A 72,089-nucleotide genomic window follows, 5' to 3' on the forward strand; every position below is an offset into this window, starting at 1 on the left:
TCGAAATCTATGACAATATTTGTATCAATTATAAAAACAACATGATCTTCTCATCAACTTTATACTTCACAACTACAATAATTTTTATTTACTAATATATTATTAATTGATTATCAACTATACTTTTAACAAATTAAAAATCTTGTAATTAATCTATGAAATCGCTTTGGTCATGAATGTTTGACCAATATTCTTCGAAACTTACAAACAGCACAAAATACAACGTTTACGAATTTCAATAGTTTTTTACTAATTCACGTGAGAAATCTTGTTACAGCATTTAAAGATGCTATTTATAGTAAAATGTGAATGAATCCGTACACGTTTTAGAAAAGACTAATAGTTCATTTTATATTTGAACCACATGGATTCCCTGTACCCACTAACTATTTTTTATAAATTCCATATAAACTAGACTGACAGCAGAACAGGGAAATTATGGAAAAACATGTGATGGAATTCCTTTCACCCCAACACAAACTGCGTTTAAAGAATTTTGTATCTGTTGTAATAAAAGATATTGGGATTAGTCTATTGGATTTAACACGCGTTTGAGGACCAGCTACACTTTTATCTATATAAAATTAGAGTCCATTTGGGAAAAAAAACAATTTATCAAATCATCGCTAGTGTGGCATTTAAATCTTATATCATCATTAAAATATTATTTGAATTTTTTTTTATTAAATAGATAAAATTAGAGTCCATTTGGGAAAAAAAAATTTTATATCAAATCATAGCTAGTGTGGCATTTAAATCTTATATCATCTTTAAAATATTATTTGAATTTTTTTTTTAATAAACTATTTTATAAATCCGAGCTATTAGATTTCCACAATCATTTCAAATATTTTAGAAACTGCATATAATAGTTTAGAAATGTCACTTGCATATTTAAATGTTTAGTTTACTTTTATTTAGAAATTTGAGTTTATAAAATAAAGTAAATTTAAATTGTTTTAATATGATTTGTATTAATTGGTTCTAAAATGTTATGGTTCTCTATAGTGTATTGTATTGTGCAAAAGATAACCCATGACCATTTGAGATTTATGATGTTTTAAGATAAAAATTGTGTTTCTTAGATCCGTACCTTGAGTTTTAGTATTCAAACCATTTATTTTTGCATTTAGAGGGATTTTTCAATAATGGATTATTATGATTCTAAAATTTGATGGAGGGGTCTTCATTAGATTTTTTTGTGGATTAGATGTTTGAGTTTTTAAAACATTTTATGATGGAATTTCTGGTTGTAGATGAATAATTGGATTTTGAATCTTGATATTAAAACTTTCAAAACATACCCAAAATACACTGATTTAAATTGTTTAAATTCTATTGTGAACTAGAAGTCTCTTTAATTCTTCAACATTTTAAGACAAAATTGAGATCATTGGGTGCCTTTAAGATTTGCAAAATTTTTATTATTGAAACCTAAAGTTTGTTAGGAATTATTGCTTTTAATCCAATGCTTTATTTACCAGTATGTATAATTTCTTTTAATAATGCCTTTCTTCAATTATTTTAAGGAATATGTTATGGATTTATAACATTTCACATTGAAAAGTGTGCTTAGTGGATGCTTGTTTTGGATTTTTCTTACCAATACTGTAAAAGCTATTGGAAACACTTGTTTATAAGTCTTAGCATTGCTTACATTTGTGTGTAGTCTGTTGTGTTTCTAGTAGATGCTATAGCAAAGGAAAGAGCTTACTCTTACTTGAATGTTTGTTAATTTGTTTTTTTGGTTCTTTCTTACAAAAGTGCAAAAATCATAGCCTTTTATTTCCTCTCTCTTTTAAGAGAGAAATGGACAGACCTTACTTATCTTAATGGTTTCCTAGCTACTTTCTCAAAGCAGCAAGCAAGCACCGATAAATCTAGAGCTTTTGTTAGCTAGAGAAATTCAACTTGTGAAAATGTGTGGCATTACCTTCATTAATTTGTCTTAAGAAAATTGAATATATTGGGTAATCACCTTAACTTCCACTACATATCTTATTACCATAATGCTTCAAGTTTTCCTTACGCTCCATATTAATAAGAGTAACAAATGTTCAATCTGAGTGACAGCTGCATAAACCGTTCTTAAAAAAAAACTTGGCACAAGAAGTTAAATCCATCCTATTATGTAGTTGATCTCGTGATTACTATAGTTGTGAGAATAGTGGAGCATTATTTAGATGTAAAAAACTGGGTAGATATTGAGGAGAGAATGTTTCAATAAATCTCTTAAATTCTCATCAACAAGATCTAAGATTTTCCCTTCATATAACTTCCAATCCTGAAAGAAAGAAAAAAATGATCAATATATGTTTATGTTCCAATCTTAGTGCTCTGTTTTTCTGAGAAAAATATAAAATTGTTGGAATATTGCTTAGTAATTCCTTCCACTTGCATAGTTTTATGCTTTTAGTTTTTCAACTTTATTTGGGATGATTATGCATAAAAGCTTTTTTAGTTTTTTAGTTTTACTTTTTTCTTTATTTCTAATAATACAAGTTTTCCAAAGTCTAGATGTATCTATAACCTCTATAGAATGAGGTAGTTGTAATTCATTCTCTATCAGTTAGTTTGATCCTTGATCAGATGATCAAGTAGCTCATGTAATCTCTTGAATCAATATAATAGTTTATTTATGTTCCAATTTTATATTCCTTTGATTTGGTATCAGAGCAGGTTTGAGAATGTATTTTGATTCAAAAAAGGTCATGGGGGGTTGAAGCAGTCGAAGCATTGAAGAAATTACTAAATCCAATCATAACTGAGGAAGTTGCCAGAGGAGGCGAAGATCTCAGACCATTTCTGTGATTTTTTTCCATTAGCAAGCCACCCGTGTTCAAAGGCTGAAGGTTTTTTTAAGCCAACAATGTCAAGTATTTTTGAAGGCAACAATGTCAAGCTGGTTTTCATTGCAGAAGCCACCTCCTAAATGAAGTGAAGTCAACCTTCGAAAGAGGATATTGTAGTCTAGCATAAACTATGAGTTTAAAACCACCTCCAAAACGGTGAATGGTGCAGGGACACCTCATCAACATTTCAATCATGGCTCTAAGGATGAAGACTAGGATCATTGTAGTGTCTTAGTGTGTCTTGTGTTTATGCAAGTTTGTTTCATGTTTTCAATAAGCCCCACCATGTAAGCCCATGTCACCAATTAGGCAATTTGGTAAGCCAATTGGGACAATATGGTCAATAGGGGTAGTAGATGGTTTAGTTTTGTGTTTGATCGGTTTTTGACATTTTTTAGGACTGTTTGGTTGATCCAAGTGTTTGGATCCCAACCTTAGAAAGTGTGACAACATTTTGTGCAAAATAGAAAAATTGTAACTTTTGGAAAATGCAACTTTTGAGTGCAAAAGTGCCACATTTTTAAAATGCGGTTGGGGAAGCCTTTCAACAACTCCAACCTCCTCCAAACTCGGTTGGCAACCCTTGGAGAGTTGTATAAATCTTGTGGACATGAATCCCAAGGTTTTTGATGTTGTGTTGTGAAGTTGTGAAGCAATTGAACACAAAAATATTGAAGTTTTCCCAAAAATTTTGTCTTTGCATTGATTGCACGTGCCTGTATGGGTTGGATTGAAGCACGCAATTCATGGATTAGTTAGAGGGGTGAAGTAGCTTTGTTTTGGTGGCAGTCTGAGGTTCAAATTATTTATGAGTGGAGAGAACCCTCCATTTTTTTGACTGTAACCCAAAAAGTGAGGGTTTGGAGAGGGTTTTGGATAAAAATGGCCTTATCTTGCATTCTAGTCCACTAGAAGACTCTTCATTTGGTGGAATGCAGGATACGCCTCTGTAATTTAGGGTTTTCATGGGTCTTTGCAGGGGAGACTTGGTTGTGTCGAGAAAGAAGCAGAATTAGGTAGGCATCTCTATGTGACTACCTAGGAAAAAATTTAGGATAGTCATCACAGAACATTATAGCAGTGGATTCCAAGCATGCAACCCTGGAATTAGAGGTTACTCACCATCCTCCACATGCTCATAAATTTGGTTTTGCAGTTGGGATACCGGTAATGGGGATTGCTTTGTAAAATAGGCCTAATTGCCTTAATTAGGTCTCTTGGCCTCTAAAGGGTTTAGACCCTAGAAGTACATATTTGATCAAACCATTTTGGGGATAAGTTCAAATCCCAAAAGGGTGTATAAAGTGGTGATTTGTTTGTATGGGTGTGTGGAACATTTGGAGTTAAGATCCATTTTATCGTCAAATAGGGCTACAAGCCTAGGGGTAGGTTTCTAAAGGAGGTATAAGGATTTGGATTCTAATCCCAAAAAAAATTCTTGGACCAGTCTCTAATGGCCATAAATGAACCAATTCCAAATCCCCTAAGAGTAGGAATCACCGGTGAGGCATGCTAGAGAAGGTGAAGCCTTTTACTCATCTTGAGTAGGTGTTAGGCTTGAGTAGTGGGGAGTAGTTCAAAACCTTAAGATGTGGAGTCCTTCTTCGTAGGGTAATTTTTGTCATTTGAAGGGTCAAACCCTAACCTTTTGGACTTGTCGTTAGGTGTAAGGAGGCCTCTGCATCAGTGAAGCCCTATGTTTATAAGATTGTTGAAAGAGAAAAATACAACTATCACAAATGGTTAAAAATATTGATTTGTATGAAGAAGATCATGGATCTTGTAAATGTCGAAGAACTAGTTAAAGCCACCAACATGAAGTTGCATGAGGAATCCCAATCATGGTCTTTGAAGAGGCCATAGTGATTTTTGTCAAAATAAAGGAGATAATCCTTCTACAAGTGGAGAGAAGATCTCAAGTTTTGTGAAAGTTGGAGAAATTATTTTAAGTCACCGATATGCAATCATGTGAGGAAGTCAAATTCAAGTCTTAGAAAAGGTTTGAAGGAGTTAAAAGTCAAGAATTTGGAGTCTAAAGAGAGACCAACGCATGATGGATCGTGGTAGGAGTTGAGCCCGTTGAAGCTAGATGAAGATACAATTGTTATTTCTGTTAAATCCATTAGTGGTTGAAATTAAGGGGAAGATTGTTGGAATATTGTTTAGTAATTCCTCCCACTTGCATAGTTTTATGCTTTTAGTTTTTCAGCTTTATTTGGGATGATTATACATAAAAGTTGTTTGAGTTTTTTAGTTTTAGCTTTTTGCTTTATTTCTAATAATACAAGTTTTCCAAAATCTAGATGTATCTAAAACCTCTATATAATGAGATAGTTGTAATTCATTCTCTATCAGTTAGTTTGATCCTTGATTAGTTGATCAAGAAGCTCATGTAATCTCTTGAATCAATAGAATAGTTTATTTGTGTTCCAATTTTATAGTTCTTTGAGGGTAAAGTAAGAAAGAAAAGAACAACATATATATTTCAATTTCAATTCTCTATTTCCAAAGAAAAATATAAAGAAATGTCTACCACTTTTGGGAGATACTAAGTTCCTGAGGCTAAAATAAGGTCTGTGTTCTACCTGCAACTCACAATCTCTAATATCAACACCGCATAACTGTATATATCAGCTTTTGGAACTGTGTATCACAGCAAAATAAATTTGTGGATAATTTTCGAAACGAGAATTATGAATCTAAAAGAATACTACGTAAATTGACCATCAATGTGAAAATCATCAATGTTGCTTTTCACCCACTAAAATTGATTTTGATCTATTAAAAAAACCTATCACTACTCGTTGCAAGAAAAAAGCTTGCAACTGCTAGTTATGATCGTGTCATTATATATGAATATTGAGTGCCATTGTTTATATAGTTACTAATCCACAATATAGCTTACAGACGGATATGAATTGAAAACACATCCTTGCTCCATAGCATAAATAATATTACTCAAAACTTTTGTATTCATATCAATGTGCAATTTACAAGTGACACTTTCCTATTCATTGATTTGGTCAATCTATTCCCTCACAATCTGGAAATTTCCAAGTAAATCTTTGAAAAATCAGATTTCAGAACCAGATTATAGGCAATTTCAACAGTCATCAAATGCTTATCATCTAGACTGGGTGGGAACAGGAACCTCCTATTGCAGTGTAATATTATCATGCACTCCTGTAAATGCTCAGTTGACAGTCCGGCTGACTAAACTCCCGAAAGATTGCCAGTGGGAAATATTCCAGTCCTCACCCTGTTCATATATTCAAGACAACATGTTTCAATTTTAGAATCAATGAAAAAAAAAAGTTTTTTTTTAAGATTTCAATATTATAAGCAATGGAATAAAAACTCTTCATTAAGATTTGCAGCAGTCTCAGCTTAAGCATTTGTTTCAAAAAAAAGAAAAAAAAAGGTAAGAACAGACGTACCTTTGGTAATACAACAAAAGCAGCCTGAAACCCAAATCCGTTTTCATGTGAAACTGAAAGGATCTCCAACTGCTCTGCTCTCAACAACTCTATTACTCTGAGAAGTAGACTTGCCGGGCAAGAAACAATTTTCATTTTGACATTAATTATAATTTTAACTTGGCCGGGGATGTCATCGCATTGCTGCAAAACTACATCATCACTGCGGTAAAGTAATAGACTGTCTGAATTGAAAGAATAGTCGTGGGACTCGAACCCTGCACTTCCCCCTTCACTATTGGAAAAATTCCTCGGAATTGAATCGTCGACGCTTTCACTCTGTTGTTCCATCTCGCAAACGCGAAGCTTTAGTTCTGTCAAATAGTGTGTTGTATTCGCCAATATTGAATGCTTATCGTTCTGCAAACAAGGACATCAAAAGTCAGAAAAAGAAATCTCTTGTTTCTCTATTCCAGAAACTGCTCGTAAGGATAAAGCATTGCCAAAAGTTAACCATGGATGAAACGAATATCCTAAATTTATTAAGTTGCAGTTCGACAGGCGAAGAATATCCTAACTAACAGCATAGTTATTATTGTATCGCATAACACATTTTCAATATTTAACCGATTATTGTAGCTGACTAAAAATTCATAAAAGTTCAGATCGGTCGAAATTTGTAAGAAAATAAACTATAATGACGCTGTGATAATATCATAATTTGCAATTTCTTTGAAGAAGAGAGCAAAGATTCTACAGTAGAGTGCCCAAAGTGAACAAGCGGTAAAATAAAATTCCTAAATTTATTAAGTTGCAATTTACAGGTGAAGTAAATCTGAACAAACCGCACAATTACTGTACCGTATTACAACACATTTTCAGAAGATTTAACTAAAACTTCATAAAATTTCATATCAGTAGAAGTTTTTAGGGAAAAGATAATAATGACGCTGTCTGTAATATCATACCTTGCAATTTCTTGGAAGAAGTTTGTAAAGATTCTCGAAATGCTCTTTCAATTTAACTCTCCTATTGCGCTCTGCAATCATGTGCTTAAATGCCGATTTAGATTGATCCTTCTTTTTCACCTTTAACTTTTGATTATTCTTGCGAGCAACAGCAGGAGCCGACCGGCGTGATCTCTGGATCTCTACCTTTATATCTTCATCGATTTTTCTCAGAAATCTGAAACATCTTTTGTGCATATTCTCACAGGATGCCGAAGAATCCGTAGCGGCCTTTGATTGAGGTTTTATGTACGCGCTGAAGGCACTATGCTGCGGCTCCTGAATCCTATTTTCTGAGGATTTCTCCGTCTCTTGACAAAATCCGTCCATCATGACATCAGAAATAGGAATCTCAAATTGTGCGTCGTCCATTATAATGATTTCAGAAGCATCATTGCCAAAATCAGTCTCGCTAATCTCTAAAAGAGATTCAATGGCAGCAATATTTGCACTGAAATGGTATGTGTCCATGGTCTGATGTTTTAGTTTTCCACTGGTATTCGATCTTGATTGTAACAAAGAGATCTATTTATGAAGAGACCCGCTCATGGAAAATAGAGACACGTTACAAAGCTCAAATACGATTGTTTATTACGAATTCGCGTGACAAATGTTGTGCAAATATTTCAAGATTCCAGAAGGTGATTTATTTGATGTAAGATAGATTTAAACTAATATTTGCGAAAGAATCCGTGCACATTGCAGAAAAGTATAATATTTTATATTTGGCCCACATGGATTCCCTGTACCCACTAACTATTTTTTATTTTTTATTTTGGCATTCGAGACTATAAATTCCTTATAAATTATTTAATTATCCAGACTAACAGCAGAACGAGGGAAATGATGGAAAAAAATGTGACGAAATTCTTGTCACGCCAAAAGAATTTAATAGCCCTTGAAATATAACATGTTGGGATTATTGTATTGGATTTAACACGCGTTTAAGGATCCGTTACACTTTTAAATATTATATCACCATTTAAATATAAATTTGGATTGAATACTGAACTCTTGTTTTCATTAAATGATTTTAGAAATGTCGTTCGTATGTTTAAACGTTTAGTTTACATTTATTTAAAAATTTGAGTTTACAAAATAAAATAAATTTAAATTGTTACAATATGATTCGGATTAATTGGGATTTTTAAATATAATTTGAAGAGTATTTTCAATAATATAAAGATAATTATGTGGTGATGGCGAAGATGACCAAAAATCTCTCGGCAACATCTTTATGCTTAAATCAAATAAATAACCTAAATCTAACCTATATAAACATCACTTGTGATTATATAAAGATAGTTTAGTTCACCTAAATTCAATAGGAAGTTGAATTAGATAATCTTTTGTTAGATTTATGTCCACAATTGCACTAGATTAATTAGCCTAAATTAAATTTAGGTACTTTAAATTACAATTGTAGAAAGTAAACTAGGATTTGTAGACACAATATAACTCATAGCATTAAAAAGCCTTTTGATGATATTATATTAACAACCCTCACTATAATGGACTCCCCCCTCCCCCCCGCTGACACCGGTTGGCTAAAGCTGAATTTTGATGTGTCTTCTTGTAGTAACCTTGGTCGATCGGGAGGGGGTGGCGTGTTTAGAGACTCATAAGGTGTCCTCATCCTCACCTATGTGGCGAGCTTTGGTATCCAAACCTTTAGTGTGGCTAAAGTGGCTACGGTTTTTCACAGGTTAGTTGTCGTCACGGAGAAGGGATCGAGACAAATTGTTATTGAAGGAGACTCTCATAATACAACCATGATGCTTAATGGGCTGGTTAAACTAGACTGGAAGACTACCTCTCTCATCGCCAAGTGTCGTTCTCTCCTTGCTACTATCAATGATGCCAGCTTCTGCCACATGTGACATGAGGGCAACTGTGTGGCAGAAAAGCTGGTAGGGTTTGAGGCTTTTCCTAATCATTTTGAAATATGGTCTCACCTGCACGAAATCTTGATTGTAGCCCATGCCATGATTTTGAATGACTTACCTACTACTGATGCATAATCCCAAGATTACCTTTTTGGTACTTTCCATTCTCTCCTTTTCCTTTCCTTGCTAGATAAGGTGGTGGAATTTTAATTTTGTTGGTATCTACCACTATATCTATTAGACCTGTCGCTTTCTCAATTTGGCTTCTACTTCTTAGGAGATGGGTGACCATTTGAACCAGGTTGAACTTGATGAGTGCTCATGGGAGCTTTGGAGTAAGATGATTTAGGGTAATTTGGACTCCTATGTGGAGGGGATGACCGGTCATGATCCTATGCTTTATATTTTTTTTTGTTTAGGCCTAGGATAATGGCATCGTTAATATTGGGAGTGTTGCTTTTCTGGTTTCTAAGGAGACCATAGTGAATGTGATTGGATTCACCCCCAATGGCATTTCTTCTCCTAAAAATCCCAAGGGGAGTTAGAAGGAGGATTTCAAGTATTTCTTTGAACCTGGGAAGGGTTTTCTAGGATTCAAAGAAGCTACAACATAGAAGAGCTTCCTAGCATCTAGAAGGAGGCAACCCTTTTATTCATGAAGTACTTTACTCTAGATGGAGGGAAAAGGAGATTCCACTTGCAGATTTTCTCCATGTTGAATCATCTGCACTATCAGGTAATCTTGGGATAAGGCATTAATCTCCATTTGATCTGCACTAGGGCCTCATCTATAGGTTATATAATTTCCACTTGGCCTTAACCCCCTCTAGTGGGATCCCTAATGTTGAGATTGGGTCCACTTATGACCCCAACTTATGTGTTGATCCCATCGTCACTCCTTCCGATTTCGATGAAGTGTTGCACTCAGGTTAAAAAATGACCACTAATAAAAACCCTACTCATAACGCCAAATTTAAAGCCATTGTCGCCACTAAAAAGGACCAAGATGTGGAAACCTAGCCTAAGACACACAAGAATGTGGATATTTTTGAAGACTTGGGTTCTAAATTTATTTCCTTGTATGAGTCAAACTCCTTGGAAACCACAGGGTCAAATTGGTCCCCTACCAATACCGCTAATGTTGACGGTAACCCTAGCCTTCCCCCCACAAACCCTAATCCCTCTACAAATACCAATCAACCAAGTTCTATTTGGGTCCTTACAAAAATTGTGAAGGACCTAAATGATGATGTGCAAAGACAAGATGACTGTTAAAGTGGTTATTTGGGCAGATTAATGTTGTTATAAAAAAAATTAATCGGTTGGAGGCAACGGTAGGGGCTGAAGCCAGGGCTAACACCTAGATGGATGATTTAGACAAAGACAAGTGTGGAAATCTACCAATGACCTTATTGGCCTAATGGGGTAGTGGGATAAGGTGGGTGGGAAGATTCAAGATTTGGATGCCAAGCTCAAAATGGTAGGGACCAAATTCTAGTTGGAAGAGGTCAAGAAATCCCAAGAGGCCTTCAAGAAGAAAATTGAGGAGGTTAATCTTGCTTGCGAGAATGCAACCAACATGCATAATGCTTCTCTATAGGTTATCCAGGCTGAGATAGAAAGGAAAAGGGAAAACAAACATAAATGCACAGAGGCTCTAGCTACAAGTTCGAGCCCCACGATGCCTTTGATTAAAGTCACCCTTGATTATGTATTTGTCTCCTTTGGCTCTGGGATTGATTTAACCAAAAAGTTATCTTTTTTTGATAAAGTGTTTAGTTTATGCCAGGATTGGAAAGAAAAAGGTTCCCCCATGTAGTTGGCCATTTCTTTGTGCCTTTACTGGGTGGTTGTTCATTTTTTTTTTATGGGTTTTGGTGTCTCTCTATTTTTTGCTGGTTTTCTAGTTTTGTTGCTAGCTTTCGAGTTGCCCTGTTAGGTTTTTGTTGTGTTTTAGTGGGGGGTTTTCTTGCTGGATGTGCATCCCTCATGCGCTTTGGCTATCACTTTGTGAATATGTAACAATAGAGGCCTATCCCACTTTTATTAATCAAAACAACCCTCACTATAATACTATATAAGTTAAATAATCAATCATTTCTTAAATTTACTATTACTATCTGTAGACACCTAAAATTGTCATGTCTAATTAAATAAATATTTTATTTATTTAATTATTTAAGCTTAATTCTTCTATTAATTGAATAAATCTTTATTTATTTAATTAATTCATTTATCCTCTTCTAGCCTTATTTCTCATTTAAATAAATACATTTATTTATTTAAATTATCCTTTTCCTAAATTAAATAAATATTTTATTAATTTAATTATCCCACTCCTTCTATTAATTAAATAAATCTTTATTTATTTAATTAATTCATTAACCTTTTCTACCCATGACACATGTCATTCATCCCTTAATTCATACACTACCTACCCCTCTCATTATTTTATTATTTCTTTTACCTACCCTCTAATCATAGCCGACCTCCTTTTACACCTCTCAATCTTATCCCTCCATTTCATATAGTGTCTTCTATATAATGAGATGCTTCCTTCATTATCAAACCCCCCATTGACTACTTGACTACACTACGCTTTTGAACATAGGCGATCCTACTTGCAACCACATTTTGTTCTTTGTTGAGCTCTTGTGCACATAAAATCTGAGAGCAAATATATCAAGCAAGATCAATGGAGATAGGAAGAATGGAGATCCAAACCCTATTGGACATGTGATGGTATAATCTTTGTGATTTAATTTGATTTTCATTGTCTTAGGTAATCTTTATATGTTATGGTGGATCTTTGTTGTTGTTAGGCTAGGGTTTTATGGTTGAATTCATTTAGCCTTTCAATATCGTTATTATTGTTATCCATTTTCACCATATACATTTTGGCACGCCCTGTGGGACATGTATTTTTGTTAGATTTGTATTTTTTGCAGATTTTTCTAACCTTATATTGTTGTTTTGTAAAACAATTTGGAGAATAATCTTGTGCAGCTAGGGTTTTGGACACAAAATCAAGATCTTGGAGAGATTTAATCATATCTCACAAATGGCTTGGAAATTTTGCACTAAATTTGTTTTGCAAGTTGAAGAAAGTATTAGGAGCTCTCAATCCAAAATTCAGAATTTTTGGAGCACATTTTCATTTTCTATGAACTTTTTATGATTTTTCATAAAAAAATAATTTTGAGAGCAAATGAGAGAATTTTTTAGATTTTCTTACATTTTTGGAAATCTCTCATAATTATACACAAGATCTGTTCTTTGTGATTTTAATTTTGATGCAAAATATTTCCCTAAAAATTGGATCTTTAAAAATTAGGGGTTTTCCTTATTTTGATCAGATCTCACAAACGGCTTCGAATTTTGGCATCAAATTTTTTTTGTAATTCAGAAAAAGTATCAGAAGGATTTGGTAAAAATTTAAGATTTTTTGGATCAATTGTTCAATTTATATGAATTTTTTATGAGTTTTCATAAAAATTTAATTTTGAGAGCAAATTAGAGAATTTTTCAGATTTTCTTACATTTTTGGAAATATCTCAGAGTTATACATAGGATCTATTGTTTGTGATTTTAAATTTGATGCAAAATCATTCCTCAAAAATCAGATCTTTGAAAATTAGGGTTTTGCATTATTTTACTCATATCTCACAAACTGCTTGGATTTGTTGCAGAAATTTTTTTATGCAGGTTTGGAATACCATCAGGACTCTCCAGTAAAAATTTTAGATTTTTTGGATTGATTTTCCATTTTATATGAAGTTTTTATGATTTTTCATAAAAAATTAATTTTTGGAGCAAATTAGCAAATTTTTTGGATTTTCTTACATTTCTGGAAATCTCTTGAAATTTTACAGGAGGTCTTTTTTTACGATGAATCAAATATTTGAATTGGTCAACAAAGTGCATTGTTGAACGCCCCTATTTCACAAAGTCTTTTGGATCTAAAATTTACCTAACTTGTGTGCTTGTAAGAAGGGGTGATTATTTCAAACAATCCAAACTACTAATAAATCTTTTTTGCAGGTACTTGGCAAGGGTTTTTGGATTTTTATTGTGTGCCTTGTTTTCATAGACTAGAAAACACTTCAATTGGTGCACTAAAATTGAATCATTGTCTTTTGTGTCCTGAGCAATAGGCTCTTTTTGTTTAATCTTTAGAGGGCCTGTCTTCCCATGTGGTTATTAGGACTACTAGTGAGAAGAGAACAACCCAAGTGGTAGCGAGGAAAACCCCCCTCTTCCGAACCACTATAAACAACTGTATTCATGGTGAAAACTATGGATAACATGTGCTGATTAGTTCATACCGCACTGTGTCTTCCCATAAACCCGTTTGATCAAATTTATTTGATTTGTAGCGCGTAACCCCTACCAGCTGGGAGCCTTCTATATTTATAGAGCTGAAAGTGCTGCATGTATGGCCACACAAGCGGATGCCCTTACTAGCACCTTTTTGTTTTAGAAGCCAAAATCCTTCTAGTTGTTGAGGCAGGAGGTCGGACCTCTAGTAGCAGCCCACACACATACGATTCTTAGTAGAGATACAAAGTTCACCATGGGGAGTTTTCGTGGGGACTAATGCTTGGTTGACCCGAGAAGTGAGTGCCGAGGGTGGAGCCAGTGAGGTCAAGCATCTAAGTATCCTCTCTGAATAGCATAGCCTCGGGGGTAAAACCTCATGTGGGATCAACAACTATTGTCTTGGCCAGCCATAAGAATTGTGCTTGCCTTATTTTAAACATTCAAAACATTCAAGACCAAACAGCAAAACATTGTGTCTTTTGTGTCTTCAAGTGTATGCAAAACATTTTTACATCAAACAACACACTTTTCTTGGAGTCATTTTGAGTCTAAACACTTGCAAACATTGAGTCCTCATCAACATTGTGTCCTCTTGTCACGAAAAATAGTCAAACATTCAGATTTGGTCACAACCAACAACTTCACAAATTGGAAAAATTTTACAGTCCAGCAAACAAGAGCAATCAGTTTTAGAATTCTTGAGCTTCCTAGGTTGTTTCTCTAGGTTTTCATCTAGCATTCAACTTGTCTTTGGGTCTCACAAAGTCCATCATTGCTTTACATCTTGCATTAAATTTACATTTGTCTAAACTTGAGTCAAAAGGTCACTTGCTTGTCCTCATCATACTTTGTCAACACACTATATACACCAACATTTTGCTAAGTGGTCCCTCATCAAGGTCTATCACCTTTGGGTCTCATTTGGTCTTACTTAGAGTCAAGGTCAACTTACCTCATCAAGAGAAACTATCCTCTCTTTGAAAGTCACACCTACTCTACTACATACATACTTAGTCTTACACTTTGGACATTGCAAGTACACCTCAGATTCATTTGCATTCCATCCAACTCTTGGTCTTCTATACTTTTTCCATTTTCGTCTAGTCTCACACATCTCGGTCAATACCTAGTTCATAGTTGAAACCTATCTTCAAAAATCTAGGAGAGAAACTAAAGAGGCTCAAGAGTCTGCAAACATGAGTTCTTATGAGTATGACAATGATATCTTTTTCAATTTTGATCATACTACATTACCTGACATGGATGCCTATAGAAACATTCCAACTGTTGAGAACATGGACACTACAAACAACAATGATACACACAATGATGATATGGATAAATTTTCAGTACAGTCAGCAGATGTGGAAGAATCCATTATGGATCCCCATTTCAATTGATTGGTTGAGGAAATAATGAGGAGGGATAGACAATACTTCTTACAAATGATGGCACAAAGTGGAGACAAGATACCTCATGATTTTGACATGTCTCAAATAATGGAAAATCGACCTTTGCAACAACCTCACTCCAACATGGATCAAAGGAGGCCTAATAGTGGAGGCAATAGAAAACCACATCTTATTCTTGAATCACCATCATCTTTGTTTCAAAAACCAGAGGTCCCACATACACATGGTCAAGCATATGATACTCACCTTCACAAACCATTATGGAAGTCTTATGCAGAGAAATATGCTCAATCACATATCAATGCTAAGGATCAACCACCAAAGCAATTGGATATTCAAAGGCATGCTCAAAATTTGGACACAAGGAAACCCTGTGTCAAATTTGGGGGCAACACATTAGAACATGACATGCCTGTAGAGTATGGTATACATGGACAAAATAGATATTCTGTTCCTCAACATGAATCTATACCAAGTGGTCCATATATGCAGCATCACTATAGACCTCCTCCATATGAACATGTGTATGATCAATATCATCCATATATGCAACATGCTTCTCCTCCAATTGGTGCCTCAAGCATGGGGTATGGTCCAAGAAGTCGATCTCCACCTAAGAGCAATTTGGAGCAACAAATCAAGGACTTACAAAAGAAAATGGAGGACATAAATACACCGAAGCCAACATACACAATGAGAGACATATGTCCTTATCCATTTGACAAGAGCATTCCAATGCCTCCTTTTCCTACACACTTTGTGACGCCTAAATTTGATAAGTATAGAGGAAAAGGGGATCCTAAGGCACGCATAAGACAATTTTTCACAGCTTGCATTGAGATAGCAGCAGAAGAGACATATTTGATGAGATTATTCCCACAGAGCATAGGCAATCAAGCTATGGAATGGTTCTCCCAACTTCCACCTGGAATTAAGTCATGGGGTGACTTAGCAGAGGCATTTATTCAACATTTCTCCTACAATATAGAGACAGACATATCAGTCACTACTTTGTGCAACACCAAGCAAAAAGAGGGAGAGTCTTTTGCATCATTTTTACAAAGATGGAGGAATCTAGCCGACAGATGCTCTTGTGAAATTCCACAAAAACAAATGGTAGAAATGTTCACCCAAAATGTTAACAAAGAGATTGGTTATGACTTAAGGAAAGCTTGTTTGTCCACCTTTAAGGACGTCATTGAAAAAGGCTTAGCAACAGAGAAGGTCCTAATTGATCAAGGAGTCATTAAGATATTCAAGGAAAACAAAGATGACTTTAAAGGAAAAGACAAGCCAAGATTTTGGAATAAAAACAAGAACACAGTCAATGATGGTGTTGTTGATGCCAATACAGTGTGACCCAAATTCATTTTTTCCAGATCAAATCAGGTGAATACTCAAACAACTTCTAAATCATGAAGTACACTCCATTGGGAGAACCACTTGAGTCAGTTTTCAAAAAGCTAGTGGCAAACAAGGTAATCACTATTCTAGATTTTCCTCCATATGAACCAAAGGTTAAACCAAATTGGTGGAATGATGATGAATATTGTGAATTTCATAAGAGCAAGGGTCATAAGACAGGAAATTGTCATCGACTGAAGAACATCATACAAGATCTCATTGATAGAGGTGACATTGAAATTGAAGGACACTCGTCCAATCAAGAACATGAGATGTTTAAGGAACCATTCCCAAAACACAACAAGGGAAAAGCTAAAGCCACAGATGACCAAACCAACTATACCAGAGCATCCTATAACTATGATTCAAATATCAATCACATTTTGATGGACAATTATGTCTCTACCATTATCATCAAGGACAAAACACCTAAGAATTCTACCCAGAGACCCAAGATTGTCTCAAAAGGCATTGGATCTTCTTCTGAACCTACCTCTGAATCTAATGTTACAACTTGTTGAGGTAAATTCACTTTGCAAGGTGCTCCAGCTAAAAACACCGCTTCCTCATCAACCAAGCCTGAGTATGACCTTGTAGAACAGTTAGGGAAGACACCCGCACTTATCTCAATCCTTGAGCTCTTACGCATATCCCTCGCACATAAAGCCATTCTTGACACAATCTTGAGAGACACTCCTGTTCCTACTGATCTGAACGTGGACCAGTTTCAAGCCATGGTGGGATACCTTTCCATTCCACACTCCCTTACATTCACAAAAGCTGATGATTCCTCCATAAGTTAGCCACATAATGCACCTTTACACATTGAAGCCTTCATACACAAACATCAAATAAAACGAGTCCTGATAGATGGAGGAGCAGGTTTGAACATTTGTACATTGAGCACTATTAAACAATTGGGATATTCTGATAAAGCTGTGAATTCTACAAACAAAATTACCATCAAGGCATATGATGATGCAGAGCGTTCATCCAAAGGCATAGTCACCTTGCCTCTCAGAGTAGGGCCGGTTACAAAAGATGTGATTTGTCAAGTCCTAGACCTTGATCTCACATACAACATATTGCTAGGACGTCCTTGGATTCATGAGATGAGAGCAATCCCATCTCCATGCCACCAATGCATTAAGTTTCCTCACAATGGAGTTGAAGTGACTTTCAAAGCTGACCCAAATCCGTTCATATATTGCAACAATCTACGACCTAAATCAGAAATAACAATTCCAACTAATCAAGAGGCTATTCCTTCATTAGCCTATGTGGATCCAAAATCATTGAAAGCTTCTACATCCAAACAAGCAGAGCTTAAAGAAAAATTCAAGATTAAAGACCCGAGATGTGGTGAGTATATCTTTCATGTTGATCAACTCCCACTATCTTCTAAGGTATTCAGTCAACAAGAACAATGTATAAATAATTTGCAAGGAATTGGGTATGAACCACCTAGTGTTGTGGCTACTAAATCTGAATGCAAAACTCCTCTAGTGGTGCAAGCATCTCTTGATATCAATAGTCGTAAGAGTGGTTCCAACGAAGAATCTATTGAGTGTATCGCCAACCCTCTTGAGAACTCACATAGCTTTACCATTTCATCCACTCATTCCATTTCCACTCCACTTCCAGACTTGGATCAACAAGAATTAGAAAAGCCCTTACTAATTAGGGATCAAAAATCAAGCTTTGAAAAGAAAAATCTAAAAGTCAAAAATAAAGAAAAGTCCTTCAGTCCAAATCAAAATCAAAAGCTATTGGACTCTACAAAACTCAAAGTCAAGGATAAAAATCCTATGAAGCAAAAAGAGAAAGAGATGATCTCCCCTAATATCAAAATAACTGGGGGCAAAAGTCCTAAAATTTCAAGTCAAAAAGCATACTTGTTGATCCTAAGTCTCCATCATATCATGATACTTTCACTTATTTTTGCAATCATAAGCCTTTATCACTCATCCACTCGTTCCATACATCTATTCCCTTTTGGCAATACATCATGGACCTTTAATGGAGCTTCCTCAAGGGACTCTGTTATTAGGGATGCCCAAACTTCTTTAGGTGACACGCATATGGGCCTACGTAGTCCACACACTAGTAATTCTATCCCAGTTCCTTTATCAAGGAAGACAGTCACTCAAGCTACACATCATTCAGTCAAGGAACAATGCAGTTACAATCATAAAGTCAAGCCTCATACATTTGAGGTAGGTGATTTGGTTCTTAGAGAAAACCCCAAAAATCAGCAAGATAGAGAGAAGAAGGGCAAGTTCGAACCAAATTGGCTTGGTCCTTACATCATTACAACAGCATATGGATCTGGGGCATATCAGCTCTCAACTACAAAAGGTGAACCTTTGGAGGATCCTATCAACAGCATGCACCTTCGCAGGTTTTACACATAGCTCTTCAGAGTATCCTAATTCAAAAAATACAAAAAAATTCAAAAATTTCAAAAATACAAAAAAAATTATAAAACAAAAAAATCGTTACTTCATGAAAACCTGACAAACATGCGCCTTGTGACACACACAAAAAAAAAAAACGTTGAAAAAATGGGAAAAGTAAAGAGAAATAACTTCGTCCAATGGTGAAAACCACTTCGGTGGCGCCCTGGGCAAGTACCATGGTGAAAACTAGGTCACTAGCGCCATGCGTAGAGACATTGCTCCTCCCTCCTTCAGGATTCACTTTCATCCTTTCACTTTGCACACACTCACAACCTATTGACTACAAAATCACTCGAAGGTGTCTACATCATCATACAAAATGGTACAAAACTGATACATAAGAACCCACTGATCACTCCTCCTAGCACTGCTGGTAGTGCTAGTCCTATCACTGTCATTGTGTCCCATGCCACTTGTCTAGCCCTCATCTCCAGTCTTGGATCCTGAAACACTCGTCTCAGTGCATCCATGTCTCCATCTCGATCGTAGGGTACTAACTCCCCATCGATCGGTATCCTCAGTATCCTATACACATCTTCTAAGGTGACTATCATCTCACCCATCGGTAAATGAAAACTACAAATCTCTGAGTGTCATCTCTCAACCAGCCCAGTCAGCAAACTCATATTCTCCCGAAACTCAGGCACATACAGGTGTATCTCAGACCCATAGCCTCAACAGCAGCTCGGTCCTCGAATGTCAGCTCTGATCATAATCTCTGTGTTGACGAGAATCTCTCTCATGACTCTAGCATAGGCAAATACTCCTACAGTCAAGAAAAGAAATCATGTCAGTCAAAGTGACACTCACTATTCATCACAAAGTGTTTCTTCTATCCTAGTGACACTCATTGTTCATCACAAAGTGTTGCTATCTATCCCAGTGACACTCTTTGTTCATCACAAAGTGTTGCTATCTATCCTAGTGGTACTCCCTATTCATCACAAAGTACTACGTTTTAGCACTCCCTGTTCATCACAAAGTACTACGTTTTAGCACTCCCTGTTCATCACAAAGTGCTACTCATATTTGCACTCACTGTTCATCACAAATTGCTGCTCCTATTGGTACTCCCTGTTCATCACAAAATGCCTCGATATATCATATCTTAGGGCCTCTGCTTGAGTGTATCCTCTTGAGTAGTTTCCTAATTGGCAACGTATGTTCTATCATAGAATTGTCAATCCTAGCCCTATTTGCTATCCTAGTCTTCCCTAGAGGACCTGCTTGAGTGTATCCTCTTAGCAGCTTATCCAATCAATAGTGTATGTTCATCACAGACTTGCCGATTTGGCCTAGAAGACATAAACACGCCTACATGCTTGATATTTTTTCTAGACATTACCTAAAAGTGCATTTATTACTCTACCTAGCATGCATTAATGACAACAATAAATGCATCAAAGTACAAGGAGGTTCGGTGGTGCTTACCGGCTCTCTTGCATCTGCTGGCCTTTGATATCGGCGAACACGATCAAATCTGTGAACCATTGCCATTGCTGCTGACTGCTGCTGCTCTATCTTGCTCCGCACTCTGATCTCTTGGATGTGTGGATGACAATGAGGATGTATTTCCCTCGTGGTCTATCTTATAGACTACCCTAGCCCTAGCCCTAGCTCTCGTTTCCCGAGTCAGTCTTCATTATCATGTGACTCTGTCACTCCATCCTATCCGGTCAGTCCATTCTAGCCTTTCTTTCTTATCGAGAGATTGTCTGTGATCTTTCCAAACATTTTCATCCAATCTCTCGAGGGGGCATATCATTCCTATCTTGGGGCAACTCTATATCAGTTCATCTTATCTTCTTTAAAACAACGTGACAAGCCACATTGTCTCAAAGAGGGGCAAAATGTAGACACCTAAAATTGTCATGTCTAATTAAATAAATATTTTATTTATTTAATTATTTAAGCCTAATTCATCTATTAATTGAATAAATCTTTATTTATTTAATTAATTCATTTATCCTCTTCTAGCCTTATTTCTCATTTAAATAAATACATTTATTTATTTAAATTATCCTTTTCCTAAATTAAATAAATATTTTATTTATTTAATTATCCCACTCCTTCTATTAATTCAATAACTCTTTATTTATTTAATTAATTCATTAACCTTTTCTACCCATGACACATGTCATTCATCTCTTAATTCATACACTACCTACCCCTCTCATTATTTTATTATTTCTTTTACCTACCCTCTAATCATAGCCGACCTCCTTTTACACCTCTCAATCTTATCCCTCCATTTCATATAGTGTCTTCTATATAAGGAGATGCTTCCTTCATTATCAAACCCCCTGTTGACTACTTGACTACACTACGCTTTTGAACATAGGCGATCCTACTTGCAACCACATTTCGTTCTTTGTTGAGCTCTTGTGCACATAAAATTTGAGAGCAAATATATCAAGCAAGATCAATGGAGATAGGAAGAATGGAGATCCAAACCCTATTGGACATGTGATGGTATAATCTTTGTGATTTAATTTGATTTGCATTGTCTTAGGTAATCTTCATATGTTATGGTGGATCTTTGTTGTTGTTAGGCTAGGGTTTTGTGGTTGAATTCATTTAGCCTTTCAATATCATTGTTATTGTTATCCATTTTCACCATATACACTATCTATTTGAGAGAATATGATTAGTACCAATCTTTAGGAAGATACTATTGAAACTAGAGTTGCTTACTTAATTACTAATATTTGTGTCTTGCAATAAATTATGTGCTATAATTTTTTTATTTAGTTTATCTTATCTTAACTAGGTAGATATACACATTTTTTATGCAAACTTTTTTTGAAATTCTATAATCTTATTGAATGAATAATTTTAATCACATTCCACTTCAATAACAAAAACATCACTTACTTTTTTTTCCCATACCAAAACTTACATTAATGCATCATATATCTCTTACAATGTCAATGCCTATACAAAATTATCATTAATTATAGTATTAAGGGAAGTAAAAGATTAGGTAAAATCGACCCCACTCTAATAAATATATGTATATCATTGTTCTGTGTTCATACTTAGATAACTTGTCATAACATTTTTTTGAGTATAGTGGGTAGAAATTTCACTTGCTTTGATAATGAGTGTTCGATTATTTCTTTAGGCCAAAATACTATATTTTGCACATTGAATTGAAATGAAAATATATAAATTTCCATTAATGATATTAGATTTTCACAATCCCTAATGTTGAAAGTTATTGTTTTCATATTTGTTTGCATGATATAAAATTCAAATATTATAGTTAAATTAAAATTTCTACAGTGTTCTATTTTTCTTATGTTTCTCCTTTAAATTTACATTTGGATTCTAAATAATTTAATGAATATGGTTGATATGAAATTAAAAAAAAATTATATAATCTAATTTCTTAAGATGTTTGCAAAAATTATTATACTAACATATATATCTCTATATATATGTATGTGTGTGTGTATAAATGTTTATGTATATATGTGTATATACATACATACATACATACATACATACATACATACATACATACATACACAAATATATATTCATTAATTTATTTATATTATATATTATTATTTATACTATAGTTGTTATTATATCAATATTATATAATATTACATCAAAGGTGTGTATCATTCAATAGAGATGGATACACCAACTTTGTAGGTGACATGCAAGAATACATTATAGACAGACTTGAGTATCACTTGTGAAAGTGGTACATGTGAATAATTTATTCATTAATCTATATATATGATGAAGTAGTTATCTAGCCTTCAGGTATTCTTAGATTGGAGTTTGTAGTCCTTATATGATCATTGTTTTCTTAAAAATGTTGAACATCAAATGACCTTTCTATGAAGTGTTGATAATAGTGCAAATGTATATAAGATCATGTCAGGAATGTGATAAGGAATATAATCAACTCATCCAATCACAAAGGAATGTTAAGCGCAAGTATGTATGTGTATGAATATGATTTTAAAGTTATGTTAGGAAATATAAACATTGTTTTTGTTAACTAAAACCTTGAGATGAGTAAATCGTATTTGGATAAGGATAAAAATTTTAGTATATATGTTTTAAATTTTAATTATGGTTGTTAAAGTAATTTAGGTTAGTGTTATTACTCTATTTGCTACAGATCGAATGATACCATCGTGAGAAAAAAGGGACATTATCGAAAAGGAGGTAACCTAGCTTTTGAAATTGAAAGGTGGAACATACTATCTTTGGTTTTGCCAATTCAATAGAACAATTTTAATCAATGATATATGTAACCATTAGATAGTAATACATGAATAGGCAAAGGATATAGAGTATTACTATGTTTTAGTTTAATATACTTTTAATGTATTAGCATTTGTCCAATAAGACATTGGGATGATGTCTCTTCCTAGTGGGGAAGGATATCACATCCCATCTATTTACTTACTTTAATAATATAATAAACAAGACTAAATTATTAAATGCAAATGAAATGATGAATTAGTTATTATGTTATCATTATATCATTATGCCTCGACTATGGTTTTTAGACTGACCTATTGACATGTGACTAAGTGTGATTGAGTGCAGGTGAGAGTCAAAGATAGGGACATGGTCAAGGAGAAGAGATCTAGCCATTTAGTAAATAATGATCATGATGGCTACCTACTACGCACATGACATAGTTTTATGTAGAATTTGCATAGTGTATGTACTCTGGATGATTGATGATGCTTATATATAATCGTTATCACATTGTTTAAGTTAATATCAAAATAAAGTTAAACCTACTTACCTTGTTTATATCCATGCATTCACACCTATATGCCTTTGTTTTGATAAAGTATCATCTTAACTCTGTTTGTAAATATAATTTGCTATCTTCAGTTACATCGATATGTTTATGTATAATATATGCCTATGCTAAAAAAATAGGTGCATTGATATCTAAAGGATAACTTCTTTTCTTTCAAATATGTATGTATGAATGTATGTGTATGCGCATATATGTATGTATGTATATGTATATATGTATATGTATATTTGTATATATGTGTATGTGCGTGTGCATGTGCATCTGTATGCACATGTGTACGTGTACGTGTATGTGTACGTATATGTGTATGTGTATGTGTATGTGCATGTGTTTGTACGTATTCATGTTCATGTGCATGTGCATGTTCATGTGCATGTGCATGTGTATGTGTATGTGTATGTGTATGTGTATGTGTATGTGTATATGTATGTATGTATGTATGTATGTAAATAATTATGATTATGTGTCATTATATATGATATATTGAGAGTAATTGTTTATATAGTTACTAATACACAATATAGCTTACAGGGCAATATGAATTGAAAATAGATCTGTATGCCTTTGGTTTGATATTTAATAACATGTCAACTTTATTTGAAGATAGAATTTGTTATCCTCAATTGCATTGATATGTTCATATGTCATATATGCTCATACTTAAAAAAAGAGACCCTATGATATCTACGACATAACTTCTTTTTCTTTCAAGATAGTATATATATATAAAATATCGAATACCATTATTTATAAAATTTCTAATCCACAACATAGCCTGCACCCCAATATGAATTGAAAGCACATGCTTTCTCCATAGCATAAATAATATTACTCAAAACCAATAATATTACTCAAAACTTTTGTATTCATATCTTTGTGCAATTTACAAGTGACACATTCCTATTCATTAATTTGGTAAATAGATTCCCTCACAATTTGGAAATTTCCAAGTAAATCGTCGCTTGTTTGAAAAATCAGATTTCAGAATTAGATTATAGGCGATTTCAAAACTTGTCAAATGCTTATCATCTAGACTTGTCAAATGCTTATCATCTATTACTCTGAGAAATAGACTTGCTGAGCAAGAAGCCATTGTAATCTGCACATTAATTATAATTTTAACTTGACAGGGGATGTCATCGCATTGCTCCAAAATCACATCGTCGCTTCGGTAAAGTAATATGCTGTTTGAATTGAAAGGATTGCCATGGGACTCGAACCCTGCACTTCCTTCCTCGCTATTTGAGAAATTCCTCGGAATCGATTCGTCAACGCTTTCACTCTGTTTTTCCAGCTCGCAAACGCGAAACTTTAGTTCTGTCAAATAGTATGTTGTATTCGCCAATATTGAATGCTTATCGTTCTGCAAACAAGGACATCAAAAGTCAGAAAAAGAAATCTCTTGTTTCTCTATGCCAGAATCTGCTTGTAAGGATAAAACCATTGCCGAAAGTTAACCAAGGATGAAACGAATATTCTAAAGTTTATTACGTTGCAGTTCGACAGGTGAAGTAAATCCGAACTCACAGCACAAGCATAACATACTTTTAGAATATTTAACCGATTATTGTTGCTAAACTAAAAATTCATAAAAGTTCAGATCAATTAGGAAAATAAACTATAATGGCGCTATGATAATATCATAATCTGCAATTTCTTTGAAAAGAGAGTGAAAATTCTACAGTAGAGTGCCGGAAGTGAACAGGCGGTAAAATAAAATTCCTAAATTTATTAAGTTGCAATTCTACAGCTGAATTAAATCTGAACAAACAGCACAAAGGCTGTACCGTATTGCAACACATTTTCAGAAGATTTAACTACAACTTCATAAAATTTCATATGAGTAGAAATTTGTAGGGAAAAGATTATAAAGACGCTTTCTGTAATATCATACCTTGCAATTTCTTGGAAGAAGTTTGTAAAGATTCTCGAAATGCTCTTTCAATTTAACTCTCCTATTGCGCTCTGCAATCATGTGCTTAAATGCCGATTTAGATTGATCCTTCTTTTTCGCCTTTAACCTTTGATTATTGTTGCGAGCAACAGCAGAAGCCGATCGGCGTGATCTCTGGACCTCTACCTTTCTATCTTGATCGATTTTTCTCAGAAATCTGAAACATCTTTTGTGCAGATTCTCACAGGATGCGGAAGAATCCGCGGCGGCGTTTGCTTGAGGTTTTATGTACGCACTGAAGGCACTATGCTGCGGCTCACGAATCCTATTTTCTGAGGATATCTCCGGCTCTTGACAAAATGCGTCCATCATGACATCAGAAATAGGAATCTCAAATTGGGCGTCGTCCATTATAATGATTTCAGAAGCATCATTCCTGAAATCAGTCTCGCTAATCTCTAAAAGAGATTCAATGGCGCTGAAGGCACCAATGCTTGTACTGAAACTGTATGTCTCCATGGTCTGATGTTTTAGTTTTACTCTGGATTTCGATCTTTGACTGTAACAAAGAAATCCATTTATGAAGAGATCCGCTCAAGGAAAATAGAGATCTAGTCGGCGATTTAACATGTTTTTTGTTCCTTAACCATTTACACATTTTATCATTTCCACATCTGCTAAGCGATTTTCGGGCTGAATTCATTCGTTTTGTCTGGATGCACATTTTTATTTTTAACAACATGCATAGTTTGCCATTATTCCATCCACTCCCCTTAGTCATCGTAATAATGCAATGATTATGGTTTGTATTATCTATCAATCAATATAGTTTAAACTAATAATTGAATTTTGCCAGTGTTATATTCAGTATAAATTATGGTCATTAGAAATTTTACAATTTATTATTCACTTTTGTTTATGTTCATTTTTATATATTCAAATGAAACCATAAAACATAAGTGTCTTAATAGTTTATTTTTTATTATTTCTATTATGGTCAATTTTTTATGATCTAATTTGTGATAATAGGTGCATCCCCTCTCAGAGCATAAATAATCAAACTTAATGCTTAACAACTTTGCAATTTCTAGTTGCTACTACATTAATTGGTTACTATCAATTATACTTTCAACCATTTAGAAATCAAATAATTAATCTATGAAATTGCTCAATTAAGAAATCACTTTGTTCATGAATGTCTAACAATATTTTTTATATTATTGTCAGTATTGACATAAAATAATTATTAAAATGTGATGTAATTGTTCTTACTGTCAAACTGAAATGTTATTGTTGTGTTCTTATGATCGAAATGTGATCTTCTTTATGACCACACTAATTCATAACAAAAAAATTATCTATTAAAAAATCAACTTAAGAATTAGATTATCAAACGTAAAATCAACTAATTGATTTACCCTGTCAAACTGTTTATAAGCGGTGGTATTAATTTTAATATATTTTTTCGTTTGATGTGTTGGAAATTGTTGTTATTCTTCGAAACTTTAAAAATACAATGTTTACGAAATTCCATGATTACTACGAATTCACGTGAAAAATCTTATTCGAGCATTTCAAGATACCATTTATGGTAAATGTGAATGAATAATTAATTTTATATTTGGCCCATATGGGTTCCCTGTACCCACTGACAATTTTGTATTTTGTATTCCATGTCAAAAGTTTGCTGTGTAGATTAATAGCAGCACGAGGGAAATTATGGGAAAAAAGTGATGAAATTCCTTTCACACCAACACAAACAATTTAATATCCCTTGAAATAAAACATGTTGGACTAGTGTTTTGGATTTAACACGCGTTTGAGGATCAGGTATACTTTTATCTATATAAAATTAGAGCCCATTTAGGTAAAACACAAATTATCAAACCCTAATGTGGTATTTAAATCTTATATTACCATTAAAATACTATTTGGATTGATTGCTGAAATTTTGTTTTCATTAAACTATTTTATAAATGTCATCGCATGTTTAAATGTCTAGGAATTTGAGTTTATAAAATAAATTAAATTATATCGTTTCAATGAGATTGTTTATTGATTAATTAGAATTTTAAAATATAATTTGAATACTATTTTTAATAATATAAAGATAATTATGTGGTAAGGCGAAACTGACGAAAAATCTATCGGCGACATCTTGTTTAAACCAAATAAATAACTTAAATCTAATTTATACAAACATCACTTTTGATTATATAAAGATAGTTTAGTTGACCCCAATTCAATAGGAAGTTGAATTAGGTAATCAAGTTTGAGATTCAATATTGACATTATATTGTCGTGTCATTTAAATTTTGAAATTTGTATATAATTGTGTCCGTTTTTATGCAAATGGATTGACTTAACATGTTGGGAACCCTTTACAACAAATTATAATTTCATTGTTACCGTGTATAAATAAACAACCTATTGACATTCTATTAATTCATTGGATTTCATTATGTGTTGTTTTATTTCATTACATAGTTGGATAATTTTTAATTAGACTCTTGTCAACAATTGCATTAGATCAATTAGCCTAAATAAACTTTAGGTACTTTAAATTACAATTGTAGAAAGGAAACTAGGATTTGTAGACACAATATAACTCATTGCATTCAATAACCTTCCTATCATATTATATTAACACCTCTCACTATAATACTATATAATCTGAATAATTAATAATTTTCTATATTTAATATTACTATATTTTTAACACAATGTTATTGGTACCAATCTTTAGGAAGAAACAATTGCATCTGAAATTGTTTATATAATTATTAATATCTTTATCTATTAACAATTTGGGTGCTATCTATTGTGTTGGTAATAGAATAGTGAGATAATCTCGAGATGGCCTCCCGCTCACCCTCCCATCCCCAAATTTCAAATAAATCCATCTCTTGTCCATGATGTCTAGCTACAACGATTCCCTTGTTAACAACTCTCCTAGTTGTAATTCACCAAGAAATGGCTCTCCTCTTGTTGACATTTCCAACAAGGAAGTGTCCCCCTCCAAGAGTACCCTACCTACTACATTGAAATTTAATGCTTTTGTCAACTCTACCTAATAATTCCTTTGTGGATCTACTTTGAAAACCCCCAAGAGGATCTTTGGCTTAACCAATTAAATGTCTCCCTTGTGCCTCCTCTATTCTAGACATGGTTTTGGAAAATGAGGCTTTGGACTACATTGAATATTTTAAAAACTTGGCTTCGATCGAGAGATTAAGCTGTTTGTGGCCTTCTCTCTCAAAATTATGCTCCTAGATCTTTGAACACTAGAACCTAATAGTGTTAGGAAAATTGGAAATTCACCCATGTGCTTGTCTATTTTTTATGATTTTCTTTGATAATATGGATGATAGAGATGTTGTTCTATCATTGGGTTTGTGGAAGTGGGGTTCTTATTCTCTTTCCCTCTGCCCTTAGACTCCATCCTTTAATAACCTTGTGGATCCTACTAATTTTTTCCATACTTAGGTTAGGCTTCACTATCTTCCTCTCCAATTCTATTGCTTTGTCACTGATGAATCCATTCGTAACAAACTAGGCTACTTCATCAAAGTTGACCCTAATACTAGGCTCTTCTCCTATACCTCTATTGTAATAATTTTTGTGGAATTAGACCTCTTGAAACTAGTCCATATTCATATTTCTCTTAAGATTGGTGAGTCATAGTAGAGACAAATCTTAGAATATTAAGAGGTTCCTTTTAGTTGCACACAATGCTTTGCAACTAGGCACTTGGCATCTTTCTGCACTCATAGGTCTTGGCTATAGTCCTATCCCACTTGGTAGAAAGATCTTAAACATTTCCATATCACAATCTTCCCAGTGGATTCTAATTTATCTTTGGACTCTCCTACAACTTCGGCTCCCCTGTCTTTGTTGATCGACCTTGTATTGGTGGTTCACGTATGCTCAACCCTTGCTACCCTTATCCTAGTATCCACTATCTCTACGGTTGGTGTTTCTTATTCCTCAACAACTCTTTCTCTTGTTGTTCCATCTTTGTAGAATATTGATACTCCTTTGGGCTCCCTCTTGAACATTGGACTAATCCCCTCCATGGTCCCTAACTCCCTCCTCCAAAATTTTAGTTTCCCCTTCTAGGTTTGGCAGATTGACTCTTATACTCATCAACTAATCTAGATGGTTATGTTGACTCCACTCTTCTTGTTTCTCCTAAAAAATATTCTTCTTGGATATTTGTATGATGAAATAAATAAGGTCTATCTTTATTGACCCAAAAAGCTTAGATAATTTTGGGCTTGCTCCTCAGTTCCTTTTCTGATTCCCGGTTATGTGTATTCGTGTTTTCTGATTTAGCTTTGCGGTTCTATTCTTGAGTTACTTGGGTGTAACTTTGTTTTCCTTCCTTATTGGTTCTAATGTATCTTGTTTGATTTGTAATGGGTTTGGGCCCTTTGCCACTTACTTTAATTAAAAACTCATGTAAAAATACACATTTTTAATCCCATTTTTTAATATTATACAATTTTAGGTACCCATGTACAAATAAAAATGCAATTAAAGCAATGCAATATCTCGCAAACATAGAAAGGGAGAAAACCGAGTGGGAAAAAACTCTCCCCCAAAAGAGATGAATGTACAAAGAAACTCTCAAAGAAGAAGGACAAAACCTCCATAGAGGAAAAAGTCACCCCCATAAGAGAGGAAGGAGAAGTTAGCTGACCCCCCTTGATGAAATATCCTACACCCACAAGAGAGCTCACTACTAATGAAACTTATTCTTAGTAGTGAAGGGTTTGGTGGAGATGTCGACAACCTACTCTGCTGTAGGAGAATACTACAAATCAATGACCTATTATTGAATTAGCTCCTTGATGTAGTGCATGAAAATATTAATTTGTTTGGTCTGCCGATGTTGGACTGGATTCTTTGAGATCTAAATGGCACTTTGATTGTCACAATGAAAGACTGTAGGCCATGGAGTAGTGAAACCAAACTCTATAAGAATATTTTGAAGACAAATAACCTCAATCACTAGATTAATAATCCCTCGATGCTTAGCCTTAGTCAAAGAAAGAAAAATAACATGATACTTCTTTCTCTGCCAACAAATGGGGCCCAAACCAAGATGATAGCTATAACCTGAAGTGGAATTAGATCATTAAGATCACCAACCCAATCTGACTCTGTGTAACCAAACAAGCAAAGTCTTGTGCCTCCTTCATAGTGAATCCTATAATGATGTGTATCATGTATGTAGTGCAAGATGCATTTGGCGACTTTCTAATGAAACACATGTGTTTCTTACATAAAGAATGAAACCATGCCAAATGCAAAGGAAATATTAGGGCGAGTGTGAGTCAAGTAGATGAGACTTTGAACAAGCTAACGATATAATGTGGCATCAACAAGTGGAGTGGAAAACTTAACCTCAAGCTTGACTCCTGAAAGAAAGGGAGTTGGTCCAGGCTTACAATTAGCCATGTAGAACAATGCAATAAGATCAAGAGAATACTTGTGCAAGTGTAATACCAGAAGATGACTTAGATATCTCAATACCGCGAAAGTAGTGAAAAATTCCCAAGTAAGTCATAGAAAATCTCTCATGCAAAGCATATTTTACACTGCTAATGATGGATGAGGTGTTCCTTGTAATGATCAAGTCATCAACATAGAGAACAAGTATCAAGTGGGAGTCATCCTATCACAAAAGGTAGATATTTAGGTTGGAATAACACTTGGTGAGTCATGTGGAGAGAAGAAAGTGTAGACACCTAAAATTGTCTTATCTAATTAAATAAATATTTTTTATTTATTTAATAATTTTATCCTAAGACTTCTATTAATTAAATAAAATCCTATTTATTTAATTAATTCATTAATCATCTTCTATGCCTTTCCTCATTTAAATAAATACTTTTATTTATTTAAATTTTCCTTTTCCTAAATTAAGTAAATATTTTATTTATTTAATTGATCCCACTTCCTCTATTAATTTATTAAATAAATATTTATTTATTTAACTAATTCATTAGCCTTTTCTACCCATGACACATGTCATTCATCTCTTAATTCTTCTACCTACCCCTTTATCATTTAATTGTTTCCTCTACCTTCCCTTTAATCCTAGTCGACCATTTATCTTTACACCTCTTAATCTTATCCCTTCATTTATTATAGTGTCTTCTATATAAGAAGATAATCTCCTTCATTATCAACCCTAATGAAAGATGCAATCATGTTTTTGCAATCAAGCTAGATCAACCACATTTCTATTCTTTGTTGAGCTCTTGTGCACACAAAAAATATGAGAGAAAATATATCAAACAAGATCAATGGATATAGGAAGAAATGTTGATTGAAACCCTACTAGACATTTGAATGGTATATTTGATTTATTTTTATTAATTTTCATGATCTTAGGTATCTTCATTTGTGTATGGTGGATTGCTTTCGTTGTTAGGCTACAGTTTTTGTGGTTGATCCTTGTTAGTCTTTCAATATTGTTGTTTTTCACTATCCACTTTTCACCATATACATTTTGGCATGCCCAGTGTGACTCTTGTCCCTTTATTTTAACTTTTTTGTTTGTGGATTTTGTGTTTTTCAAAGTTGTAGGTTTGACATTGCGACGATTCTATGTTTTTCTATGTCTGCGACAACTTAGATCGCGTCTACAACTGTTATTTTTACATTTCTAATTTTCTATTGTTTTTCAAGATTTGTCACCCTAAAATCGGGTCTGTGTATCATATTATCAAGTTTGTGTGCAAAAATCATGTTTATGTTGCATAAAGCTACATTTTTGTTTTTTTGCAAGGTTTTTGTTCAATTTTGCAATCATAGATTTTTGAAATCATGTTTGTGAGTTGTTTTTGTTAGACAACTCAAATAACCAGAGGACAACTGAGAGGGGGGAGGGGGTGAATCAGTTGTCACCAGATTACATAATTTTAAGCATTCAAAACCTTATTACTAGAACACATAAACTTAATACCAGAATGCATGAACCAAATACCAAAATAACTGATATAGAAATTAAACATAAGCATAAATCACAGAAAAATTGCCATCCATCCATAACACATGACACCAAGATTTGTACGTGGAAAACCTGGTAAAGGGAAAAGCCATGGTAGGAAGCCTACCCACAGTCAGATAATACTTCTGCAGTAAATATGTGATTACAATATGAGGGGCCTACACATGCAGGAAGGCCATCAACCTAGAGCGCACTACTCATCACAAAAAGGAGCCTCACTAACTACAAAAACATTAGACATCAATGCCATGTTTGTGAGTTGTTTTGGTACTCATATTATATTAAGCTCTATTTTTCACATATATCTCTCCCCCTTTGACATCAATGCCAGGAAATCTAACAATGTAAACATCAAAGAAAATTCATAAATCCTCTGATTCTTACAACTGACTAATCCCCCTGAGTAGTGGCACTACCACATCAATCCAAAATGAATAATAGCTCTGATAATGCATACCAAACTGATTTCAATCAGCATCATTCGGGTCTCTACTAGAAGGGTAGAAACCCCCAATCTGTCTTTGAAGTACTCAAATGATTCTTTAGGCAAAGGTTTAGTGAAAATTTCTACAATCTGCTCTTTAGTGTTCACATAAACCAGTTTGACTTCATTTGCTTCCACCTTCTCCTTTAAAAAGTTATACTTGATAGATATGTGCTTTGTCTTAGAATGAAATACCGGATTCTTTGATATATCAATAGCAACAGAGTTATTGGAGTGAATAGCTATTGGTTCATTACAATCCACCTTTATATCCTTCAACATTTTCTTCATCCATAGAACTTGTGTACAGGTAGTAGCAACATCAACATACTCAGCTTTAGTAGTAGATAAAGAAGTGCATGACTGCTTCCTACTGATCCATGAGACAAGTTTCTTTCCAAGAAAGAAAGCTCCACTGGATGTTCTCTTTCAATGATCAACATCTATAGCCCAATCTGCATTTGTATATGCACATAATGTAAATTCATCATTTTTAAGATACCGCAAACCATACTCAGTTGTTCCCTGTAAATACCTGAAAAATCCTTTTCACCGCACTCTCATGATTTTCTCTAGGATCACTCTAATATCTTGATACAATACAAACTACATTCATTATATCCGCTCTAGTCTTAATCAGATATAACAAACCACCAATCATAGACTTGTACCTATTAGGATTGACCAGTGTAGATGCATCATTTTTTGTCAATTTCTCACTTGTAACCATTAGAGTACTAACTGGTTTACAATTTTCCATACCAAATTTCTTTAACAACTCTCTAGCATACTTAGTTTGATGGATGAAAATACCTTTATCAGTTTCAGTAATCTGCAAACCTAAGAAAAATCTCATCTCCCCAATCATAGACACCTCAAATTCATTCTTCATATTGTTAGAGAATTTCATACACAACTTATCTTCACCTCCAAAAATGATATCATCAACAAAGACTTCAATAATCAATATGTCATCATCAGTTATCTTATAATATAAATTACTATCAGCATTACCTTTAGTGAAATCAAGCTTCAAAAAATATTTATCGAGTCTTGCATACCAAGCTCTAGGGGCTTGTTTCAATCTATATAAAGCTTTCTTTAACTTGCAAACCATGTTTTTGTCATCTGAAAGTGAAAATCCACCAGGTTTCTTAATATAAACTTCCTCTTCAAGCTCTCCATTCATAAATGCACACTTAACATCCATATGATAAACCTTGTAGTTCTTATGTGTAGCGTAAGCAAGAAATAATCTCACAGCTTCAATCCTAGCTATCGGTGCAAAGGTTTCACCACAATCAATTTCTTCCTTTTGAGAATATCCTTTACAAACCAATCTAGCTTTATTCCTCACAACTTGTCCATCCTCATTCAATTTATTCTTAAAAACCCATTTAGTTCCAATAACATTCTTATATTTAGGCTGGGAAACTAAATTCCATGTGTTATTCTTTTCTATCTGATCTAATTATTCTTCCGTAGCTTTCATCCAACTTTCATCTTTACAAGATTCAATTACTGATGTTAGTTCAACTTGAGAAATAAAAAATACCTCATCACCTACCAACCTTCTTCTTGTCATCACTCCTTTTCTTTTGTCTCCAATCATTTGATCTTCAAAATGATTCAACCTTACATACCTAGGAGTCTTCTGATTTTTTTTTCCTCTGTCCTAATCTTTAGTTACTGTTGAATTTTCTGATACTGCTAGAGTAACTGGTTGAACATTCTGTTTTGGTGTAGGTTCTACTGATTCAATTATGATCATTTTCACTATCGGTTCTCTCTCATAGGTTCTGATTTGACTTCTATTCTTCTCATCCACTTTGATATTTGTGCTCTCCATAATTCTCTGCAATGTTTTGTTATAACATCTATATGCTTTTCTTTCATTAGAATAACCAGGAAATATTCCTTCATCACATCTAGGATCAAACTTTCCAATGGAATCATCTCTTTTGATATAGCATTTACTACCAAATATTTTTAAATACTTACTTATCAGTGTATGACCAAACCATAACTCATAAGGTGTCTTACCGGTATCTCCTTTGATATGAACTTTGTTGAATGTGTATACTCATGCTTACAACTTCTCTCTAGTAGATATGAGGTAGATTAGCTTCCATCATCATAGTTCTAGCTCCATCCAAGATAGTTTTGTTCTTCCTTTCCACAACTCCATTCTGCTAAGGTGTCCAGGGTGCAAACAACTGTCTCCTTATCCCATTCTTCTCACAATAGCTGTTAAATTCATCGGATGTGAATTCTCTGTTACTACATACTAAGATTGCCATTAGTCTTATGTTCAAAGTTATTCTATATATTCAAGTCGATTACTTCTACTGAATGTTTTAGTCGGTAAGCACAGTTCAGTCAGTTATAGAAGAAAGTAGTCTCAGAGTGTAGTATACACCGGACACTCTACCGAGTAACACTCTATGTCTACCGAGCAGCAAGAATGATATATTGAGTGAACACACACCAAATGAAACATGTTACCAGATTCACTGAACCTGGACATATATGGGAAACGTGTTACATAGATCGAGGAACAAGTAACCATTATCACATTGGAAATTGCACATAAAGATTGTGTATGATTTTGAGGTCATCTAACCAATGAAATATTTTGCATGGTTATTCATTCAAGAAATCATTTTTGTAAGATCAAAGCATGGACCAGATCACTGACATAAGAGATCTATTTATACAACATGAATTCAGGATTAGATATATGTGCAAGTATATATGTGCATGTGTGTGAAGCAAGACATATACAAAAAGGAAAATCATGAGATATCACAAAGTGTTATGACTATTACAGTTGACAAAGAAACACAGAGGTCATCGAGAAGGCTTTCAGAGAATAGTCAAGGAACAGAGTAAATAGAAGGGTTTACCGAGTTAATATATGGATTACCGAGGTATGCTATAAGCAAGGTAATATCATTTTGAGCACATAGAATCTTCTATAACATTCCAGATGTAAAGTTGCAAATATTTGTAATGATTTATTGTAATATTTTGAAGTTGTAAGAGAAACCTTTAACATGGTAAAAGACTCTAACTAAGTCTGTAAATTGTAAACCCTTTAACCAGGTGCAACATTTTAGAATAAGTGTTGTAAAATCCTTTAGCAAGGTAGATCTAATAGATCTTGATACTCCTAATAGGGTAAGCTATCAGAAATAGCTAAACAAGTAGCTCTAACCGAGCAGCCTTTATTATTGCAGTAGTGAAGTTGTGGGTGTCATCCCCACCATATTTTTTCTCTCTAACCAAGAGTTTCTGCATAACCAAAATATATGTGTTATGGAGTGAATCATGTATGGTTGTTATTTATTTTCTTTAGCATTATATTATGTTACTACACTATTCAGTTTATGCTTAATAGTAAAGTTATTGTTGAAGAAAAGTTTTGAAGTACTGATTCACCCCTCCCCTCTCAGTACATTAGCTTTCTGTATTGGGCCTAACAATCGGTATTAGAGCTTGAATCTTGGAAAAAGGTTTAATAACCTAAAGAGAAAGATCTTATCAATGGAAGGCTATAAACAATCTCGGAGAATTGTATATCTGCAAGAAGAGTTTGATCATGCTAATCAAGTGATTGTAGACATGCAAAGACAAATGCAAAAATCATTGAAAGTGAGAAGAAGATTATCTGATGATTTGCAGGACTCTCAAGAGTTAGTGGAACAAATTGAGACATCATCTGATAACAGTATGTCTGAAGAGACTGAAGAAATGATTGAAGTGTTGAAAGAATAGAACAAAGCACTGACTAATCAGCTAAAAGCAATGAAAAGAGAACATGAGCATTTCAGCACATAGATGACTGAAAATCTGGATGCATTAAGGACAATCGAGGATAAAGTAAGAGATCTAGAAAGAGAAAAACAACAACTTGAAGCATTAGTATCTGAAAAGAATGATGGAATCATAAGATTGACTGGGATTCAACAAAATCTGTCAGATCAACTAGGTTATGCACATTATGAAGCAAATCTGAAAGATGATGAGAATCAAGCATTGAAACTTGAAGTATCAAGGTTGACCGATGAACTTGAAATAGAGAAGAAATCCAAAGAAACACTGAAGAAGAGTCATGAAGCATCAAAGATGTCGGATGAGCAACTAAATACAAGAAGACCCAACAAAGATGTAGGGCTTAGTTACAAAGGAAAAGACTCTACCGAGAAAGGAATTCATACTATCAAGAGAGGAGAATTGTCAAAGCAAGCTGGAAACAAGAATAACATCAAAAGAAAGAAGCCTATTTGCAACTACTATTAAAATCAAGGTCATAATGCCAACATGTGCCAAATCAAAAAAGGTAAGCAACTGAATGTGACTAAGTCCAACGATTATTGTTACAATTGCAATAAATATGGTCACACATTTAACCATTGTAGGACAAAGTCTTCTAGCAATTATAAGAACACAAAATTCAAAGGGTTTTGTAAAAACTGGAATAGATATGGACATAGTACCGAGAAGTGTTGGTTTAAGCAAAAGAACTATATGTGATCTGCACACCAAGCAAATACTAGAAACTATCGAACTCACAGAGAACTTAACCAACCAAATGTTGCAGTACCATGGGATTACAATACAAGGATATGGTGTGAATGTTGTGGAAGATATGGACATATAAGTGCCAACTCCTTTATAAGGTTTGGAATGAACAATCGAAGATCATGGAGAAATCCTAGTATGGCATGTTTTCATTGTCACAAAGTTGGACACTTGGCTAGAGATTGCAGAGATCAACCTAGAGGAGACACTGAAGAAATAAAAGACAAATTATAGATGATTTGGAAAAAGAAGAAAATTGTGTCAAATGAAGAAAGCACCTTACCTACCAAGTTAGGTGCACCTATTCCAAATTAATCGATAAAGATATGAAGGGACTGCACTCTCTCAAAGGTCAAATCTTAACAGTTCCTATTTTATTATGTACTTAAGTCAAAATCTGCATAGTTAAAGATGTATTAGTAAGTTTGAAATTCTATCAAAGTCTTTTGAAAGCACTATAAAGGAAACCTATCAAGTCGGTAACTATAGGAAGCCTATCTAGTCGATAAATGAAGGAAATCTGGCTACTCGGTTAAAGCAAAAAAGGAGAGTAGATCAGTTTAGTGGAATCGAGTGCATTTAATGTTTTAACCTAACTTGCATGGAGCTCGATAAGGTATATTGTGTACTTAAAGCATTTACACGGTCATTTTTTCACTTACCAAGTTTTCAAGAGAGCAGAGCAAAGCAATTCCAAGGTGATCAAACCTCCTCCAAAGAGAAATTCAAGGTATTTACATCAATCTCAACACATTGTTAAGCTGGTTTACCGATCATATCTGTTGAAGATTTTTGTTTCATATTTGTTAAGAGGAAAAGCGTCTATCATTTGAAAGTTCTCAAACCCTAAGGATCTTTTGATAATTTCTATCTGAAAGTGACAATGGCACCGAAGATCCAAGAACCCGTTGTTGTTAATAATGTTGAAAAGCCCTCACTAAAATACTATCTAACTCCCAAAGTAGCATCAAAACCAAATGACAAAACTGCATTTTCACTCATCCCGGATAGAGTTTTACTAGTTGAGGATGTCAAATTCTCCACCAAATGTCGAGTTGAAGAACTAGGTCATGTTGAAATCAAAGACACCTATGATGAATTGTGCACCGATGGGAAATTGGATAGCAAGTATGAGCACATTAAGATCAAGGGATTGACTGAAGCCCTAACCTATCCCCATGTCTTCAAACCCTAGTGGGTCAAGTTTGTTCTGAGCAGAGTTAATGATGATTTCATGTGGTTAGAGGAGCAACCATTCAAAATCACCAAGGAAATCATTCATCTGATTACCGGTTACCCTATTTATGATCATGCCCGAGATCAAAAGATGATATCACAAAAGGAATTGATCACCTTAACCGGAGTGGAATTCGATTGTAGAGGATTGAAAGTGAATAATGTAACTGATGCAGAGCTAAAGTTTTCTATTAGAGTGATAGGTTATTGTTTCTTCCAATCAGCAAGGGAAAACAGTGTACCCTGTGCAGCAGTCGACTTAGCATACAAAATTATGAAAAAGGGAATGAAAATTGATCTTTGTGAAGTATTGCTGAAAAACCTGTTTGAGAATCTGAACACCATCAGGAAGCTGAAGAAGAACAACTTGACCAATACACTAAAGTTTGGATCACTGTTAGTATGCATGTTTTTCTATTTTGAAAAATTCTTTCCAACAATCGGTAAAGTTGTTTGGGAGCTACACCGACCAATCACCCATCAAATCAATGACTTTATCAAACATCTAGGTGACAACTTCAATGATATTATGGATGATTATTTCAGCAAGTTTCAAGAGAAGATGCATAATAGGTATAGAATTCCACCCCAGCTAGTGGAAAAATACAAAGATGACATATGTTTTGAAGTAGACACCGACTACTGCTATGTGAATGCTGTGGAACCAAGAACTCAATATTTGCCACCTATGGGTTATGAGATTGACTTTGACATCACACAACAATAGATAGATGCCTTTCTTACACTACCAATGCATTCTACCGAGCTGAGGTATGGAACATATGAAGAAGTGAAAGAGAAAGTAAAGATGAGAATTGTAGTACCAAAAGCTACAAGAAAAGCAACAAAGATGATCAAGGCACTATCAAAGAAATTTGGAGAAGGTTCTTCCTCCACACTTGTCAAGACCACACTAGTAATCACCGAGAAGGAATCAGAAGCCCAAGAGGTTGCTATTACACTAAGCACTGAGTTGCCTAAAGGGAAAGTTCTAAAGAGGAAGAAATAGGACACATCAAAGGCATCACCGACTCCCTCAGTAAAGTACCCAAACACAAGATCATCTGCAGTGTCACCGAGTAAGAAACCAAAGACTGTTTTTGTTCCTAAGGTAGCAAAGACCTATAAGAAATCTACTTGGAGACTCATTTTGAATAAAGAGTCCAGTGACACAGAGTCTGAAGATGCTAACAAATTTCAGATTGTTAAGAGTACAAAGGAAAATGTACATAGTGTTGCTAATTTCTATACTAACTTGAAAGAATATGGTGGATTTGGAGGATTCAGATATGTTAAGTATGAAACTAGATCTTATGATGAGAAGAGACAAATAGAAGAAGTGGTCATCTACACACTATGGAAATTCCACTTGGTCCCATTGGAAGTATGTAAATCTCTTCCAAAAGAATTATATTTACATATTGACAATAGGTGGAAGTATGCAATGGACTTGGAGAAATAGATTAGAGAAAGAAGTCTGGTACATCTCTTTCCAGACATGTCGGTAGTTGAAATAAAATAACATCTGACAACATACCACACAAAGTTCCTCATCAAACAAAGAGCCTTAAAACTGATAAATGGTTTGTATATTGAAGTGGAAAACAAGACAAAAGAAAAGTGGCAGGAAATCTTTAGAATCAAGGATGTTGGTGAGCAAGCTACAGTTGAAATTGTTGATGTCACCGAGCAAGATCCTGATGTCACTGAGCAAGACCCTGCTAACACCATCCAAATTGATGAAAACATCATGGACACCAAGGCACCTGAACAGGAAATGATAGAAGGCAATGCCTATGCAAAACTGGTATCCAGTGAGTCAGTTTTGGAACAAGTTCAGCCTTATCCTCCAGTCACTCATTCTACTGCAACCAAGGTCCCTCAAGATACTGAACAAGGTGCAGAGGTTCACAAGTCTATAGAAGGAGAAGCTACTCCTCAAGCCACCAGGGAACAAACCTCTCAGGATCCTCCTAACACTGAAAATGTTGCAACTGAGACCCCGACCACCGAACCACCAAAGGACTAAGCAAAGGCTAAAGAAACCGACAAAAGTGTTGCCTCCACTGAGCAACCTACTGAGGATCCACAAGCCTCCCAAGCTATTGTATTGGTTCAATCGGCCAAATCTAGAGAAAAGAAGATGAAAAAGCATAGTTTCAAGGTTGATATATCGAAACTAATAGTGTTGCCCAATGTAGACATATCAAAATTAAAAGGGCAGGCACTCATTGAATTCGGTGAACTATGCAAAGCAAAGGCCGAACAGGAAAAACAAATGGCCATACAAAAGAAAAATAAAGTACTTCAGAAGGTAAAGACACTATTATCAGATATGCTACCCGCAGCTACAGTGTCAACAAATGCAACCATCCATATTCAACTGGATGAACTCCTCAATCAGATAGAGACATCTGGAGTAGATGCATCTGAATATTTGAGAAAGTTAAAGGACAAAGAGCTCACTGCAAAATTGATTGAAGAGGTACAGAAAGCTATTGCTCTTGCCAAAGTTAAACTTGTCAAATTTATTGTTGAGTTGTCCCCTCAACTCAAACACATTCTTTATTTATTTTAGAAACTCTATACATTCTCTTTATTCATTAAAGATATCAAAAATAAAACAGAAGCAATTCAGAAAGAGATCACCGATCTCTCAAATAAGTTGACCATCGAGCCCAATTTTGTTCAGAATTTTTATACAAAGTTACAACAGCTCATGGCTCAACAATTGGAACTCAGGAATGAAGAGCACAAAATAAGGATGGATATTATGACTCTTCAAACCTTATTCATTCCACATTTGTCCTCCGTTCAAGAACAGATCAACTAAGCCACTTACATATCTACTACACAAGAGGGAAGCACATTAGATGGCTTAATTTCTCTATTGGCTGACATTCAAGCACATAATTCTTTAATGGACAGTGTCAAGGATGCACTCTCTGTCACCCTCACCGAAGCAAGGACAAAGTATAAATCTATTTTTGACCAGTTGCCTCCACCAAATGGTAACTAAATTTTGATGTTTGTCAAAAAAGGGGGAGTATAGTATCAAAGTATACAGAGGGAGTATACTGAGAAGTGAACAAAGCAGTAAGCAAAGAACAAGAGAAGCACATAGAACATTGATCACCGAGCATGCAAAATCAGAGTTATTTACAGTATATTGATAAGGGGAGTATATCTAAATATACTATTTCATTGACAAATGTATATATTGTCAATTTAGTCAAATTTTGTAAGTATATAGATTTTTGAGTTATAACTTTGAAAGTAGTTTTTGTCAAACATCTCAACTAATGTCAAAAGGGGAGATTGTTAATACTTACTAAGATTACCATTAGTCTTATGTTCAAAGTTATTCTATATATTCTAGTCGGTTACTTCTACCGAATCTTTCAGTCGGTAAGCACAGTGCAGTTAGTTATAGAAGAAAGTAGTCTCAGAGCATAGTATACACTGAACACTCTACTGAGTAACACTGTATGTCTACCGAGCAGCAAGAATGATATACCAAGTGAACAAACACCGACTGAAACATGTTACTAGATTCACTGAACCTGGACATATATGGGAAATGTGTTACAAAGATTGAGAAGCAAGTAACTGTTATAACATTGGAAATTGCACTTAAAGATTATGTATGATTTTGAGGTCATCTAACCAATGAAATATTTTGCATGGTTATTCATTCGAGAAATCATGTTTGTAAGATCAAAGCATGGACCAGATCACCGACATAAGAGATCTATTTATACAGCATGAATTCAGGATTAGATATATGTGCAAGTATATATGTGCATGTGTGTGAAGCAAGACATATACAAAAAAGGAAATCATGAGATATCACAGAGTGTTATGACTATTATAGTTGACAGAGAAACACAGAGGTCACCGAGAAGGATTTTAGAGAACAATCAAGGAACAAAGTAAACAGAAGGGTTTACCAAGGTATGCTATAAGCAAGGTAATATCATTTTGAGCACATAGAATCTGCTATAACATTCCAGATGTGAAGTTGTAGATATTTGTAATGATTTATTGTAATATTTTGAAGTTGTAAGAGAAACCTTTAACAGGGTAAAAGACTCTAACTAAGTCTATAAATTGTAAAGCCTTTAACCAGGTGCAACATTTTAGAATAAGTGTTGTAAAATCCTTTAGCAAGGTAGATCTAACAGATCTTGATACTCCTAACAGAGTAAGCTATCAGAAATAGCTAAACATATAGCTCTAACTGAGCAACCTTTATTATTGTAGTAGTGAAGTTGTGGGTGTCATCCCCACCGCAATTTTTCTCTCTAACCAAGAGTTTTTGCGTAACCAAAATATATGTGTTATGGAGTGAATCATGTATGATTGTTATTTATTTGCTTTAGCATTATATTATGTTACTGCACTATTCAGTTTATGCTTAATAGTAAAATTATTGTTGAAGAAAAGTTTTGAAGTACTGATTCACCCCTCCCCTCTCAGTACATTAGCTTTTTGTATTGGGCCTAACATTCTCTACCACGGTCTGACCTTAAACATTTAATCTTTAATCATGTCTCTATCTCAACTTTAGCTTTAAATATTTAAAACTTTTCAAATGTTTCAGACTTCTCCCTTAGAAAAGTAACCCACATCATTCTAGAATAATCATCAATGATTAGCATGAAATATCTATCACCCTGAAAACTTTTGATTCTAGTAGGACCACACAAATCAGTATGAATAAGATCAATAACATCATTAGATTTTTCTTGTATACTCTTAAAAGAAGTTCTGACTTGCTTTCCCATTTGACATTCCTTACATACCGGATTATAGGGCTGTACAATCTTAGGTATATCTCTAATTACTTTAGTAGAACTGATCTTCACAATGCAATCAAAATTCACATTTCACAACCTCTTATGCTATAGACAACTCTCATCAATTTGTGCAATCAAACATGTCTTCTCACCGGAGTTCAAATGCAATATATTAACTTTAGTCTGTGTACCGGTTGCAATTTCCAATCCAGATCTATTGATAATCTTGCATTTTTCATCCTTGAACTGTAATTGAAATCCCTTATCCACCAACTATCCTATACTCAAAATATTATGCCTTAAACAACCTTCAACATAATAAACATTATCAATGTTATTCTTACCATCTAATGATATTGTTCCTCTTCCCTTGATCATGCACGATTTGTCTTCTCCAAATCTAACCAGACCACCATCAAATTCTTGCATAGATAAGAACTTCCTTTTATCTCCAGTCATATGATGTGAACATCCACTGTCAATTACCCATTCATCCTTGTCTTCAATTTTAGTAGCAAGGGCCTTCTCTTCAGGTACTATATCATCTTCCTTCATAGCCAAAAATACCCATTGTTTTCCATTGCCGGATCCACTAGTTGAATCTTGTGCCGGTTCATCATCAAAATCAGTCACACCTTCCTCATATGCATTGTAGCATGATTTGTATTTTTTTTTCTTGTACTTATGCTTGTTCTAATAATCATGGTTAGGCCTAAAAGATCTTCTATCTCTTTCTTCAAATCTTGAATTCCTTTCAGGACATCTATATGTAAAATGACCTATCTTATTACATGCAAAGCATTTAAAAGGTGATTTTCCTTCATACTTACTTCTTGACAGTCCTTTAGGTATTCTTCTAGCAAATAAGGCTTCACATTTCTCTAACTCTTCATCTTCTTTCTTCATATCATCTAGTTCCTTTGCATATAAATCTTTTCAATCACTCTTGTTGATAGATGATCTAGATGCATGAAAAGCAGGTTCAGATTTCACAGCTCTAGAAAGTCCAAATTCTTCAAGTTGTTAAGTAGATAACTTCCCAACCAAGGTATCCCTATTAACAGAGGTGTTTGCCATAGTTATCAACTAATTAATTGCAGTAGCCTTCATCTTATAAGATAAAGGCAAATGTCCCAATAATTTAGAAACTATTTCATCTTTGCTTAGAGATCCACCACAACATTGAATTCCCATAACAATCTCATTAACTCTCTCCATAAAAGCAGTAATCCTTTCATCTTCTTCCTGTTGGAATTATGGATGAATTGATTATGTGTTGTATTGATGTTTTCTCAATGATGTCAACACTAGCTATTATGGTTTTGGTTACCAGCAGACAAGATTTGGTTACCATTAGAAGATCTAGTGTTACCGACAAAAAGGACTATTTGTTGGACACTTCCGACATGTTTGGATCAATGGAGTATGTTTTATTTTATGTGTCACATGCTTCTGGAGTATTGTTTGGTCAGTTGGTATTGACTTGGTAATCAGATGCTATCACACACTCTTGTAAACCCTTATCGACATGGATTTAAGGTTTAACCGATAGAGCTTTCACTAAGAAAACTTGATAGGATGCATAAGTGGTGTTTGTGGAGCTTCTAGATGGATTTCAGGAAGTTGAAAATCTTGTTTGATCATGCTTCAACTAATTGAAGACATTTCTTTGGCGTGGTGGACCCAGATTAGGTCTGGTACCTATCTAGGTTATGGATCAGTATCATGTTAACATGTTCTCTACACATTACCAAGATGATTTATGGATCCGTTATTGTTGTTTTGGTCTTAAGCCGACATGGCATATTATTGTAATATAGATGTATGTAATGATATTATTGTAATATATTTTAGGTGGATGACCTAATTGGTTTAGGCCTTAGGGTTGGTATAAATTGATGTAAGATCTCATTATAGATTAGGGTATGGTATGGTATGGAATGTGAATGGAAATGTAATATCATATGCGAAGGAGATTTGGTCGATCATAGGTGATCAAATTGGGATTAAGGAAGAGGTCAAAGGCCTCCGTTATTGAGCTTAATCGGGACTGTAATCAAGCATGGTAGATGCTATCTCTGGTAGTTCATTATTCTGGATTGTTGTCCATTTATCTTGAGGTTGTTATAGACTCTCTTTAGTCAGTGAGAATCTTTTGTAATGAGCAGTACGCTCTAGGAAGTGTGCCTTCCTGCATGTGTGCCTTTCTGCATAAGTATCATTTGACAATGGGTAGGCTTCCCACCATGATTTTTCCCTTTCCTTCTTTTCTACATACAAATCATCATGTTATGTGGTATGGATGCATTGTGTTGATTATCTATTTTATTATTATGTTTTATTGCTTACCGGTATCTATTTCTACTATTTTGATACTTAATTTTTATGTGATCTGGTTAAAGGTTATAAAGTGGTTTAATTGATATAATCTATTAACAACTGATTCACCCCCCCCTCTTAGTTGTTCACCGATTATCCTAACACTTCCATCTTCAGGTTATCATACCTCACCTGGTAACCATGAAGTTTAGAAAATTTAATAGTAGGATCACCTTCATTCAGAGTCTCCAATTTGTCCCATATAGCCTTTGTCGTTGATTTGTCAATTAGTTCCATTATTTTCTGATCACAAAGTGCATACAGAAGGGCTTCTCTAGCTCCACAATCATTCTCAAGCTCTTTATCCAGACCTATGGGATTAGGATTGCCAAATGTCAAATTAAATGATGTAACACCATTCTGAGTGATTTTCCAAATCTCCTTTCCAAGACATCTTAGATGAGTCTCCATCCAAATCTTCCATACCCTATAATTTGTTCCATCAAGCCTAGGAATTTCTTTGCAGAGAGCAACTGTAGATGTATTTGATGAACTTGAACTGCTAGATGTCATAGGATCTTCCTTAAGTGGTTAAGATTCTGTAGAGAGGACCAAGCTCTGATACCAATTGTTAGACAACTCAAATAACCAAAGGACAACTAAGAGGGAGGGGTGAATGATTTGTCACCAAATTACAAAACTTTAAGCATTCAAAACCTTATTACCTAAATAAATATAAACTTAATACTAGAATGCATAAACCAAATACTAGAATAACTAATATAGCAATTATACACAAGCATAAATCACAAAACAATTACCATCCATCCATAACACATGACACCAAGAATTTTACGTGGAAAACCTAGTAAAGGAAAAAACCACGATGGGAAGCCTACCCACAGTTAGATAATACTTCTGCAGTAAGTATGTGATTACAATATGAGGGGCCTGCACATGCAAGAAGGTCAACAACCTAGAGCGCACTACTCATCATAAAAATGAGCCTCACTACTACAAAAACATCAGACTGCAATTCAAAAAGAAGAGTAAACTGCAAGTATAACATCTCCTATGCCTGAGTACGATTCTAGTTAAGCTCAATATCGGAGGCCTTAAACCTCTCTTACAAAACCAACTCAATCACCTATGATCGACCAAACCTTTTTCATATGATTACAACATTATTCACACATAGATAAACCTCTAACCCACATACCATATACCCATGATCTACAAAGAGATCTTACATCATATTTATACCAACTCGAGACCTAAACAATTAGGTCGGCCACCTAAAAGATAAAACAATAAATTCATAACATAAACCCATAATCCAATGATCAACCAAGTCATCTTAGGCCAAAAAAAATGTAAACCAATCCTTAAATCCCACTGGTAATGCATGAGGAACATCCTCCAACATGTTACATAAACCGATCCATAACCTAGATAACACTGGACCCAAAATAGGTCGCCATTAACCAAATCCAACACCACTGATGAACTAGAACACAAATAAGATAACCAACAAAATCCTAAAAGCCATCAAGAAGCCACACCAACACCACTTATCACGTGCATCAAAAGATCTTCAACAAAGCTCTTTCGGTAAAACCCTTACCAGTGACCAAAAGGCTTACTAGAACAAATGATAGCTCCTGAGTCATCGAATCCAAAAACAATTGATCGTGATACACATCTGAATAGGATGAATGACAGATCCAAACCAATTCCACAAAACAAAGTATACCAAATCATGCCAAATCAATATCATAAACCAACCACTCTACCAGAACCAACCGGAAACTGAAAAACAACCAAAGCAACCGGTGTTGCCATCAATGACAAAACATCAATGCAACACATAATCAATTCCTCCAAATTTCCATTGTTTTGTCATGTCTATGGTCATATCTTGTGTCTGTGCAAGTTTCTATTGCATCTGTGTTCTATTTTCTGTTTGCAAGTTTCACATTTGGGAAATTGCATCTATCTCATTATTTTGCGTCTGTGATTTGTTTTTGCATATGCGTTTGGTATAGCTATGTCTGTGTTTTTTAGTTTTCCATTTTTAATTTTGATTAGGGTTTTTCAAATTTAGTGTTTGGGACTAGCCTCTTTTGATCTAACTAACAAAGTGGTGCAGCTATTTAAAAGGGATAAAACATCTCATTAGAGGCCCTTATTTCACAGTCTTTTGGATCTAAAATTTACTTAGCTTGTGTGCTTGCTAGAGGGGTATTATTTCAAAACTACTAACAAGTTTGGTGCAAGACCTTTGACAAATATTTAATTTTAAAATTGCTTGCTTTGTCTTCTTTAGTTTAGAAAACACTTCAATTGGTTCTCTAAAATTAATAAGTTTCTTTTGTGTCTTAAGCAATAGGCTCTTTTTGTTTTACCTTTTAGAGGGCCTACCTCCCGAGTAGCCCATAAGGCCAAGTGAGAGGGAATGACCTAAGTGGTACAAAGCTAAAGCCAAGCTCTTCTAAGCCACTATAAATAAACGTGTTTGTGATGAAAGGTGCAAGCAATGGGTTTTACATGCTGCTATAACAACATTATGACTCCCCATAAACCCTATAGAGCATAACCTCTATAGGTTTGGAAGCCTTCCATTTAATGGAGCATAACACGTTGTTGATTATAGCCACCTGAATGGATGCCCTTACTAGAAACCTTTTGTGTTAGAAGCCAAAAACCTTCTAGTTGTTGGCGTAGGAGGTCAGACCTCTGAAATGGCTCACATTCTTATGGTTCTTAGTAGAGATACAAAGTTTGTCATGGGGAGTTTCTGTGGGGACTAGTGCTTGATTGCCCTAGAGAAGTGAGTGTCATGGAGGGGAGCCAGTGGTGTAAAGTATCTAAGTATCCACTCTAAATTGCATAGCTAGGGGTAACCCCCCAAGTGAGATTCAACAACTATTGTCCCAACCACCCCTAGGATTTATGCCTGTATGATTAAAACATTCAAACATTTTTAAACCAAACATTGTGTTTGTCATGTTTTCAAGTGTATGCAAAAAATTTTACATCACACTTCACATTTGGAAACATTTTTGATCCTTTGGACAAAACATTTTCAAACATTAAGTCTTCACTACTAATGTGTCCTCTTGCCATAAAAAGAGTCAAAAAATAGAGATTTGGTCACATTAAACAACTTCAAAATTGGACTGAATTGAATAAAGAACCAGAAAATGTGTCTGTGTCAGTTGAAATTGCGTCTATGCTAAGAAACCACGTTTGCATGGTTTAGAAACACATTTGTGTTCTACAACAAGTTGCCAGCAAGACATTGTCATATTCATCAGAAACTATGTTTCTATTGGCTAAAACCATGTCTGTGTTGAGAGACCACGCCTGTGCAAAATAGAATTGTGTTTTTTATTTTCAGGATAAAATTGTCATTATCACCAGGGAACCATGTATGTGATTACTATAACTACATCTGTAATCAGAAGTCACATTTGGGTTAGATAAAACTATGTTTGTGTTCATAGTTGAAAGATTTCAGAAAAAACTCTTGAGAACAAATAAGGGACTTAAGTTTTCATATTCAAAAAGATTCTAAGGGTGCTTCCTATAGGGCTTCATTTTTAGTCAACTTTTCTTGGTCACAGAGTCAATCATTTTCCTTCATTTGCATTGCCCTCATACATATTTTCCAAATTTGAGTCAAAAGGTTACTTTGCTTGTCCTCATCACACTTTGCAAATATACTACAACGCAACACTAGGTGATTCCCGTATCAAGATCTACCATCTTAGGGTCTCCTTTGGTCTTCTTGAGTCAAGGTCAACTTACCTCATCAAGAGATCCATCATCTCTTTGGAAGCCACACCTTACTCTATAAACATGCATACTTTTGTATTACACTCTTGGACATTACAAGTTTACCCTTGATTCATCTACACTTCATACACCTCTTGGTCTTCCAGTCTTTGAATTTTCATACTACCTTTCATTTTGGTCAAGAGTTTAGTCCATGGTTGAAACCCATTCAGAAATGTCTAGAAGGGAAGCCGAAGAAGCTTTAAGGTCTTTAAACATGAGTACTTATGAGTTTGATGGAGATGAATTTTACAATCCATTTGACAATCATAGTAATATACCAGACCATGACAATGACAACAATGACAATAATAATAGAAATGATAATGATAATGAAAATGCATCCGTGGATTCTACAGAAGTTGAGGAAACTATGATGGATCCTGATTTTAACAAATTGGTTCAAGAAATCATGAAAAGGGATAGACAATATTTCCTACAAGTCATGGCACAAAGTGGGACAAGACTATCCCATGATTTTCATATGTCATAGATTTTGGAGGATGATACAAACCAAATAAATCAAGTTAATACAAGACAAAGGAGTCTCAATACTGGTGGTAAGAAAGAGCATCTTGTGCTTGAGTCACCTTCATCCCTATTTTAAAAAACCTAAGATTCCAAACACATACACTCATTCTCATGCCAGTTATGATATAACCTCTCATGAGCAACCCTGCAGTCATCCTTTCCCATGGAGAAGAACTACCACTACACATGACCGTGATAATACCCAAGATCATACAAATGCATACAATTACACTCAATCAAATATTCAAAATCATGACACGAGGAGACCCCATGTCAAATTTGTGGGCAATATCCAAGATCATTCTTATGATACCTCCCATCTTCATGGTCATGAGATGTATCAACCTAGACCTAGTGCTCCTCACTATAATAACATACCAAGTGGTCCATATGCAAGATATAACTATGTTCCTCCTCCATATGAACACATCTATGATCAATTCCATCCATGCATGCATTATATCCCTTCTCCTCCACTCGAGGGCTCAGGCATGGGACTAGCTTAAAGAGAAAAGACAACACCCAATAATGACTTGCAATAGAAGATAAAGGACTTACAAAAGCAAATGGCGGACATGAATACACCAAATCAACAATATACAATGAAGGACATATGTCCTTGCCCATTTGATAGAAGCATTCCAATGCCTACACATTTTGTAACACCAAAGTTTGATAAATACAAAGTAAAGGGGATCCTAAGGCACACATAAGACAATTTTTCATAGCTTGAATTGAGATAGCAACAGAAGAAACATACTTGATGAGATTGTTTCCACAAAACTTAGGCGAACAAGCAATGGGATGATTCTCCCAACTTCCACCTGGAATTAAGTCATGGGGTGATCTAGTAAAGGCTTTATAAAATATTTTTCATACAACATTGAAATAGATGTGTCAATAGCCACTGTACGTTAGGAATCTGGAAATCATCAAAGCAAATATACAAAAGGACATATTATTCATTATTAGCTCAATCACAAACACACATTGCAGTGATCTAATCCTAAGCACACTCAATAGAGACATAAAAACAAAGCATTCAAACACAAAGATCATGCAAACCAGATGACAATTTGGATGCTTCTTCCATGCGGCTCCATTGTTCTTCTTTCCTCTTCAAATGGATTTGTGGATCTCACCTACAAGTGCACATACAATTGAAAGCAAGATTGACATTGATGAAAAGCTCAAGAGTACTAGAAGCATTAGTTCGATAATTTGATAGGGATTCGGGATTAAGGGTCAAGGGATTTGATTGAAGAAATTCATCCAATTTATAGAGAAATTGGAGAAAAAGACCAAATTAGCATGAAAGTGATTCGAATGGAAATTCAAATCAACAATAGCAAAATTATGACATGTGTATGACAACTTGCTATGCAAGGATTTATGACAATTTATGACAAATTGCTATGCAAGGATTTATGACAAGATTTTGAAATAGAAATAGACATTTAGGAATTTAGGAGAAATTAGAAAAATAAGTTGGAAATAATGACTTGGAAATTAGGAAATTGATGAAAAATAGGTAAATTAATTAATAATTTCTCATTCATTAATTAATTTACAAAAATAGGAGGAATTAATTAACCAATTAAATGAACATTTAATTGTGACAAGAAGACTTAGGATAAATAAATAAATTATTTAACCTAGAAGGAAAATGCCAAACAAGATTAAATGAATAAATCATAAAACCTTGGAAGATGAATTAGAAATGCAAAGACGACAATTAGGTCTTGATTGAAGATAATTGATATCAATCATGATTTTGAATTGATAAATGACCAATGTTGATAAATGATTTGATTGAGATTGGTTGACAAAAATCAATGACAAATTGACCAAATTGACATGATTGAAAAGGACAAGGATCGATGACAAATCGATCGCAATATGACAAGATTGACAAGGACAAAGATCGACCAAAATCATGACTGAAAATTGGTATCGACAAGACCAAATTCGAAGGCGAGATGAATGAAGAATATAGAGGAATGACTCAATGTTCACAAATGATAAAAACCAAGTGCGTGACATAGGAGAAATGTTAATGCGATGCAAAAACCTAAAATAAGGCAATGCACAAATGTTAAAGTATGACTCCGCAAGCGTTGACCATTTTTAGGTGTCTACATTTTGCCCCTCTTTGAGACAATGCGATTTTAAGAGTTGTTTCAAAGAACAGTAATGAAAATGCCCCAGACAATGACAATGACATATGCATGCCCCCTCGAGGAATTGGCCGGAAACATGCAGAAAAGAGGCCAATTGATCGATAATAATGATAGAAAATGATAGGTTCAAATGGATCAAACAGACTACCAAGACTGATGGAAGAAATGTTAGTAAGTAGAAATTAGACAGAGGATAGTTAGAGATGAAGGAAAACTTGCTTTCACAAATGCACTTTGTAGGTGAGAACCTTTATTTAATGTAGCAAAATGGATGCGTAGCATCGTGGCATTGAAGGCCAGAGCTGAAATGCAACCCTTTTTGCAAAAGACAGACACATCATAGACAAAAAGCAATCACAACAAAAAGAAAAGAAAGGGATCATGAGCCATCCCGGTCACTCTAAATCACTCAGTGACATCATCGAGCAACATAGGAACATGATCGAAGCCAAAGATAAATCAATAAAAAGATAAGACACACAAATTCAAGCAAATCAAACAAACATCTTGATCTTCATTGTCAAAAGTTGAAAGTGCTGATAGGACGATCATGCTGTCTGGTTTCAGGACATGTGGTACCCTATCTAAGATAGGACATGGTCTGGTTTCAAGTATACCACACCCTATATAAGACCCATGATAATGTTGACAAGGACAAATAATGTTGATGCTAATGTTTGATTGATAAGACAATGTTGATCAGTTTGAATGTTTGATTTGAATGAAAAAGGTCACCTGTTAATGCGTGATTTCAGTAAAGCACAATGTTTGATTGATTGTTGTTGGATGCATACTCAGTGATCTGTCTATGTACAAAGGGGATATTTATTGACAAAATGCTTTTCGAGTGTTTACAATTTTTTTTTGTTCATTTTTCAGGACTTTTATTTAACTTTTTAAGGATTTTTCAAGACAGTTTTTCAATTTTTTTGGATTATTTCAGGACATTTTTCAATTTTTTTGGATTTTATTTCAGGATCATATTTGATTTTTACGATCTTCTTTTAGGACATTTTTCAATTTGTATGATTTTGCCCCCAATGTCTAGCAAGGCAAGGAATATGACAGGTGAATAAATAGGCTTTCTGAAATGTTGGTGGATAGAGGGAAGATAAAGGCCTTGTAGTATGGAGACAATACAGATGCAATTTTCAAGAGCTATTGCGTGATGGGACAAGAGACTGGATATGACAATGTAAAGTAGGAACATGGCATGAGGGACATGTCAAGAGGTTTTGAAAAACATGTTTAAATTTTGCATCCTTATGTCAGATCAAGATCAAGGAATGAAAAAGAGTGTATGGATAGTGATAAGATATGGATAGGATAAGAAAGACCAAGAATGGATAAGGGACATGGATTGAAGGTCGGGATAGGATACAGGATAGTGGCAGAAAGTTGCAATAAGCCAGGGAATATGGATGAAAAGTTGTAATAAGCAAATGGATAAATACCAAAAGCTATGATGGACTAAAAGCTGCAAACAAGATTCATGATGCTCATGATGATCCTCAGCCTTGTCAAGATCAAAGGTGGAAAGAGGAAATTGGACATGAGGGACAATAGGATATGAAGGGTAATGATAGGGGTTCGATAGGATAATGGTAGGGGTTCGATAGGATAATGGAACAATGAAGGACAAAAGGATATGATAATATAAAACCTGCCCCCAAGTGTGGTGTGCAAGAAGTTCATAAATTATGCATGATGCCTGTTTGCCAGGTTTTCATCATGATACTTGCCCAAGGCACCTGTTTGCCAGGTTTTCACTAGTGGACGAATTATTTTTGTTTTAATTTTTTTTTTCTTTTTTTTTCACTTTTTTTTTTTTGTATTTTGACTTTTTCAATAGAAGATGGACACCTAATAGGGGATGGAAGAAGGACTCAAGCGTCTTTTTGTTTGGATAGTAGCCTTGAAAAAAAAATGGACCATAACCTTTAAAAGTATGCTCAAAGACGTTGGTAGGATAAGGACATAGAAAAAGAGATGAAACTAAGGCGAGGATTTATGCACAGGATTGGACCAAAGGGATCGAAGGATGGAAAATATGCATTGGATAATGGATAGGGTATTGGAAGAATTGGGCTTCAGTGGATGGAAATGAAGGAAAGATCGACATTGGCACACACCTTGAGGGGTGATGGATTGATGGAGGAAAAATGGACTTTGGATATTGAGATTTTGACGAAGGAAAGGCTATGGATTTTGGGACATAAGGGCCCAAAATGGATAAAGAAGGTGATGGAGGAATAGACTTGGAATGTTTGGATGGAGGAATAGCAATTGTAGATGCCAATTTGGATGTTTCTTTAGGCTTTTGTGCTTCAAGGAGCTGCTTAGGGATCCACATGGTTTTTGACTTTTCATGCTTTTGTGGTTCCTTAGAGTGCATTGCTTGCACAAGGGATTTAGGAACCCATATATATTTTGACTTTGCTTTATTTTTCTCAGTGGACCTTTGTGGCCTTTTGGATATTTCCTTTTCTTTATAGATCAAATTTTTCTTTGCTTTGACATGTCGATTATATTGGACATGTTGATCCTTGAATACATGTAGATTGCTAGACTTATGACATTTATACTTGGCATCCAAATTGCTTGGAGGGGGAAAGGAATGCATGGATGGATATGAATGAAATGGATTTCTTTTGGATGGATGAAATTTACTCAAGGATGTATGCCTTTGCTGACCTTGCATATAGGACAAAGGGATATAAGGACCTAAGATGGATGGAAGGTGTGATGGGGAAGGGATATGTTTGGATTTTGAAGGAGGGATACCAATGTCTTGAGAGTGAGTTGTGTAGACATGACCCTTAAGATCTTCTTTGACATGAAGGGATTCTTGCTTATGGAGATCTACTCCTTTGCCTTTATGAATATCTTGACTTGTAGGATACTCTTTTCTTTGTGAAGAAGACGCGAGTCCATTATGAGGTGGATATGATATGAGAGAAATAATGAGATCTTGAAGTGGATCAGATTGCACCAAAGTGGAAGAACCCATTATGCATGTCGAGGGTTCATGAACATCTTGCACTGACATGTTAGAATCATGAGGGGGATTAGGATCATGAGGGGGACTAGGATTGTGTAGTGGACATGGTTCAATAACAGGCTCTTCAAGAGATGGAATGGGAGAAATAATGGGATCATCAAAAGAAATGTGCTCTTGGAGGGGATATGCTGGATTAGGACGTGGAGATGGAGGAACAAGTGGATCTTGTGGAGGATCTGAAGGAATGATAGGGTCTTGACAAGGAGGAAGATCATTGGAATCCTCTTTAAAGGTGCTTTGCTCTTGACTTTCAATGGGATCATCAGGAAGGATGGAAGGGATATCTTGAATGTCAATGGGATTTGAAAGGACATTTTTTTCATGAAATGGAAGGGGGTCGTTTGGGACTGGATGGACTGGGATATCTTGATCTTGCCCAAGGAATGGAGTGTCAATAGGACTTTGGATAGGATGGACAAGAATAGGAGAATCATCGTGAGTGTCTAGGAATATGGGGTCCTGGTCAACAATTGGATGGGATGATAAGGTTTTAGGATCTTGATCTTGATCTGTTTCAAGACACGTTTCTTCATGCTCTAAACTATCCTCTTGACATGGGGTTGGACTTTGGATATGCATGGGAGATTCTGACAAGGAATCAATGATTTGGCATGGAGGAAATGCACTTTGAACATTTGTGATGGATTCTGGCAAGGAATCAATGCTTGAACATGAGGAAGAAGGACTTCGAATGGGATCCTCTAAAACAGGTAATGGTAATAAAGTGCATGGTGGCATTGGGTCTTGTATTTCTGAAACATGACAAGGATGTGCATCATGAATTGGATTATCTTGGCAATCAATTATGGATAGCCCTTGGATAATTTCATCCTTGGGTGTATTGTTTGATGAGGACAATATGGAAGGTTCTTGTGAAACTTCTAGAGGTGTAGGGATAGATGCCACTGGAGAGTCAATTTGTTTGTGGGGAGATGAGGCATTGCTAGACATAATTGTATTATCTTGATCTTCCTCAGAGAACTCACTTGGTAGTTTCCTTAAGAGCATTGCAATAAAGCCACCTTTCTTTCGAGGTTTTGACATGGTTGTATTTGTATTTTGAACTTGTTTTTGATTAGATGTCATGTTTTGATATTGGACTTGGTGTCGATCAAATTGGTTTGACATGTTCAAAATTTGTCTTGGTGCATGTTGCAAGTTTTGTTTTTGAATTTGTGATTGTTGACATTGATATGTTGATTGAACTTGTTGATATTCCACCATTGGTTGAACTATTTGTTGACATTGTATAGTTGGTTGGACATATTGTTGAAATTGAACCATTGATTGTGTTGGTTGAATATGTTGGACCATTGGTTGAACCATTGGTTGTATATCTGATTGATAGTAAACACCTTCTTGTTCTTGTTGTGGAGGCACATAATGTTGAAATTGATGTTGTCTCTTTTCTTGAAATTGTTTCATCATCTCTATTTGGGAGAGGAGAGCTAGTATGTCTGATCGTTCAAGAAGAGATCTTACATCAATTGGCTCAATCTTTAGATTTTGACCTGGAAATTTTCGAAACATTTTGGACATTTGTGATCTATTCTTCTCAATGTTTTTCACTCTTTGTTCCAATATCTCATTTTCTTGAGCTAGCTTCTCCTCTAGTTTTTGTATTTGGACATTTACATCATCATGATAAGTTTGACCAATGCTGCTTTGTTGTTGGGTTGGATAGAATTGTGATTGCATTGTCGGTTGATATGTCAAACTTTGTTGCATCATTGGTGCTTGGAACCTTGTTTCAATAGACATGTCACTATGCAATGTTTTTGGGATTTTTGATTTTAAAAGGATGATGTATGATATGCAACTAAATGCAAACTAAATAAATGAAAATGCAATCTATGCTTTTGGTTGTTTTTCAAGATTTTGAAAAACTTTTTGGAATGCAAACCTAAAGACTCAACCTTGGGAAGTTGAAATGATGTCTAGACCTCAAAGGACAAAAGGACCAAGTGACAAAGGACAAGATGACAATGTCTCCCCTATATGCTTGGATACTAAGCTAGGTTTGACGAAATGACATTGATGATAAAAGGACAAAAGGTTGATAAGGTCTAGACTTCTTAACAATGACTTAGAGTTGATCAAAGATTTGGATTACTCAAGTATGACAAAACCTAGTTTTGACACTATATGCTAAGGGACAATTACTATGCAAGTGACCCTAATATGATATGATAATGACCTAAGCTTAATGAAGAGACCTAGGGTATGCAAATATGAATGTATGACAATAGTATGACTTTAATGCAAGAGGACACATGCAAATGAATGACTCTTATTGATATGCAAAGGAATATGACTTAGGTGAAACCTAACCTTGATACTTGACAATGAACTTTGCAAAATGCAACCTAGGATGAACCTAAATGTAAGTGACATGCTTGTTGAGACAAGATTTTGAACAATGTTTGACAACCATGTTTGAAAGTGTTTTAAACTTTGTTGAACCTTTGTTGGATGAATGTCTCTTGTGTTTAATCTTATGTTGGATCAATTTGTTTTGTTTTTTTGAAATGAGATGCAATTCAACTTTTGACAAGTAAAGAAGACAAGATATTTTAACATAGACTCAAGACAATCATGCTCATTCCCACATTTCTTATGGTAGGCAAGGACATTAGGTACTTGAGAGGTAGACTCATTATGGGATTCAAGGAGAATACATAGATGCTTGACCCCACGGGCTCCCCTCCACGGCACTCACTTCTCAGGGCAGCCAAGCATCAGTCCCCATGGAAATCTCCCCATGGCGAACTTAGTATCTCTTCCAAGTATCCGAACTTGTCCTTCTCAAGCAACTAGAAAGGTTTTTGGCCTCTAAAACAAGGTGTTTAGTAAGGATTTTTGTTAAGTGTTACTCCTTGATGTCACGCAAGCGTGATTGAGACATTAAGCCCACCAAGATACCAAACAAATGTAGTCGCGCAAGCGCGATTTAGACCAAGAGGCCCTACTTAGATGTTGATATGAGAAAGAGTTCAAGGGTCATCACTTCCCAAGTAACTGCAATTCCCACGTAACACTTCCTTCAAAGCTTTCGCTCATCGGGTATTTTTTTTATAGTGAGTTAGAATGCCAAGGAATTCTAGCCGTACTCACTTTGGGTCATTCCCTTCTCACGATTATCACTTGCTTGCTAAAGCAAAGTGGTCTGGAAGGCAGGCCCTCTAAAGGAGACACACAATCAAAGACAAAAGCATGGTATCGAAAATATGGATTTCTGATCACCCTAAAAGGATGAGAGCATACTCTCCTACTCCAATGTCATACTCAACAATCAAAGCAAAAACATGTTCATTCCAACCTATTAGAAATCACTAGGTGCCTAAAACATTTTAAATACAAACACCAAGTTTAGTTTTTTCTCCAAGGCAACCTGCAAAACCCAAGTTAGAAGTTTGAGGTGTTTATTCTTTGACTATCGAATCTGCATAAACACATTAGTAGTTTCATTTGTTGTCTTTGCCATGCGTACGCCAAGATTATGCATAGATAATTAGTACCAAAAACCAAAACACAGAAAACAGAATGCAAAAACAAGACAATTTTCAAGTAAAACACTGCATTTTTACCTCTGTTCTGGATTTTACACAGGCGCAGAAGTCATGACACAGGCGCAGAAGCCATGACACAGGCGCAGGATTACACAGGCGCAGGTTGCTTGACACAGGCGCAGGTTACCTTACACAAGCGCAGTTTTTTTTTTTTTTTTTTTTTACACAAGCGCAGAATGCATTTACACAGGTGCAAAACTCATATAGATGCCTTACACAGGCACAGATTGTCTCACACAGGCGCAGAAGTCTCCAGAAAACCCTGCACGACCCTGTTTTTGGGTTTTTTGGCCTACAAATCAACTTGAAAGCACTCAAAAACACAGTAAAGGGATTAGAAGGTTAGTATTCACGTCGGGTTCACGAATTAATGTACGTTAGGAATCTGGAAATCATCAAAGCAAATATACAAAAGGACATATTATTCATTATTAGCTCAATCACAAACACACATTGCAGTGATCTAATCCTAAGCACACTCAATAGAGACATAAAAACAAAGCATTCAAACACAAAGATCATGCAAACCAGATGACAATTTGGATGCTTCTTCCATGCGGCTCCATTGTTCTTCTTTCCTCTTCAAATGGATTTGTGGATCTCACCTACAAGTGCACATACAATTGAAAGCAAGATTGACATTGATGAAAAGCTCAAGAGTACTAGAAGCATTAGTTCGATAATCTGATAGGGATTCGAGATTAAGGGTCAAGGGATTTGATTGAAGAAATTCATCCAATTTATAGAGAAATTGGAGAAAAAGACCAAATTAGCATGAAAGTGATTCGAATGGAAATTCAAATCAACAATAGCAAAATTATGACATGTGTATGACAACTTGCTATGTAAGGATTTATGACAATTTATGACAAATTGCTATGCAAGGATTTATGATAAGATTTTGAAATAGAAATAGACATTTAGGAATTTAGGAGAAATTAGAAAAATAAGTTGGAAATAATGACTTGGAAATTAGGAAATTGATGAAAAATAGGTAAATTAATTAATAATTTCTCATTCATTAATTAATTTACAAAAATAGGAGGAATTAATTAACCAATTAAATGAACATTTAATTGTGACAAGAAGACTTAGGATAAATAAATAAATTATTTAACCTAGAAGGAAAATGCCAAACAAGATTAAATGAATAAATCATAAAACCTTGGAAGATGAATTAGAAATGCAAAGACGACAATTAGGTCTTGATTGAAGATAATTGATATCAATCATGATTTTGAATTGATAAATGACCAATGTTGATAAATGATTTGATTGAGATTGGTTGACAAAAATCAATGACAAATTGACCAAATTGACATGATTGAAAAGGACAAGGATCGATGACGAATCGATCGCAATATGACAAGATTGACAAGGACAAAGATCGACCAAAATCATGACTGAAAATTGGTATCGACAAGACCAAATTCGAAGGCGAGATGAATGAAGAATATAGAGGAATGACTCAATGTTCACAAATGATAAAAACCAAGTGCGTGACATAGGAGAAATGTTAATGCGACACAAAAACCTAAAATAAGGCAATGCGCAAATGTTAAAGTATGACTCCACAAGCGTTGACCATTTTTAGGTGTCTGCAGCCACCTTATGCAATACTAAGAAGAAACATGGGGAATCTTTTTCTTCATTTTTATAGAGATGGAGAGGTCTTGATAGTAGATTGTCTTGTGATATACCACAAAAACAAATGGTAGAAATGTTCACCCAAAACGTCAACAAGGATATTGGATATGAGCTAAGAAAAACTTGTTTGTCTACCTTTGAAGAGGCCATTAAGAAAGGAATGGCAAAAGAAAAAGTCCTTATTGAACAAGGTGTCATTAAGATATTCAAAGAGAACAAAGAGGAATCAAATGGGAAAGACAAACCCCACTTTTGGAATAAGAACAAGAACATAGTTAATGATGGGGTAGTAGATGCAAATATTGTGAAACCTAAGATAATGTTCACATTAAAACCCCGTAACTAAGGTTTTCAGTTGGGTTGCTTATTTTGCCTTTTCAGTTTTCCAGTAGCGTGGGGCACAAGACAATTGTCAGCTCGACGTTACTCCCTCAGCCCATATTTGGCATTCAATTTTTGGAGTAGCACGATGGTGACAAATGGAAAGACGTTGTTGGCTGGGCTTCTTTTCGGGGTCCACCTTTTAGCGTAGTAAGCAACTGGTTACCCAACACCATCATGTTTTGGCAGGTACATTTCTGTTTGAAAGGATTTCCTAGCTTTCCCCTCTGTGGTTAGTGAAATATTTTCGATTTCTGACAGTATGAAGATCATTGTAGGTAGAGAGTGAAGTCTTGTGGCCGTTTTGCTGGGTGTGATCTTCAGGCTGACATGACATGGTTTTCTATTCGGGGGTGGTTGTGCCTTTTTGGTGTGTTTGAGAGCTGTTTCCAGAGCCGTGGGCTCTATTTATGCTTGTTTTTTCCGTTTTAGTAGGGGTTCATAACTTTTCAAGAAGAACAATTAAGTTTGCTTAGTAGGAATTTTAGCCTTTTAGAACTATTACTGTTTTCTGGAGAAGGTTATTCAAATTGTGCCTACGGCCTTTGTGATACTTCTTTTAGTATGCTTTGATGGTCTTTTCTGTGTTGTTCTATTAGAATTCCAATAACTTTGGGAATACATTTATCTAAGATTTTGCCGATTAAACTATGTTTTGCACTTGTTATCTAGTAAATGCATGATAAGTATTTTCTTATGTTGCAAAGAAATTTAATTGTGTCTTGGCTATGTTCCTAATTCAGACTTGTAGATTGTTGAATGGGCTAAAAAATCATATGTACTTGGGTTTTGTATGCTCATGTCTTCTAAAAAATGCTCTGGCATATCACCTCAATAGTCTAGATTTAATGTTTTAAAAGTTTCCATCTTTTCCCTTTCCTCACCCATAAGGAAGAGTTGGCTTCTCAATCCCGGAGGTCATTCAGTGAAACCCACACAACTAGTCCCCCATCACTGAATTTCCCATAAGGCTATTTGTTTCCAAGGTAAAATTTAGAGTCAACAAAACTTTTCCTGGTGCAAGTTCTTCTAACTCAAACAATCAAGTGAACAATCAAAGGCAATCAAAACCTCAAAGAAAGTATACTCCATTGGGAGAACCAATTGAAACTGCATTCAAGAAGTTAGTGGCAAACAAGCTCACAACACTACTAGATAATCCACCACATGAGCCAAAAGTAAAACCAAATTGGTGGAATGATGATGAATATTGTGAATATCACAAGAGAAAATGGAATTTAACTAGAAATTGTCATAGATTGAAGAATATCATACATGATCTCATTCCCAGAGGTGACATAGAAGTCGACGACCATACCTCCAATGAAGAGCATGTAATGTTCAAGGAGCCATTTGCTAAACATGACAAGGGAAAATAAAAAATTACCGATAATCAAGCTAATTATACTAAAATGCCCTATGACTATGATTCCACTATTAATCATATTTCAAAGGACAATCATGTTTCTACTATGATTATAAAGGACAAAACTCCTAAAGGTCCTATCCAAAGGAGTAAATTTATTTTGAAAGGCATTGGACCATCTTCCTCATCTTCTAAAGATAAAACCTTTGAATGTAATGTAACAACCCATCGTGGTAAAGTCACCTTGCAAGGCGTTCCATCCAAGCCCATAGTCTCTTCATCCATAAAGAATGAGTATGACCTTGTAGATCAGCTAGGTAAGGCACTCGCCATCATTTTCATCCTTGAGCTAATTTTATGCATATCTCCTGCACATAAGGACATCCTTGACAAGACTTTGAGAGAGACTTTCATACCCACTAATCTGAACGTGGACTAGTTTCAAGCCATGGTAGGATGCATTTCGATTCCACATACCCTCACATTCATAGAAGCCGATGACACATCCATAACCTAGCCTCATAATGGACCTCTACATATTGAAGCCTTTATCTATAAAAACCGAATAAAATGAGTTTTGATAGATGGAGGAGCAGACCGTCTTAACATTTGTAGATTGAGCACTATTAAATAATTGGGATATTCTGAAAAGCCTGTGAATTCTACACATGCAATCACCATAAAAGCATATGATGATGAAGAGCGCTCATCCAAGGGAACAATCACCTTACGACTTAGAGTTGGGCTAGTCACAAAAGATGTGGTATGTCAGGTCCTTGATTTAGATCTCACATACAATATACTCTTGGGATGTCCATGTATTCACAAAATGAGACCAGTATCATCGACATATCATCAATGCATAAAATTTCCTCACAATGGAGTTGAAGTAATAGTCAAAGGTGATCTGAATCCCTTCATACATTGCAATAACCTGCGACCAAGGTTAGAGATGATAATTCCAACCAATAGAGAATCAACTCCATCATCAGCATATATGGATCCAAAATCCTTTAAACCTTCTACATCAAAACAAGAAGAGCTAAAAGAAAAATTGAAGATTAAAGACATGGGATGTGGTGAGTATATCCTTCATGTTGATCAACTCCCACTATCTCCTAAGACATTTAGTCGACAGGAACAACCTACAAATAATTTGCAATGTCAAGGAATTGGGTGTGAACCACCTAATGTTGTGGCTACTAAGTTTGAATGCAAATCTCCTCTAGTGGTGCAAGTAGCTCTTGATATCAATAGTCCTAAGAGTGGTTCCAAAAAATAATTGGTTGAATATATCACCAACCCTCTTGAGAACTCATATATACCTACCATTTCATTTGTTCATTCCATTTCCACTCCTCTCGTAGACTTGGATCAACAAGAATCAGAAAAGACCTTACTCATTGGGGATGAAAAATCAAGCTTTGTAAGGAAAAATCTAAAACTCAAAAATAAAGAGAAGTCCTTTAGTCCAAATCAAAATCAAAAGCTATTGGACTCTGCAAAAATCAAAGTCAAGGATAAAAACCCTATGAAGAAAAAATAACAAGAGATGATCTCCCCTAATATCAAAATAATTGGGAGCAAAAGTTCTACAATTTTATGTCAAAAATCATACTTATTGATCCTAAGTCTCCATCATGCTATCCTTCTTTCACTTCTTTTCACAATCATAAGCCTTCATAACTCATCCACTTGTTCTGCACATCATTTCCCTTCTGGCAATACATCATGGACCTTTAATGGAGCTTCCTTAAGGGACATTGTTATTAGGGATGCCCAAACTTCTTTAGGTGACATGCATACGAGCCTGTGTAGTCCACATAGTAGTAATTCTATCTTAGTTCCTTTACCAAGGAAGATAGTCACTCAAGCTACAAAGCATTCAGTCAAGGAACAATGCAGTTACAATAATAAGGTAAAGCCTCATACATTCAAGGTGGGTGACTTAGTTCTCAGAGAAAATCCTAAAAATCAACAAGACAAAGAGAAGAAGGTCAAGTTCAAACCAAATTGGCTTGGTCCTTACATCATCACAACAGTCTATGGATTAGGTGCATATCAACTTTGAATACTCAATGGAGAACCTTTGGAAGATCCTATCAACAACATGCACCTTCACATGTTTTACACATATCTCTTCAGAATATCCAAATATGAAAAATTAAAAAAATAAAAATAAAATATCAAAAATACAAAAAAATCATTAAAAAAATAAAAATCGTTACCTGGTGAAAACCTAGCAAATAGGCACCTTGTGACAAACAAAAAAAAATTGAAAAATCAGAAAAAAGTAAAGAGAAATAAATTCGTCCAATGGTGAAAACCACTTCAGTGGTGCCTTGGGCAAGTACTGTGGTGAAAACCGGGTTACCGGTGACATGTGTAGAGACATTGCTCTTCCCTCCTTCAAGATTCAATCTTATCCTTTCATTTTACACACACTCACAACCTACACATCCATAATAAACTTACCCATTCCCATCATGGCTTGTTATTGATCTACCTAAGATTGGTTAACCATTTATAATAAATCCTCCCTTTTCACCCCTTTCCTTCCATAATAAATCAGGTCCAATCTATAACTGGGGCAAAATCCTAAATCTAGTGATGGAAGTGATACCCTGAGCATCTCATGTTTTGAGGAGCATCGTCTTTTCATTCCTCCTTCTTTTCGTGCACAATCTGCAATTAAAGAAGTCATTTTCATTGCCAATCCGCAATAATGTTCTGATCTTCTTCGCAATAAAGTATCAATTTCATGGATTCGGTTAGTTTCAGATGAGATGCAATTAATAGTGGGATTTCAACAAGTCAAATCTTATAGTAGACTTTGGCAACAACATGGTTTTCAACATAATCTTTCCTTTATCGGGATGACAACATGGTGACCAAATCAAACATGTTATCATATGTGGCAAGAAACACAAATAACTTGAAGATTTCATTGTGTGTTGGTGTCAAGTCTTGGTTTTATTTTGATTTTATCTTTTGGTGACATGTCTTTTACCTTTTCCATGATGACTAGAGATTCTATCTCCAAGATATCTTTGACTAGAAATGCGAGAATAGGGTATGTTCACCTATTGTTTTACTATCTGTGGATTGTCTCTTAGTAATTCTATGACTTGTCCATGGATATGAGGACATTGTGAGTCTAGTGTGAATTGGGGCATTCCTTCTTTGTGACTATCTGATCTCCATGCAAATGGGTACAATGACTTTCTGGGTCGAACCTATACCTTGATTGTCATAACCTATTTTCCATAATAAAGCTCAATAATGTTAAAGCACAAGAAGCTCTTTCACTTCCATATCTTCTACCTTCCATCCCCTTTTCTGATTGACCTCCATCGTCCTTCCTTGAGTTTGTGTAGCCCACTATCACATGACTGAGTATAATGACACGCCAAAAAATATCTGCATTTCATGTAGATTGCACCTGCATCATCACATGATAGCATATCTCATTTCATACATACATATAGATATCACAATTACATCAGATCTTGCATATATCATTGGTTAGTATTTGCATTCTCATATAAAACATAAAATGCCAAAATAATAACACATCATGCATCTTATCCTATAAATAATCATATCATACATTCTCATCATGTAAATAATAATAACATCCATCTACATATAATACACCCACATTTACATTCTCAATATAAAAACAAAAAAGAACAAAAACATATTGCATATCATCATATACATATTTTCATTCATAATATAAGATCATCATATAAGATCATAACCATCATAATTGATGCAGGAGCATCCCCGGTTCATAGCAATCTTGCATCAACCAAAAACATTTTCTTTTCTGTTTGTAGTTTCAGTTTTTCTTTCTGTGTGTCCCGGTTCTGGCAGACCGGTTTCTTGTGGAGTTGGATTCTTCTTGAAGACTTGATCACCCTGCTTACTTTCTAACCACATCTCATTTGGATCACTTTCTAGCAAGATATCGCTACCGGTTTCCTTGAAAGTTTCTTTTTACCGAATTGTTCTGTTGTTTCCGGTTGCCTAAGATCTATTCTGGTGATCTATCGAAACTCATTCCAATGCTTGCAAAGCCTTGGATGTTGATCTCGATGTTTCTTGATGTGTGGCCAACCTTCTACGTTTCATCCTTTGGGATTTTCTGGAGGTCGACCTCATTCATTTCTGCACGTTAGGGTTTTGATCCTTTTGGGCCAACCTGATCCATTGGATCAATATATATATATATATATATATATATATATATATATATATATATATATATATATATATATATATATATATTGTAATCATGTTTTGCAATGTAATCAATCAATTCAGAGAAAAGGAGCATCAAATAGATAGTTCTTAGAAGATAGATCTTTCGATTCAAGGTCCCTATGAGACCTATTCTACTAGGCCTGTGTGCTAGTCTGTTGTAACCCGGTTGTTGCCAGTTGGATGTAATTGACTTTTCATGCAATAAAACAATATGTTCTACATTTGCCTCCATCATATATGTGTATTTCCCCATTGTGTTAACTCTTGTTGACCAATTTGGACTGATCTCTTCGAGGTCCCTCCTCACTGGTGATTGCTTCAAGTACCACTTCCTTGAAAAATAGGTCTTCTATATGCAATGCACCTGATTTCTTCTTACAAGGTATGAAATGAGCCATCTTTGAAAATCTATCCACTACCACAAATATAGAATCATTCCCCCTCAGTGTCTTAGGTAAGCCAAGTACAAAATCCATACTTATATCCTCCCAAGGTCTTACAGGTACTGACAAAGATTTATACAATCCCGCATTCTGACTACCACCTTTTGTAACTTGACAAACTCTACAACTCTATACATATCTCTTAACATCTTTATGAATCTAGGGCCAAAAGTACTGCTCACTTACCAATGCAACTATTTTATCAATGCCAAAGTGTCCAGCTAAACCTCCACTATGCTTCTCTTTTATCAGGTTCTCTCTCATGGAAATTTTAGGTATGTACAATTGAGCTCCCTTAAATAAAATCCCATCCTGAATGAAGTAATCTAACCATTTGCTCCTATCAACCATAACCGGTTCTCTACAGGCTTTCCAAGGTTCTACAAAATCGGGGTCTTCATCATACAAGGTTTTCAAATCCTCAAAACCTAATACTGTCACTATCATCTCTATCAGAAAATTCCTTCTCCTACTCAATGCATTAGCAACTTTGTTAGATTTCCCACTTCTTTGTTTCAACACAAAGGTGTAACTCTACAAGAACTCTACCCATCTCATATGTCTCTGATTCAACTTACTCTGACTTCTCAAATATTGCAAATCTTGATGATCTGTATACAACACAAACTCCTTAGGAAACAATTAATGTCTCCATTTCTTGAAGGCTTGAATTATGGCATAAAATTCTTGATCATATACTGAATATCTCTTCTGGGCATCATTCAATTTCTCACTGAAATATGCTATTGCTCTCCCTTCCTGGCTCAAAACTACTCCTATTGCTTTTCCACTTGCATCACAATCCACTTGAAATACCTTATTGAAATCTGGTAAAGCCAACACAAGCTACTCAGTCACTTTCTGCTTCAACAATTCAAAACTTTTTCTTTCTCTGGTGGTCCACTTGAATTCTTTACTATCTCCCCACATGGCCTTAGTCATAGGATTACAAACTGAACTGAAATTTTTGATAAACTTACAGTAAAAACTAGCTAATCCATGAAATGATCTTACCTCTCTAATTCTTTCTAGTGTAGGCCACTCAAAAATGGCTTTCACTTTCTCAGGTTCCATCTTCAAACAATCCTCAGATATCACAAAGCCCAAATAGACTAACTCATCCTTCATGAAAGTACACTTCTTGATATTGATCAGTAACTTTTCTTCTCTCAACCTCTGCAAAACTTGACTTAACTACAACAAACTCCTCTTTTGTTTTACTAAAAATCAGAATGTCATCCAAGTATACAATAACAAACTTACCCAAGAATCTCTTCAAAACCTCATTCATCGGCCTCATGAAAGTACTCGGTGCATTAGTCAGTCTAAAAGGCATCACCAACCATTCATATAATCCTTCATTGGTCTTAAATGCAATCTTCCATTCATCACCTTCTCTAATCCTGATCTGATGATATCCACTCTTCAAATCTATCTTTGTATTTACTTTTCTCCACTCAAATAGTCCATTATGTCATCCATCCTAGGCAAGGGAAATCAGTATTTCATTGTGATCTTGTTTAATGCTCTTGAATTGGTACACATCCTCCATTCTCCATTCTTCTTAGGTGATAGTACTGCTAGTACTGCACAAGGCTCATACTTTCCCTAATTAAAACTCTCTTCAATAGCTCCTGCACTTGCCTATTCAGTTCTTCATTCTCTGTCAGTGTTAACTGGTGTGCTGCTTTGTTAGGTAAACTGGCTCTAGGGACTAAGTCCATGCAATGACTAATACTTCTAACAGGTGGCAATCCATCAGGTATATTATCTGAAATGATGTCCTCATATTCTGTTAGCAAATCTCTTATCTCTGTTGGGTGTTCTCCTTCTAGTCCTCATATTATCTGAAATGATGTCCTCATATTCTGTTAGCAAATCTCTTATCTCTGTTGGGTGTTCTCCTTCTAGTTCCGGTCTCTCATTCCTCTTAGGAATTAAGGCAAAACATACATTCTCATGTCTTAGTCCATCTATAAACTTCCTTCCATTTATAAGACAGGTTCTGGTATTTGTACAAACATCATTCTTCAAAGGTTCCTCCAAAGGCAACAAGGTTTGCTTCATCCCATTGGCCACAATAGTGTATGTATTCTTCCTTTCATCATGTATTGCCTATTTATCAAACTACCAAAGTCTTCCCATCAAAAGATGACAGATATCCATACTCATAATATCACACAAAACTTCATCATGATAATTCCCAATTTTCAATTTTACTAAGAACTGTTCACTTACTAACAACCTATGTTCATCCTAAATCCATGCTATTTGGTAAGGCTTAGGGTGTTTCAATCTCTCCACTTTCAACTTATTCACCATCTCTTATGAAACAAGATTATCTAAACTACCACTATCAATAACAACTTTACAACACTTACCAGATACCTTACATCTGGTCTTGAACAAGTTCTTCCTTTGTAAGGGTTCTTTATCTTCTCTGGTATGACACAAAGCTCTCCTCATCATCAATATTTCTCCATCTTCCAATTTATTGTTTGATCCGGTAGGGTTCTCTTCCACCACTATTTCTCTTATGTCAGTCTCTAACTTCTTACATTCAAATTCACAGTGTCCTTCTCCTCCACATTTAAAATAGGTTCCTCTAAATGTCCTTTTGTCTTGTCTTCCAAAGTTCTCATTCCTATAACCATCCGGTTATATCCTCTGGTAGAAACTTCTATCATCCTTTTGGTATGAATAACCTTCTTTTCTTACTTCCTTATCCTTCTTCTGATCTATACTGGTTCCTCTTCCTCCTTGAAATCTTCCTCTGGTGAACCTTCGACCTCTACCTGTGTAGGAGAAAAAGTGACACTAAGCAAACATGCCCTAATCTCACTTTCAACCAGACACTTGTGGAATACGAAAGAGCCTAGACGTATCACACAATTGGCTAATCCCTTTTGTGGAAGAGAGAGCCACGGGCTACCTATTAGGATTTCTATTCCTTTGTTGTAATTGAAAGATAAAATGATGCAAGTTCAATCCCTAACCCCAAAGTGCAAGTATGAACTAATAACAAGATTGCAGAATTGAACTTAAACAATGGAAAGATGTAAACACAAGGACAAGACAAGAATGTAAATGCATACCCGGTGTTAAAATCTGAGTGAAAATGTTTGGGATGGGGGCGCGGGCGCCACTGTCCTGATTCTGCCCCTGAAATTGCTCCTGAAACTGTTGTTTTGCAACCTGAAAAGCTGTCAAAAATGCTGAAACTTGCTGTCTGATAGAAAGACTAGGGCACCCAATGCCCCTGTCCTAGGGACCAGGGCACCCAGCGCCCCTGTCCTGGAAGGACTAGGGTGCCCCACGCCCCTGTCCTAGGTTTCTGCTCTGCAATTTGGTGTGCTGTCCCGTCTTAGTCTGCTCCCGTTGGATCTGCAACTTGCGGCATCCTTCGAATTCGGAAATCTGCACTTATATCTGAAAAGGTGTGTTGGGCGGCTATATAGGGTTTTGCCTTAGTCAAACCCCCACTTTGGTGATTTCCACCTCCACGAATAGCAAAGTTGTATTGTAAAAGCAATGTGTGTGCAGACCTTGTGTGTGTGCAAGATCCTAAAATGCAAGTAAGCAAACTAGAGCAACCTAGAAAGTAAACCCTAATTGCTTGTAAATGATAATGTAAATGCTCCAAATCAAGATGCAAAGTGATCTAAAGCATGGATACAAATGATATAATGAGGCTTATGCAAAGACATGAAAACAACATGAAATCATACCCAACCCCAAGGGAGGGGTACAAGCCAATCTTTAGTCGGTAATCCCCTATTGCTCTTCAATGTCTTCAAAGCCCTAAATGGATGAATGAGATTGATGAATGCTTGATGGATGGATGTTTGAATGTTGTTGAAGTCTTCAAAGATCTTCTCTTTCATTGCATATGAGGTTCCTGAAAACAAAATTCGGATCCTTTCAAATGAAGAAAGAGAGTTCTTATATATGAAACCCTAGGTCTTAATTTCAACTTTTGGCTGACCTAGAGATTGAATCTCCCGCCAATTTCTTGGGGTTAAGCTTTATTTTATGATTGGATCGTGCTCCTAAAATTTCAGGAAAAATGTTCGGGACCGTGTGCACTCTGGGCGCCACGGTCCCGACAACTTTTCACCAAATTTTCAGGGCCATCGGATATGATGATTTTAGAGAGAATCCTGAAGTTACAAGTGATTTCGAGATGTTTTGGCCCCCGAAATCAAGCCCCCAAGTTCAAAATAGGACCTAATTAGGGTTTTTGATTAAATGATGTATTGGAGAAATAAAATGAAAGGGGCACACTTTAATGAAAGGGCCCAACTTTATGATGTGGAAGATGATAAGATAGAACCTTAGACCTAATTAATTTGATTAATTAAGTGCTAAAGGGGAAATGTAATGCAAAATGCAAAATGCGCCAAGGCGGGTGCTAAACTAGGTGTGAAATTGTACCACCCTAGCAAGTGCGTACAATTTACGACGCTAGATTTAGCCCCCACTTTAGCGGTCATATGAACACTATGTGCATATGCAAGCTAAAGTACAGAAAAGTAAACATTATTTGAAAAAGGATATATCCATAAGTCTGTCGAATGAAGCCTCCAGCAATATCTGCAGTACACAGTTAGGAACCACACCCTACAAAACACACGTTAGATCAAAAAATCACCTAATGTTTACTAAGGAAGGTGATGAGAATTCGAGGGTAGCTATATGCCCCCCCCTGTTTCGGCTTGCTAATTTTAGTGAGTTGAAACAGTGTATCATGTTTACCACTTCGAATTGTTAAAGAATATTGATGACAAATGCTCAAAAGAAGATTTGATATGAGATCAAAAACTAATGGAGAATCATTTGGTAAGAAAGAGGACTAAATAGCAATTCCAACACAACAAAGAGTGTGAGGATTTACGAGTTTTCTAACACAAG

The 72,089-nt window shown here is 35.2% G+C and overlaps 2 protein-coding genes across 2 annotated transcripts; both read right to left on the reverse strand.

Annotated features, from left to right (window-relative positions):
• Positions 1 to 5,825: 5,825 nt before the first annotated feature.
• Positions 5,826 to 7,814, reverse strand: LOC131027502 (transcription factor MTB1). The gene is made up of 3 exons (XM_057957589.2): positions 7,237 to 7,814; positions 6,290 to 6,688; positions 5,826 to 6,111 (listed from the first exon to the last, which is right to left on the reverse strand). The coding sequence occupies exons 1-3, from the start codon at positions 7,744 to 7,746 to the stop codon at positions 6,046 to 6,048; spliced, it is 975 nt and encodes a 324-aa protein (XP_057813572.2). The 5' UTR covers positions 7,747 to 7,814; the 3' UTR covers positions 5,826 to 6,045.
• A 16,650-nt stretch (positions 7,815 to 24,464) lies between these two features.
• On the reverse strand, positions 24,465 to 26,078 carry LOC131027488 (transcription factor MTB1-like). The gene is made up of 2 exons (XM_059219446.1): positions 25,452 to 26,078; positions 24,465 to 24,920 (listed from the first exon to the last, which is right to left on the reverse strand). The coding sequence occupies exons 1-2, from the start codon at positions 25,968 to 25,970 to the stop codon at positions 24,465 to 24,467; spliced, it is 975 nt and encodes a 324-aa protein (XP_059075429.1). The 5' UTR covers positions 25,971 to 26,078.
• Between the last annotated feature and the right edge of the window lie 46,011 nt (positions 26,079 to 72,089).

The sequence above is a fragment of the Cryptomeria japonica genome, chromosome 4 (genome assembly GCF_030272615.1).
Source record: "Cryptomeria japonica chromosome 4, Sugi_1.0, whole genome shotgun sequence".
NCBI classification, from domain to species: domain Eukaryota; kingdom Viridiplantae; phylum Streptophyta; class Pinopsida; order Cupressales; family Cupressaceae; genus Cryptomeria; species Cryptomeria japonica.

Coding starts and splice junctions, on each gene's coding strand:
- LOC131027502 (XM_057957589.2), bottom strand. CDS start 7,746: ATGGACACATACCATTTCAGTGCAAATATTGCTGCCATTGAATCTCTT. Junction 6,689..7,236: donor TTCTTCCAAGAAATTGCAAG/GTATGATATTAC, acceptor CCTTGTTTGCAG/AACGATAAGCATTCAATATT. Junction 6,112..6,289: donor CTTTTGTTGTATTACCAAAG/GTACGTCTGTTC, acceptor ATATATGAACAG/GGTGAGGACTGGAATATTTC.
- LOC131027488 (XM_059219446.1), bottom strand. CDS start 25,970: ATGGAGACATACAGTTTCAGTACAAGCATTGGTGCCTTCAGCGCCATT. Junction 24,921..25,451: donor TTCTTCCAAGAAATTGCAAG/GTATGATATTAC, acceptor CCTTGTTTGCAG/AACGATAAGCATTCAATATT.